The sequence below is a fragment of the Paramormyrops kingsleyae genome, chromosome 6 (assembly GCF_048594095.1).
Source record: "Paramormyrops kingsleyae isolate MSU_618 chromosome 6, PKINGS_0.4, whole genome shotgun sequence".
Taxonomy (NCBI): Eukaryota; Metazoa; Chordata; class Actinopteri; order Osteoglossiformes; family Mormyridae; genus Paramormyrops; species Paramormyrops kingsleyae.
In genome coordinates this window covers 2,541,322-2,613,410 of record NC_132802.1, presented here as the reverse complement: position 1 = coordinate 2,613,410, position 72,089 = coordinate 2,541,322, and the positions used below count along the sequence as shown (strand labels likewise).

Here is a 72,089-nt window from a genome sequence, read left to right as displayed (position 1 = left end):
ACAACATACAGGGGAAGAATTTAGGAAGCACATGAAGATGTTGAGATAGGACACCCACCTCTGATTGTGTGTCAGATCAGATAGTTGGAGAACTAGTACAGTGATAAAAAGATCCTTGAGCTGTTGTTGAGCCATTCAACACAATCCTTTTTGCTGCCTTACGATTGAAGGAGATTAAAATGGTGTTTCCACCTTTGCTGAGATTTCAGATGTATCTCCGGTAAAACTTGTAAGGCCTTGGAAGTGTTGCGAGTTCTTCACAGTTCTCGGTTCAAATCAGTAGCAAATCAGAAACCTTGTTATCATTCAAGCAAACTCCCTCCAGTCGTAAGATGTAAGCAAATAGTTTTATATAACTCACATTTCTCCACCCTAGAATACAGGTTACTTTCTCTGATAGTCTGAAGAACCTAGTTTATATGATCCTGGTGGGCAGGTATGCTGGGGGAGTAGATGAGCAGGTCATCGATATACACTATCAGAAATTTATTCACCATCTCTTGGAAGATCTCATTATTTTTACACAAATGGAACACAGAGCATTAGTGGCACAATACAGAATAACCAGATACTCAAAGTGCCCCCTAGTGGTGTGAAATGCCATCTTCTTTTCATCCCCTTCTCCAAATCTAATGAGGTTATAAGCACTACAGAGGTCTACCTTTATGGTTGCAGTCTGGACCTGTACCAAAGCAGGGATCAAAGGAAGAAGGTAAGGAATCTAACAGTTTACATCCCTATAATCAATGGAGACAGCATGATGAGGAATGGTTAAGCACTTGGAGTGACTCCAGGCTCGTAGTTACTCTTGCTTCCCGGAGATCACAAGATCATGAAGATCAAGACAGAGGTCCCCTAGAAACAGGAGATCCTTAGGGGAAGAGATGGCTAATACTTGTGTCTCCTCATGATGAACCCCCTGCCATCCTGCCTGTTTGATGACTGATGTCTCCTGTGCCCTGAGATCATCCATCCAATGCAGAGGTGCAGGTATGTTTGGAAGGAAGACACCTACTTTCTTCACCAGCTTCCCATCAATAGAATTACTGGCCACCAGATTCATTAACCATCGAGAGTCAATTAGCGCTGTAACGGTTACCTCACAATATTACCACTGGCACCAAAGATTATTTATGAACCCTACTGTAGAATTCTGACATTCTGCCCATGGTTCCTGAGTGTTCTGTAACCTTAGGTACCCAGGGCACAGGCACGGCTGCAGGCATCGCTTACATTCCCTCCATGGTAAGGGAGCTCTTCCCATTTGCATGTATTCATTGGCAGACGATGAAGAAGCTGGCAGCGTGTTGGAGTTGATGTATGTGCTGTAGTGCTGGAGATGAACCACTATCGCCTGTCACATAATAGATCATCTATGTGAGTAAACTACTCCAGGTCACACACATATCGCCTTGGTAGGCCAGCTGTGTCTGTAGGTCAGAATTTAACCTACATCGATACATGGTGAGCTCACCACCTTCTATCGAAAATCTGAAATTCCAAAGCACGAGATGTAGGCGTGACATGACCAAAGACCCTCGGCGGTAGCAGTTGATTCATGACCTGAAAGTTGTTGGCTTAAGTCCCCAAAAGGAGCTAGATGTTGTACCTTTAGTTTAGGTGTTTAACCTTAAATGCTTCAGTAAATTACCCAGCTGTATAAACAAGTGAAAGCTATCAGTATTAGCTAAACAATCTAAATAAAGCAGCTTCTGGCCCACCTTCGACTGCCTCAGGGGCCACCTCATCTTTCTCAAGGAGAAGGAATGAGGTGAAGTGGCTGCATCTCCTTTAGAGGTCTCCGAAACAGGCTGCCCCACTTGTGTGCTGCTCAGATCAGAGCGTGCCCCAGGACCTTAATGGTGCCGAAGGGAATCTCCCTCCATTTATTTGGCAAGCGCACAATAATTCGCAGGCATCTTGGAGTTTCTCCAAAGCAAGGCAGTAGTGAGAGCTTTAACCCAGACGCGGGTTATGAACTGTAACAGGGCATATGCAGCTGCATTAAAAAAGTGTGCGGCATTGATTTCTACATATAGTGCAAACAATATCATAAACTGTACAAACTTTTACCCACATTGACCCCACAAATGACCAAAGCCTGCCAGCCAAAAATAGATCAGTATAAATGTTAAAATACTGAGTATTGATAAAACATGCAGGCCATGGAGATTGATCAAACTATTCTAGAATTCTTTAATGATCTAACTAAAACTTATTAACTGCTTGAAGTAAGGCATGTTTTTGTGTATGTGTGAAGGCCTTTGTTTTTTGTGGGTATATGTGGCACGATGGGGCACAATGGCACAGTGGCACAATGGTACAGTGGCACAATGGTACAGTGGCACGATGGGGCACAATGGCACAGTGGCACAATGGTACAGTGGCACGATGGGGCACAATGGCACAGTGGCACAATGGTACAGTGGCACGATGGGGCACAATGGCACAGTGGCACAATGGTACAGTGGCACGATGGGGCACAATGGCACAGTGGCACAATGGTACAGTGGCACGATGGGGCACAATGGCACAGTGGCCAGGACTGCTGCCTCACACATCTGGGAACAGGGGTCAGGCCACCACCTTGGCTCCGTGTGTGTGGAGTTTGCTTGTTCTCCCCATGTCACCACGGGGATTCCTCCAGGTACTCTGCCCCCCACCCCCAGTCCAGAAACATCCTGAGGTTAACTGGAGTTACCAAAATGCCCATAGGTGTGAATGGTGTGTGAGTGAATGTTGTGTGAGTGACTGGTGTGTGAGTGAATGTTGTGTGAGTGAATGGTGTGTGAGTGACTGGTGTGTGAGTGAATGGTGTGTGAGTGACTGGTGTGTGAGTGAATGGTGTGTGAGTGAATGGTGTGTGAGTGTGCACCGCGATGGGTTAGTGCCCCATCCTGGGTTGTTCCTTGTCTTATGCTCTTAGGCTCCAGACCCCCTTATAATCTAAATCACTGTGGTAAAATTCCAAATGTCTAAGTGGGTAAGAGAAAACATCTGCTAAGCCAGAACACTAATCTGTGTCACTCCGAGTGAAACCTAAATGGAGAACATGCAGAGTCAATTCTGCTCCAGAGATCACTCATTCACTATTATTTTATTGCATAGCTGATGGTTTTTATTCGTGGAAACGTGACATTACCAAAATGGAGAGCTGGGTATTTCACTGAGCGGTCGAGGTATGTACCTTGATCAAGGGGACTGCAGCAGGATATCTCCCGGGACTTAAGCCAACAACCTTCCGGTTACAAATGTCCTTCTCCGCCATACTACCTGCTGACCCGCCATCCTACCCTCCGTGGTACATGTGCTAAGATTAGCATTCAGCTCTAGGTGTGAGACTGATCCTAGATCTCATTTAAAATATTTAATTATGTATCAGAATAAGCCAAATGTGATGTGAATAAATCAGGTCACACGTCATGAAGGATATGTTATATACTCATTACAGAGTGCTCTTTATTAAATAAATTAGTAATCTTAAGTGGACAGGGCTGTATATTGTAAAACTGCTTGGATTTCTATTGGCACGGTGTCTTAGCATTTAATGAGCTCATTAATTCAGATCAGGGTGAATGATTACCCATAATTTCATTTCTCAAGAGATGTGCCAGTTCCACAGTTGATGCACGCCCATTAAATTTACAGCATGTTTACATGTGAGGGTGAGATAATGCACTGCAGATGGCCGCGTTTTGCTGTTGAAGTACAGAATCTATGATTCCCCTGTTTGGCCAAACATTGGTGGTGATATGATAAGAAAACAAAGAGCAATGATAATAAAGAAAACAATAAATCAGACTCAGCGTTCAAAGCTGCACCCTTTTTGTACTTGCATGACACCATTACATAATCCAAATAAAAAACACAGGAATAAACGTACATTTCCACTCAGTCAGATAACAATAAAAAGTCCATGTATGTTTAATCCTTCAATATGAACGTTTTGTAAAATTAAAATAATTACCATCTGTACTTCACCAACAGCTTGTTCTGAAGATAACAAAGTATAAACCATATAAAGCACTTTTTTCTCACATCCTCTCTTTTCCTTTTCTTTTCTCTTTTTCAGAACTAGTTGCTAGGCAATACAACTCATGAATCAATGCTTTCTGACTTTATCTAAATAAAAAACCCTGAAGGATTCAACTGAAGGTAGTTGAACACCCATCTGAGCCCGGCTCCCTCTCTCGCTGGCTCCACACGCGCCGCGCGGTCCGTCCCTCACACCGGGGGCCTGCCGTGAACCGCGGGCTGACACTCACACGTCACAGTTAAGCGTCCACATTCGAGCGATGCTACGTCATCACAGGTAAAGATGGAAGCTTCTCACCGTGTCAAGTCGTGCTCTAACTCCGTGAGCCTGTCTTCACAGAGAAGTGTGTCACCACAGTGACGCTCCCTCATTTCCATCTGACTTCCAAAGACTGGCTCAAAGTCCCCAAAGCCCATCACACCAAATCGTTTTCTACCATCTCTCCTCATCCAATAACAAAAACGAATGACTCACTTTTCGTATTGCAAACAAGTCAGCAAAATACATGATCTCCTTTGATTGCGTGGTGCACAGAGCCCAGCATGTAGTTGCCACAGTTTATGAATTTCCATAGTCTCACACGACTCTTCCTACATAGTCCCTGCAGCATGTGCCTTCAGAAGCACACTGGATGATCACCAGCACATGGATAAAGTCTGAGACCACGCACAGGACAGAATGGGCTTCTGTCCCTGTGTCATGCATGTTCGTTCAAGACGCCCCCAATCCCCCTTCTCCGTGCAAAAGAAAAGCTGACCGGCCAGTTCTCTGGTCTCCCCTGTCATGGGCAGCTTACTCAGCACATATTACCCTTCCTCTTGTTTTAGCTGTTGCTAAAAACGCTGATTGACACCCCAGCAAGGCCTGCAGTGTTCTAGCTTGGCAGCTGTGCATATCAGGAGAGAACCGTGCTATTGTACTTCTGAGCAAAGGTACATGAATTAAAAGCATTCAGCTGTATAAGCTGCTGTGGTGCAGCACTGTAAGCTACATAAAGTCATTTTAGGGATAAAACAGAGAATAATAATAATGATAACAATAGATTTTGGCTCTTTGAACACAAAGTGTGCCTGCAGTATGTGGTTTCATCTAAATAAGTGTCTATTGGGATGAAACATCAGAATTTATCAGCATCTGCAAAGACTTGAAGCAAATAATGCTGCACCCCCAGTGGAATATACCTTAATTTAGGGCCGTAATTATTTTATGCCACGAAACGGAAGTAAAAACCCAGAATGCAATGACCCAGCAAACTGCAGGCCAGCTACCTAAACCACTTCCCTTGTAAATTACTAGAATCTATCATTAGAGAAGACTAATTAGGTTAAATTAATCACTGAAACGTATGACATTTGCTGAAGGCCAGCTCTGGCTGTGCAAAAGAAAGGCTGCCTTTATAAATGGTAACATGTTTTACATGAAGAGTCACGCAACCAACTGAAAGTACTTTGTGATGACAGGAAGCATGTCTGTAGCCCACAGAAGCCAAGCGTCTGCAGGAAAAAAAAAAAAAGGAGTTAAAACGGCTGAATGCTTTCCTTTCATTACAGAGGCTGTCTACTGCTCTTCCCCAGTGTGCTTTTGCTGTCTTCCAAAAGCTTGGCACTCCTTTACTTAAATTAGACAATCAAAAAAACTTGCCGTTCTTCTGGTGCCAGAAAGATTCTCCTCAGGAATAAAAATACCCAATCAAGAGCATTTCGCTGTTGCCGAAAGCTTTGTTTGCATTACACCTCTTTGAGGATGGACAAAGTAAGGATACAACAAATTGCCCCGCTTTACACACACAACATTGTGAAACAAAGAAGTCTCCATGCCTCACGGGCTACTGAAAGCCGCTTTAAGGAGACTGCTCTGCCGCTGCCATTGATTGCCCTCATTTCTAATCTCCTGCAATGCCACTCTTTGCATGGAGCTGCCATTAGCCAAAACCTTTCGCTTTGCCTTACCCACAAGAGAGGCTGGACGCATTTTGGACCAAGTCTCTAGCACTGGTGAGGGGAAGTCTTGCCTCCTGTCCCAAAACAGATCATGAACTCTGAGGAAACTCATTTCCGTCAACTGGCTGTGGAGAATTGACAAGCTCAGCCTGCAGCACTGGCAAAATTGACCATGAAAGTCACTCTATTCAGGTCTCGGTCAATATGGCCTTCTCTAGCTTGTCAATAGTCTTGCTGTATATTAGGGTTACAAATAGAGTGCCAGCCCTTCCTAATTCATTGCACATCTGTCTCTCTTATTTCTTCAGCACCAGGAAAACGTGGACGGAAGAGAAGGGGTCAAGCTGATGCTGCTTTAGCCTGTCACTTTTGGTTCCTTAACTGCTCAGAAAATAGTGACATGTCAGATTTTAAGCTGCTTGGATAGAAGCATCCCCTACTCAATCCTATTAATAAATAACCGATCGGCTCTTATCAGACTTGCACTGCTCTATGGTTCACATGCAGTTGTAAAAAAATGAGACCAAAAGAGTCCTCGACAGCAAACGTGAATCTCAAACTTGTTTCATATTCGCGGTAGTTGGGTATTGATCGATTGATCAAGTCCCATTGTTCATTGGAAAGATCCCTATCAAGATACAGTTGGAATACTCTAAAGCCCCCTGTGCATATTGCAGGCCCGGAGCATTACCTTGTGGGGCAGGTAGCTTCCCAGTCATCACCCATCGGTCCCCGATACACATTTGTGAGGCTCTGATAAGCTTCAGCTCCAATGCCAAAGGGAAGCTCACTTGCAGATGGTTTTTTTCAAGCAACGAAAAGTTACTCAGCTTTTATAGGTTGCCTTCTCTGTCGCAGTCTGCCAAATATATTGGAAAACCTTTTTATATTTCTGAGAAGTTTTTAATGTGCTGTTAATAATAAACACCAGCTGGCAGTGATGCTTCGACACACTTTCTTTTAGCCACCCAGAGACGCGACCGTTTCGTGCATCTCCAAAGCCGTGGAAGGGAACAAGGCAGCTGGGACCAGCCCATTCCAGAGGAGATAGGGTCCAGCATCGTGTACTGCATTCCTACATAGCCTGAACCTGATTGGACCGTCCCTTAGCCACTCCCTGCTCTCCCCTGTCCAATGGAATGGCCTCGACATAGCGTTCAGAGGCGTGAACCAGTGTGGGTCTCCAGCTCTAAGACTAAAGTGGATCCATGGCCGCACACGATGGCGAGCCCCCCCACCCCCGCACATGGCTGTGAACAGGCAGCTGGGCAGCGGGCACACTCTGCCCTCTTTCATACCCGACACAGTTGCTGGGCTTAAGCACTGATTGCTCCCCTGTGCACGCAGCCATACTTTCATTACAGGTGAAAACACAATGGCGATAAACAGAAGCGGCAGGTTGCAGCGGCACCGAACAGAGAGTGCTCATGCAGAGACAATTCACACTGGGCATCCACACACAGCACCGCTGCCTTCTCAACATCTGCACTGCAGTGTGATAACTTGAAATAATGATAACACTTTCTATGAATGCCATGTCTATAAGATCCTATGAACACATTCATAACACATTATGATGCATTCCTAAAGCATTATAAACATGGCTATAGATATTAAAGGGCAAAACATATGGTAACCACTATGCATTATGAACGCTTTATGAAACTCTCATCTATAATGCACTATATATACAGTACCTTCATAATGCAGTACAAAGCATCCTAAATTCTTATATTGACCATTACGATGCGTTATGAAGGCATCTGTAGTGCCTCATAGATGCTAACTTCATTGAGATGATGATGTATTGTAATGAACACTATAGTCTATAGTGTACTATAGATGAGCGCTTCATTGGGGCTTATGAAGTATTATAATCAACACTATAATGCCATATGCCTGTCAACAGAAGATGCTGTAATGCTTTATTAATTTTTATTCTGATCATTTTACTGCATTATGAATACATCTATAGTGCATTATAGATGAGAGCTCCAAGTACACAGTTACCAAAAAAACTTCAATATCAAAATACGCTTCAATATCGCGCATACTGTATATGTGTATATGCTCACATTGGTTTACTAAAACCCTCTATTGCACTTTATGTAAGATTCCTTTGGATTATACACAGGTTGTGGTCATCAGGCAGACCTCACAGACCACCCTCCAAGTGACTTCCCCAACTAAAGCAGCTCGCTTCATGTTTAATAAAGAATGAAACATATTCTCCCAAGCGGCCGACAGCCCCCTTTTCTTTGCATATAAAGGCCGTTTTCAGTGGCAGTGATGCTGATGCACACTTAGCTGAACAGGCTGGATGTGACAGACCTGTATGTCTACGTTTCAGGCTGCTATCGCTACTTTCATTACAGGTGAAAACACAATGGCGATAAACAGAAGCGGCAGGTTGCAGCGGCACCGAACAGAGAGTGCTCATGCAGAGACAATTCACACTGGGCATCCACACACAGCACCGCTGCCTTCTCAACATCTGCACTGCAGTGTGATAACTTGAAATAATGATAACACTTTCTATGAATGCCATGTCTATAAGATCCTATGAACACATTCATAACACATTATGATGCATTCCTAAAGCATTATAAACATGGCTATAGATATTAAAGGGCAAAACATATGGTAACCACTATGCATTATGAACGCTTTATGAAACTCTCATCTATAATGCACTATATATACAGTACCTTCATAATGCAGTACAAAGCATCCTAAATTCTTATATTGACCATTACGATGCGTTATGAAGGCATCTGTAGTGCCTCATAGATGCTAACTTCATTGAGATGATGATGTATTGTAATGAACACTATAGTCTATAGTGTACTATAGATGAGCGCTTCATTGGGGCTTATGAAGTATTATAATCAACACTATAATGCCATATGCCTGTCAACAGAAGATGCTGTAATGCTTTATTAATTTTTATTCTGATCATTTTACTGCATTATGAATACATCTATAGTGCATTATAGATGAGAGCTCCAAGTACACAGTTACCAAAAAAACTTCAATATCAAAATACGCTTCAATATCGCGCATACTGTATATGTGTATATGCTCACATTGGTTTACTAAAACCCTCTATTGCACTTTATGTAAGATTCCTTTGGATTATACACAGGTTGTGGTCATCAGGCAGACCTCACAGACCACCCTCCAAGTGACTTCCCCAACTAAAGCAGCTCGCTTCATGTTTAATAAAGAATGAAACATATTCTCCCAAGCGGCCGACAGCCCCCTTTTCTTTGCATATAAAGGCCGTTTTCAGTGGCAGTGATGCTGATGCACACTTAGCTGAACAGGCTGGATGTGACAGACCTGTATGTCTACGTTTCAGGCTGCTATCGCTAAATCCCAGTACTCCAGTTTACACCTATTCTCAGACCCAATTCTGGGCACCACATTTGTTAAAGTATTTTTTTAATAACTCGACGCTTCATTTCAACTTAGCCGACCTTCTGTTCTTCTTTGTAGTTATTACAGGGTTAACCGCCTTTTTATCTGAAAAACTACAAGACCTTCAATATTTCCTCCATCCATCTCCCATCGGCTAATCCGGCTGACGGTCAACGGTTTGGCCTGGGGACCAGGAGGTTGTGTGAAGTTATGAGCATGCATTTGGCCTGCATTGGACCAGCAGCTCATCCAGGGGGCGCCCCTGCCTTGTATCCTGTGCTTCCTTGGAGAGGTTCCGGCCCACGGTCCCCCCCCACCCCCACCCCCACCCCCACCCCACTCTGTGACCCTGTGCCGGCTAAGTGGCTGGGACTTGGATTCAATCAATCAATCAATCAGTCTTTATTTATATAGCACTGTTTTAACCGTGGGGTTTACAGAGTGCCTTACAGACATTATAAAAGAAGAAAAAGAAAGAAATTAAAACAAGCACACAATAAGTAACAACGAGCACAAAAAATTAAATTGAATAAATTTAAATAAATACATGCATGCATACATACCACCAAAAACATAGGACTTTAACCACCCATGTTTTCGGTAGGGAACTCTAATCCCCTACCACACCACAACTTCTAGCCCATGCCTCACTGGGGACCCTAGTCTCTACCTCACAGGGGATTCCAGGCCCTACCTCACAGGGGACTCTAGCCTCTACCTCACAGGGGATTCCAGCCTCTACCTCACAGGGGATTCCAGGCCCTACCTCACAGGGGACTCTAACCTCTACCTCACAGGGGACTCTAGCCTCTACCTCACAGGGGATTCCAGGCCCTACCTCACAGGGGACTCTAGCCTCTACCTCACAGGGGATTCCAGCCTCTACCTCACAGGGGATTCCAGGCCCTACCTCACAGGGGACTCTAACCTCTACCTCACAGGGGACTCTAGCCCCTACCTCACAGGGGATTCCATGCCCAACCTCACAGGGGATTCCAGGCCCTATGTCACAGGGGACCCTAGCCCCTACCTCACAGGGGATTCTAGGCCCTACCTCACAGGGGACTCTAGCCTCTACCTCACAGGGGACCCTAGCCCCTACCTCACAGGGGATTCCAGCCTCTACCTCACAGGGGACTCTCGCCTCTACCTCACAGGGGACTCTAGCCCCTACCTCACAGGGGACTCTAGCCCCTACCTCATGGGGGATTCTAGCCCCTACCTCATTGGGAACCCTAGCCCCTACCTCACAGGGGACCCTAGCCCCTACCTCACAGGGGATTCCAGTCTCTACCTCGCAGGGGACTCTCGCCTCTACCTCACAGGGGACTCTATCCCCTACCTCACAGAGGACTCTAGTCCCTACCTCACAGGGGATTCCAGCCTCTACCTCACAGGGGACTCTCGCCTCTATCTCACAGGGGACTCTAGCCCCTACCTCACAGGGGACTCTAGCCCCTACCTCACAGGGGACTCTAGCCCCTACCTCATGGGGGATTCTAGCCCCTACCTCATTGGGAATCCTAGCCCCTACCTCACAGGGGATTCTAGCCCCTACCTCACGGGGGATTCTAGCCCCTATCTCATGGGGGATTCTAGCCCCTACCTCACAGGGGACTCTAGTCCCTACCTCACGGGGGATTCTAGCCTCTATCTCACAGGGGACTCTAGCCCCTACCTCATGGGGGATTCTAGCCCCTACCTCATTGGGAATCCTAGCCCCTATCTCATGGGGGATTCTAGCCCCTACCTCACGGGGGATTCTAGCCCCTACCTCACGGGGGATTCTAGCCCCTACCTCACAGGGGATTCTAGCCCCTACCTCATTGGGGATCCTAGCCCTGATATGCGTTCTTAAGAGTAGACATTTGATTTTTCTGGATTGTGTCACCTAAATCTCCACTCCCCTTTTTATTCTTGAGTCTTCAGATGTATGGCATATAATTACACTTTACTGTGTGATGAGCCTTATTTGGGCTTGGAGAACTAATTACACATTTTTGCTTGGAAAAAGGAACCTTAGTGAAGCTGGGTTTCTAATTAGTGTTCATCTTTTGAACCTTATCCTTGAACCTCTATCAGCTTGACCAACTGTGCTCCATGGACGCAGAAAACACTATTAAACATCTTCATTATCCAAGATGAATGGTGTCCTCTCTAGTTACGGCTGATTATGATTGATCCTCAATGAGCACTTCCACCCACGGGTGGAAATCCAGCAGCCATGGCCTCCAGTGTTAGAGTGAAGGATTCTGGGACACCATGAATAACATTTACTCTTAGTTAAAATCCCTATAACCATTTTGCTTATGCAAAGGTTTGCTTCTGTTTACCTTCAAAAGAAGGACGGATGAAGCATAAAAATACACAAGAATGGCGAAAGTGGTACATTTCTGCATGTTGTTTTTAGTCACTTTGCAAATAAAAAAAAACAGTACAAGTTTCGTACAATAAACAACAGGAATTGAAGCTTACTGGCTTAAACAGAGTACAACAACAGGGCCATTTCGACCAGGAACACAGCTGTTTGTCCTGATCAGTCAGTCGAAGCTGTTTTGAGTGAGTAGCCAATGCCAGAAAAACCCTAAAGCTATTTTCTCTTTTCAGCACAACATTTTTTTATGGAGATCAGTTATTTGTGTGTTGCTATCATAGAGTCATCATTTACAGTAACTTAAGGATTTGACATCTAAACTATACTTCTCACAGATTGGCTATATATTTAAGGTTGCTGTAAATGCTGTGGTAGCACTTAGGACTTTTATTACCCATCTTTGGAAAGTACTGCTTCCCAAACAGCTTACATAGACAGTTCCTGAGGTGTGTTGACCAAAAGGTAACATAGAATCAATCATTGAATGTCTCCCCTACAGTGGCAGAGTGTAGAATCCTTTATTGGAAACAAGCGTGGTAGGAAAAAAAAACAGTAGTTCCCCCACAAGGACACATTTCATCACCTGGACACAGTGTGCCACAAGTTAGTGTGACTCACTGAAGAAAACGGTTACCATTCACACTATTGATCTTCTGAACATCATGCTTAGCATTTACAGTGGTCACACAGCACCTCACACTCAATATTGATCACCCAGAAATGTAACCACATTACTTACAACTGGCATTCAAACAGTTGATCTACTACACTTAAGACTCGAGCATGCGTGCATATCACTCAGTTAGATGTCAAGTTGTTCTACGATGTCAGTGCACTTCAAGGTAAAAAAAAAGGAAACAAACACTGCATTTCCTGGGTTGTGAAATAAACATTTATCAATTTATCACAATAAGGAGGTGGAGACAAGAAACCTGGACGCTTCCTTTCAAGACTGCTGCAGGCCCACCTTGAGGAAAAGACGGCAGCATGGGGAGGTGTAGCTTCCAGATCCCTTCAGACCATGAACAAATGGCTAAATGTCCCAAATGGCTGGACCTAAGAGGGCTATTGGCCCACTTACCCAGTTACCTGTGGAGGTAATTAAGAAATAAGGGCAATGAGACTTATCTCACAAGTACCCAAAGCCCTCTCCTCTATGATGGATATGTGTGTGTGTGTGTGTGTGTGTGTGTGTGTGTGGAGGTTATGTTTATATTACACTGTGGGGACCATTGTTTATATTTTTCAGGTCCCCACGAAGATATATGAATGCAATCAAAAAATCTACCAATTTTTAACAATAAAAAGTTAGCATATAGCCTCAAAGAAAAGGTGGGTACACAGAAAAAAGTACCAATGTGTACCTTTGAGGGTACAATTACTTGTCTGTGGGGCTGTACCTTCAAGGGTTTGTCAATTGTGCCCTTAGCTGTAAGTAATTTTGAAGTATAGAAATGGACTCTGAGAAGCACTTTTTGTAGCATTGTGGGGACATTAGTGTTGTTTGTACCTTGGGGAACAAAACTGTACCATGGCTGTGCCCTTTTTTCTGACCGTGTAGATGATGAAACTGAAGTGTTGTGGGAGCCCTGAAGTGTGCTTCTCCCATCCGGGTAGAGGAGGTCTCAAAGATGACTCTTTCAAGGAGAAAGAGTCACATTGCTGGTCACATCGCAGTTAGAACTATCCGGTAATCTTCAATGTTACCCATATTATACGTACATGAGACATATTTGGAGACACTGACCAGCAAAACAGACACCTAGTGCCACAGTCTGGTACAATGGCCTGAATCTATGTGCTTATCCTCCTGTAAATGTGTATTTCAGTGTTTATTTTATCAATCCGTCTTTTACTGGCTTATCCTGGTCAGGATCACAGATGGCCTGGAGCTCACCCTAGACCGCTTGAGGCACAAGGCTAGCTACACCCCAGATGGGATCTCACTAGTGTTTTATTGTTTCACGTTAATAAATAAAATTAATTAACTGGTGTGAGCCTCTTCCCTGCATTTCCAGCTACCATGAGGCATCCTGTCCATTCCAGGGTAACCTTTCCTGATGCATAATTTTTCTTAGCTGACAAAGTAAATGACTAAATAGTCAAACAGCCTCCACTACATATTAGGGTGGCCAGTGTAAAAACAAAAATAATGCTTTTATATTTCAAATTAACATTTCAACATTGTTATGCATAACCTCGCTTACCATAATCAATACTTAATAATTAATTTCATGCACTACAACACCGCCACAGAACACAAGCATTTCTACAATGCCATTGTTTAAGATTTAAGAACTGCATTGATTTTCCTTTTGGCCATGAAAACGTACCTGAGAAGGATACATTGCTTTGTTTTGACCGTGATGGAATGATGAGGGAATACCTCACTGAAAGACATAAACAAGCAGAATGACAATCCGATAGACATCATACTGCCTCAGCCATCACACGGCCCTCATCAGCGCGTGACATCGATTGGTGATCACAAAGCTGTCGTTTCCAGTCTGAGGAATTCAATGTCCGTAACTTCATAAATATGAGCTGATACTGGCCTTGGGAATAACCTCAAGCAGAGATGACTTCCAGTGAGCTGCAGGTGTCTCTCAGCATTCGTGCCCAGCTCTGTTATTTGTAGTTTCTGCTAGCATTCCGGGGAGGACAATATTTAAAGACATAAATTGTGGCATAAATTTTTTATGGCTTATGTTGTGGACTTGCAGAGGAGACAGGTAGTGTCTCTGTAATGGATGGGGTGTGGATGGTATGAATTAAAAACAAAAGATTCCCCAAGACCTTAAGGCTTGTACCTAATCTAAGTTGTTGATAGAGACATTTATTAGTTTTTTACTTACTTTTTTCAGTTTGCACACTTTTGGAAAAAAACATTTCACTTTAATCTTAAATCTTATTATTGATGCTTTATTTTTTCCTGTATATTTCAATATGATTTCTTTGTGCTGCATTCTCATTTTCTGTTTTGCACATGGCCCTAAAAACAGTGGTAGGTGTTGAACCTTCTTTTGAATAACTGTTCATTGGAGTCTTTCTTATAATTACACAGCTCATTCAGCAGGAAAGGCAGTTCAGCGCCCACCCATGAACTGTTCCGCTTTGCCTTATTCATGTGTTACGTGAACCATTTTCACTTGATTTGAGTGCTACTCACATCTGTTAAATTATCTGAAGGATCTAAAGGTAACATCCAAAAAGAGCAAGTATTGTCTTCTTAGTCTACAGAGATGTTACCAAAATTCCTACAGGTTGTGAAAAGTTGGACAAGCTTATAGACGACTCCCCGTTCACCCATCTTGCGTCAGATATTAATGCGTGTTTCTCTGTCTATTTCCAGGAACATTAGTGAGTGAGTGTAGCACTCAGACTCGCAGTGGCCTGCTCTCTTCCACACGCATAGAGCAAAGCCTGAACAGTGACTATCTATTTGTTTCCTCAGCCTGCAGCGTCCATAAAAATCAGATAAACACTGCCAGATAAACAAGAAAATTTGTCACTAGGCCTTGCAGCATTAACCGCACTGAAACATGTCTGTGCATGAAGGCAGAATGGAATGTCTGGAGGCTGCATGGATGGACCAAGCGAGACTTCAGCATCCCAGTCCTTTATGAATAAGAATGAAATATGTTGTGAATAAAAATGATGGACCTTGTTGTTCCATTGGTTAAACTATTTTCTTCTTCTTCTTCTAATTATTATTATTATTATTATTATTATTATTATTATTATTACCCGGGGAACAACTCCTTTGGGAGCCATCCACCTAGCATCCTCATAAGTTTCCTAAACTTCCTCAGTTGAGTCTTCTTGATCCCAAGGAGCAGCAGCTACACTTTGAGGTCCATCTGGATCACTGAACCTCTATCTCTCTCACAGTGTCCACCAACCCTATGGAGAAACTGATTTCGGGTGCTTGTACTCGAGACCTTGTTCTTTTGGTCATTACCCACAAATGATGCCCATAGGTACAGATGAGGACAAAGACTGACCTTTAAACTACAAGTCCAACCATACAACTTAACTCCCGCTTCACAAACACAGACTTCCTCAGTGCCCACAGAACTGTAGTCACCAAACCAATCGACCTGTCAGTCTCACTTACCCTAATATTACAGCTCATGGATAAGATCCTAAGATATTTATAGTCCTTTACTAAAAGCAGACTGCCCCCTAGAAAGACAAGATCCATTTTTTTCCAAGAAAGAACCATAGCCTTGAATTTGAAGGATGCCAATTCTTATCACCGCCATTTCAAAGAACTGCACAGGTGGGTGCTGGAGGTCTTTGCTGAAAGAGGAAGAAGCACGAGATCTTTCATGGTACACATCATACATAGTACAGAACCCCAGATTCAAGCAGCACTCCTCATGTCTTCCATATGCTGTCTCACAATGTTCACAATGTACAGGCAGATTACGCATGAACCTTCACACAGCTGTGACAGAAAAGATCGGTCCACTGCACCAACTGAATTCTAGGCTTTGCTGAGAGCCTTGTCTCCAGTGCCTTGGCATAGGGTGGTCTGCCATTTTAAAAATAGGGACCACCATGCCAGTCTGTCAGTCCAGAGGCAGCAGCTCACCCATGTTTTCTAAGAAGGTCGAGTCCTTTAAACTCATATTCAATATGCCAACAACAGAAAAAATCTCAACTCACATAGAGGCAACTAACTTGTCCACCAGGAATAATTCAGCTGCACTGTCCTTGACCTGGGACTTGTGAGTATCTCCACACCTACTTGAGGTCTTTCACCATGTGGAACTCCAAAGAAGGAAAGGCTCCACCACGTGCAGAATGGGCACTGGGAAGTCCGGGAATGTTCCTGGGGGGGCAGTATTGTGAGGCCAGTCTTTATTCCCCAACCCAGCCATCATATACCATATATGCCTGGGATGCCCAACACATTGGTCAATGATCTTGCAGTGTTTCTGGGTTGATCGCAGGAGATGATTAATTGATGCTTTATTTCATTGGTGCAAAATATCATAACCTGCAAAATACACCAAGGAGACCCTGCCCCCCAGTCAAATATGGTGAAATATGCCATATACCCCCCCCCCCCCCGAATATCTGCATCAAATTCCCAGGTAACTTTTGGTTGCCAGTTTGCCCCTGGGTTCCACCCCCAATTAAAAGGTCTGACTCCACCCCCAATTAAAAGGTCTGACTCCACCCCCAATTAAAAGGTCTGACTCCATCTATATTTAAAAAGTCTGACTCCACCCCCAATTAAAAGGTCTGACTCCACCCACAATTAAAAGGTCTGGCTCCACCCCTAATTAAAAAGTCTAACTCCACCCCCAATTAAAAGGTCTGACTCCACCCCCAATTAAAGGTCTGGGTCCACCCCCAATTAAAAGGTCTGACTCCACCCCCAATTAAAGGTCTGGGTCCACCCCCAATTAAAAGGTCTTATCCCACCCCCAATTGAAAGGTCTGAATTGCTGGTATTATAATGGTGATATTTAAAATGTACATATTTAATGGTCCAAAATTAGTAATTTAAGTGTAATTCTTTCCCTGTCGGTTTAAGCCCATATCTAGTTTAAGATCTCAGTACATATACCTCCAAAATTTCATTTAAGCATAAACCCCAATCAGGTCTGACTAGCTCCTGTCTGAATTTGCAATCCTATCACTTTCCAACCTTGGCCCCCGAGTGGAAGAACAAGCCCCCCCTCCTCATTCAGGGCTGCAGGGGTCTCCCCCCCCACTAAGATTCAGAACTGACAGCTTTCATTTGCAGTCTGCTCCAGATGCATCCACAAAGGCCATTCTCTAGTGCTTATGTTTTTATCTTTAACTTTTTGTTGCTCAACAAAACCAACATTACACACCATTTTACTGCACATATTGTTTCTATTCTTTATATTGGGAGGTGGCACTGTGGCACAGTCGGTAGGACTTTAACCTCACGCCCCCATGCTGGGGGATTTGAATCCCACCTCCTGTAACACATTTCGCTACATATTTTGTGATTTCAGCACATCCACAAGGCTTTACTCTTGTTGCATCTGTATCCAGTTCTTTGCTATGTTGGGTTGGCTGCCACAGACTCTGATAAGCAATATTTCTTTGAAAAATAAAATTACAAAAAAATTAACTATAATGGCAGAAAAACAAAAACAAAATCACTGATGGTGTAAGACGCCCTCAAGCCCCTTATTACTGACCTGGTTTCCGCATCAGGGATTGTTTTTGAATGTTGCAAAGCCTTTAGCCTGGCTATTGAGCTTTATTTTTTTCTTCATTCCCCATTGTGAATGTTCAGGCAATAGATGCCCAGGAGCAATGTCATAAATGTCAGCTCTCAGTTATATTTGCAGGGCAACCTCCATTTTATCAAGACAGAATATCTATACTTAGGTCATCGCCAGGAACTAAGGAAAGGCCATTCATACAGCGAGGGCAAGGCGTGTCAATCAACAGGAGTGAGCATTAGCCATAAAGGAAGCTTTACACATTACTGACATATTGCTTTCAGCTTCTAGTCATTCCTCTCTCATGTCCTTTACTATGTGCTTTCTCAATCATACTCTTCATCAATAGATAAGATGCAATGGCAAGTAATCGCTGGTAATTTAAAAGTAGCAATTAAATCTATGTGCAATATAGGCCGAGCAAATAAATGAAACAGCACACATTTACAAATATGTATCATAATTCGAATATTTTAATATTTTGATTAATATATGCGTGTCCCTCCTCCCCAGGCCTCTGTGTGGCGTAACAGGCCATCATGCATCCTCGCCTTTTGGTTGTGGGTTAGAGGCTGGATGATGTTGCCTTTAGTTCCTTATAGCCCTTATAGCCCGCACCTGCCCCTTGTTAGCCCTTGTTATCTGTGTATTTAAGTGGCTGCTACTGTTCATTTCCTCAGTCAGTTATTGTAGTTGTTACTGTGCATTTGTCTCCCAGTCCTGCTTCCAGGTTTGTGCTGGCTACCTGGTTAGTTGTTTGTTTTCTTTGTGATTAATCTAGTTAGTTTCTTGTATTCCCTGTTCTGATTTTGACCTTTATTTTCTGGTTTTCCTTTTGTGTTGTTTTTTACTTTAATAGTCTTTTGTTTGGTGAGCCGCTCTGTGGATTGTCCCTCTTCCCTTCGGCATGCCCCGCTGTATCACTTCTATATCAGCCCGCTCCTTCACAAACACACTGACTCAAATGGACAAGCATAAGAACATTTTTTCACTGTATAGTGAGACAAAATACAAATGTGAAACCAAACAAAAGATCAAATATTCTGAAGTATATCCCAAATACTCATGTGATACTCAGGTAATGGTAAGTCAATCAACTGAAAAAGTAATAATACCAAACTCAAAGATTTGTTTTTTTAGTAATTTACTTCACAAAAATGCTTCCTCCTTTGCACCCTCCATTTTCTGAAATTGCTTGTCCTATGCAGGGTTGTGGGGGGTCTGGAGCCTGTGGGTGTAAGACAGGGAACAACCCAGGATGGGGCGCCAACCCATCATAGGGCACTATGGGCACAAGACAGGGAACAACCCAGGATGGGGTGCCAACCCATGATAGGGCACTATGGGCACAAGACAGGGAAAAACCCAGGATGGGGCGCCAACCCATCATAGGGCACTATGGGCACAAGACAGGGAACAACCCAGGATGGGGCGCCAACCCATCATAGGGCACTATGGGCACAAGACAGGGAACAACCCAGGATGGGGTGCCAACCCATGATAGGGCACTATGGGCACAAGACAGGGAAAAACCCAGGATGGGGTGCCAACCCATGATAGGGCACTATGGGCACAAGACAGGGAACAACCCAGGATGGGGCGCCAACCCATCACAGGGCACTATGGGCACAAGACAGGGAACAACCCAGGATGGGGTGCCAACCCATGATAGGGCACTATGGGCACAAGACAGGGAACAACCCAGGATGGGGTGCCAACCCATGATAGGGCACTATGGGCACAAGACAGGGAACAACCCAGGATGGGGTGTCAACCCATGATAGGGCACTATGGGCACAAGACAGGGAACAACCCAGGATGGGGCGCCAACCCATCACAGGGCACTATGGGCACAAGACAGGGAACAACCCAGGATGGGGTGCCAACCCATCATAGGGCACTATGGGCACAAGACAGGGAACAACCCAGGATGGGGTGCCAACCCATCATAGGGCACTATGGGCACAAGACAGGGAACAACCCAGGATGGGGCGCCAACCCATCACAGGGCACTATGGGCACAAGACAGGGAACAACCCAGGATGGGGCGCCAACCCATCATAGGGCACTATGGGCACAAGACAGGGAACAACCCAGGATGGGGCGCCAACCCATCATAGGGCACTATGGGCACAAGACAGGGAACAACCCAGGATGGGGCGCCAACCCATCATAGGGCACTATGGGCACAAGACAGGGAACAACCCAGGATGGGGCGCCAACCCATCATAGGGCACTATGGGCACAAGACAGGGAACAACCCAGGATGGGGTGCCAACCCATGATAGGGCACTATGGGCACAAGACAGGGAACAACCCAGGATGGGGCGCCAACCCATCACAGGGCACTATGGGCACAAGACAGGGAACAACCCAGGATGGGGCGCCAACCCATCACAGGGCACTATGGGCACAAGACAGGGAACAACCCAGGATGGGGCGCCAACCCATCATAGGGCACTATGGGCACAAGACAGGGAACAACCCAGGATGGGGCGCCAACCCATCATAGGGCACTATGGGCACAAGACAGGGAACAACCCAGGATGGGGCTCCAACCCATCATAGGGCACTATGGGCACAAGACAGGGAACAACCCAGGATGGGGCGCCAACCCATCATAGGGCACTATGGGCACAAGACAGGGAACAACCCAGGATGGGGCGCCAACCCATCATAGCGCACTATGGGCACAAGACAGGGAACAACCCAGGATGGGGCGCCAACCCATCATAGGGCACTATGGGCACAAGACAGGGAACAACCCAGGATGGGGCGCCAACCCATCACAGGGCACTATGGGCACAAGACAGGGAACAACCCAGGATGGGGCGCCAACCCATCATAGGGCACTATGGGCACAAGACAGGGAACAACCCAGGATGGGGCGCCAACCCATCATAGGGCACTATGGGCACAAGACAGGGAACAACCCAGGATGGGGCGCCAACCCATCACAGGGCACTATGGGCACAAGACAGGGAACAACCCAGGATGGGGCGCCAACCCATCATAGGGCACTATGGGCACAAGACAGGGAACAACCCAGGATGGGGCGCCAACCCATCATAGGGCACATTCACACACAATTCACACCTGTAGGTAATTCGGTGATTCCAATCAGCCTTAGCGTGTTTTTGGACTGTAGGACTGAAGCCCCATGAGGAAGCCCCATGACAACATGGGGAGAACATGTATGGTGAACCCTGGTGGAAAATTGAACCCAGGTTCCAGAGGTGTCAGGTGACAGTGCTAATCACTGCACCACCCCCTTCTTTGCACTGCAGATGCAAATAACTCAAAACAACACAATCTATACAGAAAAATGACAAACGCAGTTTAAGTGCTTCAATTAGCTGCATCTTAAAAACAAATAGGCCTGGATGGAGCATCTAAGTCTTTTGGTTCAACACAAGTGATCAAGTATTATCTCTAATAACCATTCATTAAAATGTATGAAGAAAGTAAACTTCCTCCTTGCGTAGTCACAAGTGTTTTCCATACATAACATCATCACACATTGTGGGGATAGGATTTCTTGTATTTTCAAAATACAAAAACACTGAACATTGTATATTGATACAAGAAGTATATTGATACAAATTAGATAACCATTTTCATGAAGTAATTCAAATGCAAATTACAAAATACAATTTTGTATTTAAAATACGTATTTAAATACATGCCACAGAAATACTGCCCATCCCTGAATATTAGCACTATCTAGCAGAAACATAACATCAGATGGACACAATAGATTTATCTACTCATATGTACACTTTAGCCTGTTTTAAACTAGCCCTGTCTCAATGAAATTCTACAGAATCATCGATGAACTATTACAAATTTATAATTCCACAGCAACCACATTTAAATTAACACATAAGTACACTTCAGTGCATTAGTCATCAGACTAATGTTAATTCCTATAGCAACTTTCCTCTCTAACTAACACTTCCTCAGTGGGCTTTGTGATAATTTACTTCATTTATTCTGCCTTCTCTGGTTAAGCCTTCCATCTCAATGGTGATACACATTTCTTGTCTTATATTGAGAGATTTTTAAATTTATTTTGCCATTTGGTCTCTGGTAGTTCTATAATATCATACATGTATCTTCTATCTAGTGATACTGGTTGAGATTTCCTTATGTCATGTTGACTCTTTGGCATTTTGTCATTGTACGTGTTACTTCCAGGACAGCTTGCATTTTCTGGTGTTTTCTCTCTGGTATGTGTGACGTATCTGTAGCTTCCCATGGGCTAAAGTTCAGACAGGATTTGGAAGGCTTATAACTAGGGCTGTACGACTGATCGTTTGTAAATCGCAGCCTTCATTCATACCCCAATGTCATTTCATTGCAGGCCGAATTGCAATTTCAATTCATGCAATCTCACTCTAGCATGACGTGGATTCTGCCATGTTCGCATTAGCGGGGCGATCCATCGTGTCCAATCATGCATCCCCTTTTTCTCCCTAAGCTGCATCAACAAATGACTGGACTGCGTTACTCCATGTGACAGGAATAGGGGGCGGAAAAACACGTTATAATACAGGGCGGTACTTTGAGGCTGCTTATAAGACACAAAGAGCCAATGAAATCCCTCGTCCTCCACTACAGAAAACAGCTGATTGTCCAGTGCTCTTATCTCCTCATGCGTCTTTAGCTGTGGCTGCTAGATCTGATTATCGATTAGGTTTAAACATCAGCCGGCAGTATTGGCCAGGATTAACACACCTGACCAATGTCGATATCTTGATTTTGTCAGTTTCTTAACTGATAGGCCTATATTATGTATTTCTACATATTGTTCGTTCCATTTTCATAAAGACATTATGTAACGCAAATTAAAAATAATCAAAATAATAGAGAAATATATTGCTCAAGAATCATGAATTCCAAGTAAAAAGAAAAAATTGTGATTCATGTTTTACCCAGAATCTTGCAGTTCTGTTTACAACTAAGGCTAGGGACTCACTGAATACACACACTGGTGTCCCTGCTGTGTGTTCATGACATGAAATGCATTCACAGTGAGCTGCAGGCCACTAATGGTTACCCAGCTAAAAAGAAGATACAATGACTCTACATCACCCATCCATTTCATCTGTCAGTTTTCATTTTGTTTTATTTATTTATCTGAATATTCATGACATTAAGGATGATTGTTGCTTTAGCTTTGAGATTGCTGCTTTTTTTTACCATTGCTTGGCACACCGTCTCAGTTCTTCGTGTAACCAACCACTCTGCTTTTTATAGTATTAACATTCAACATATCATTAATTTACAGTCAGAAGAAACAACACTGTGAAATTCTTTGACTACGAAGGAAGCGGATGCTTTAAAAAGGTTTTCACAGCTTTGGTACATCAGGAAAACAGCAGATGTTTTCTTTGCCTGAAATACTAACACTGAGCAAATCTCAGCAGACTTGCAGCTAAAACTGAATTTTGGAAACTTTTTTTGTACCATTTCAGGACAGGGCAAAGTACCCCAATGACTTTGACTGTGTATACTGAAATCAATGTAATTAAAGTTAAAAAAGTCAAATTCCAGTCAAGTAGACACTTCAATCAAGTGGATAATTCAGGCTGAATGTGGTCAAAGTTTTAAAAGTTGCATATCAGCAAAACAAGACCTCTTTCATCTTTTCATCTGGAAATGATACGCACCTGGCCCGATGCACTGCAGCAAATATCCATACACCATCCAAAACATGCTAAAGAAGAAAGAAATTCCACCCTTTTATTAGCAATCACCACTTATCCAGTTTGGGTCATGTTCCAGAGCTGATCCTCAAAAGTATAGGACATATGGTAGAATGCCCCCTGGCTGCAAATCTAGTGCATTGCAAGCTACTCTTACATACAGTATGAGTGCTGTAGTAGCCTGTTCCCCTGAACAGCATGACTGATAACCAAAGGAAAAAACCCACATGAACACAGAGGGAACAAATTGCCACATAAAAATGATGGTAGACACAAAACAACCAATCTGGTGCTGTGAGGGGAGAAGGGGGGTATTCATCAGGGTTTTAGCTCAGTGGTGGGGTGCAGGCTTTGCATGTACAAGGGCCTGGGTTCAATCTGCACCATCACCTCTTAACACTCTTTATTATGGGGCAGTGTGTGAGATGGCTGGTCAGGACTCTGATTGGAGGATCGCCGGCCTATGGTCAGCAGGGTAATTAAGGCCCCTAACCAACACTCGCTTCAGGAATTGGCTGACCCTGCATTCTCAACTGTACGTAGCTTTGCATAAAAGCGAAATAAACGCAATAACCCAGACCACTGAGTGAAGACAGCACCCCAAATGCTGGAGTTACACGTGAAACAGCTGACCTCACGCTGAGGTGCCGTATCCATGAAGTTATTTAATACAGTATTTACAAAATGGCACTGAATATCTGTGTTCTGCATGGTACATTTACCGAACTGCTACAGCATTATAGCCACATACACAAATGCAATAATAAAAGGAGAGGGGTACTGTGACCGTGTTCCAGTTTTTCTTGGAACAGCTGTGAAGGATAGTACTTACATATGTTTATTCATACATAAGACCTGTACTGTGACCTAAAGAGCAACTCAAAGCCATGTGCTGCAACTTTACTGGTGCTGCTGAATGAGCTACTGCACTAGTCACAATTCCCAAAAGTCACTGCATTTTTTTAATTGCTCTGCTTATTATTATTATTTATTACAATAACCCTGAGTTATATTTAAAAATGTACTGCATATGTTCTCTGGATTTATTGTTTGGATGTGTTCTTCCGTGCTGTTTTGGGTCACTGCCAATGCATGAATCCTTGTTTTGTTTCCTTTCATTAGAAATAAAAGTTTTTTACTTCGTCTGAGAAACCTTAGTGTATATAGTAGGGGTGGAGCCGAACCCGATTACGGTATTCGGAAAGGCACAAATAACGTGTTTTTTACGAATACATATTTCGAACAGATACTTTAAAAAATATTTGTATTCGGGAACAAAAAAAACTTTATATCAAAAAGCTGCGTTTCCTCATGAGACCGCAGTGCATGCCCGGATGAGTGAGTGAGTGAGTGACGTAAAGGAACGGGGGGGGGGTGAGGGGGAGTAAAAGAGGTGACTGACACAGGCTGCTCCACACAGCAACAGAGAAGGCTCGGCTGAGCGAGAAAAAGACTTAACTACATCACTATTTTTTGTTGAATAGATTTTTGTACCTTAACTGGGTTCCTGAGGCAGTTTATAACTTTCGGGAAGCGGAGTTTGATCAGGAGATTATTCCATTACGCTGCATTATTGACGTCTGCAGTCGGGTGCTCTCATGTTCACTCTGTTTACGTAGCTCTGTTAGCTCGGTAATTTAGACAATAGGCTGTTGACAGAGTAACGTTAACGTTCGGTTAAAAAGGTTAAAACAATGCTTGTGTAGTTGTGTCGAATTGTATGCACTTGTGGGAGTTATATGGTACGCTTAAGTTACTCTGTCTACTCTGTCTATTGCATATCCATAATTATTATAATGGATATAATTAAAGAATACTTACACTATAACGTAAATTAGAAGTGTAACGCAAAAAAACTGGATTTTTACACCTATTTTGAATTTTACTCGAATACAAACACAAATACTTTTCCCCCCTCAACAAATACAAACACTGATACAATTACCGGCTGCTTTGCACACCCCTAGTTTATAGTAGTTGCAGTATGTCAATTTATTCTTAATATTATGTTAAGGAAAGAGTTCTGATATCCAACTTCAATTCACAAGGAACAAGAAATGACAAGGATGAAAACGTAATCTATAGTAATTATGCTTAAAACACGGGATCACAACACGGGCAGGAGTTTATGTTATAATTTATCTAGCTGATGCTTTTACACAAGGGGGCACATGACTGGGGGGGCAGGAGCAGGATTGGGGGCCTTTGCTCAAGGGCCCACCTCTGCGAGCACTGTGCTGACATGAGGTCTTGAACCGACAAACCACAACATGCCAGAGCCTGAGCCACACACTGCGCCCCCCCAACCCTCAAACCAGAAATCAGAAGCATGGTAAGCCTCCAGCCCAGTAACAAGCAGACTTAAGCCTGGCTGGTGCAGCACGGCGGCCAGGCTGGTACCGCGGGGCGATCTTACTGGTACCACAGGGCGGTGGGGCGATCTGACTGGTACCACATGGCGGTCTGACTGGTACCACAGGGCGGTGGGGCGATCTGACTGGTACAGCGGGGCGGCGGGGCAATATGACTGGTACCGCGGGGCGATCTGACTGGTACCGCGGGGCGGCGGGGCGATCTGATTGGTACCGCGGGGCGGCCTGATTGGTACCGCGGGGCGGCTGGGCAATCTGACTGGTACTGCGGGGCGGCCTGACTGGGTGAGTGTGGCTTCACGGACTGCTGGTGGAGGCAGGAGCGGCTATTATTTAAAACCTCCACTCATGTGTCTCTCATAACCTGGAGTTTCACCTTGAGAATTATAATTTAGTCTTGGAAATAAGCAGTAAAATTTGTGTTTACATGCAAACATTCAAACAGTCAATGCCAGGACGCAAAGCTAAGAAAAAACACATTAAAGATGATGCGCTTATGAAGGAAACGAAGCCTTTTTGCTTAATTATCAGTTGGCTGGTTCCTTGCTTCTTTCTATAATTCATGCTACACCTTTAAAATGAAATGCAATTTAGACATCGCCTGTCAAACCTAATCTGAACATTATGTAGGATGAGCAGCGGAGAGCAGCAGTTCAGAAACGGCCCTGATTAAAAGATACTGCCAAGTACATAGTTTTCAGGAAGGCAGAGCGGAGGTGAATAGGAAGAGGAACGCACATAAATGATTAATAAAAGATTAGTTTCTAAATTTAATTTTATGTTGCCAACCTCTTGTCAGTTAACAAATGTTGTAACTCTTTTGATAAGGACTTACCACCAAAATAATTCACCCATTAGTTATTAGTTTGCACTAATAATTCAAGGCATGTGAGAATGAAAATTTCATTTTTTTAATTCTATGTAAATAAAAGTCAGGTGTGGTTTTTAAGCAATATAAAATTTTATCTATGTAGTACCAAGAAATGTAAACTGCTTGTTTTATTCTAGATTTCTTTTCTTAATTTACGGGGAGGTGGTTTTCTGTCAAGCCGCTTACAGGTCAAACAGTGCAGTTAGAGGCAGTTAAAAGGTGTCAGTAGGTCATGCTCAGTCAGTGTCATCAATCTGGGGCATCACTGCCCCTTGTATGAATACAAAAAAATGTAAACTCACTAATATAGTAATGCAACCACAAAATATAACTATAAAACATATTTGGAAAGTTAAGCTACGGAATAAACCTCAACTTTTAAATACTGACAATAACGAATCTCCACAGATGCACACAGATCAATACAAGTAAAAACTGTAGGAAGAAAGGTTTGTTTGACTTGAGATTGGATGCAGTCATTAGCTCAAGGCTGATGGCTCGTTTGCTGGGCCCACATGGAACCGCCTGTCTTAGCTTCTGCACACAAGCACACAGGCAAATGGCCCGGGCAGCTTAGCGTCACTGGTTCATGCTGATATCATGTCTTTAAACTGGGGAGGAAAATGGGGAGACCGTGAAAACCAGAGCAGGGCGTGACCCCTCCCACCAGCGATTCCCAATGGCTCCACCTCTTCATATGTCAACAAGTGCAAATCAAAATGCATTTTTCTAAGTGCAGCCCAACCTAAAAGTTTGTCACTTGTCTGTGAAGCAAAACACATTTAATCTCTCAGTTATCTGCCTGGCTGTAACTCGCGCAAACGAGTGACAGGCGCATAGGATTGCTTGGTTTTTCCAATGACGCAAAGCCAAACATGACCTCAAGATAAGCCTCCCCTCACTTTCGTGTCAATACACCTTGACCTCTTTATTTTCAGCTGTGCCCTGACACTGGGTTGCAGTGAAATAAAACTTGGCCATAAAAATCATTTCTGTTTTGATCCCATTAACTACGCGGGACTATATACCACATGATTGGAGAAGCAAGCCGATTCATGTTGGAAAATTACGGCCACCTGAAAATAAAGATTTCCGCCATAAACAAGGAGGACATCGGAGTGCAGCGCATTCAGGCAGAAACAAACTCACTGCATTTGTTTGGCATCGTGTGCAAAGTCTGTCGAACATTTCATTTTGCGTATCAATTTGTGATCTGTAAAAGAATTACAAAGCAGAAAAAAATACCATTGCTTTATGTTCGATAAGTAATATGATTTTACCATTATGGAATTCAAATCTTAGTCTGAATGCCACCTGACATTTTATTGTATCTGATAATCAAATTGGTCACCTGGTTATCTCATGGTGTAAGATTAGATTACTCTTTAACTAAGAAAGTTTTTTTCTGTTTTAAAACATGATTTTGGTTAAATAAATTAAAATATACTATATGGACAAAAGTATTGGGACACACCTCTTAATCATTGAATTCAGGTGTTTCATTCACACCCATTGCAACAGGTGTATAAAATCAAGCACCTAGCCATGCAGTCAGGTTTACAAGCATTTGTGAAAGAAGAGCTCAGTGAATGAAGAGTGGTACTGTCATAGGATGCCACCTTCACAATAAGCCAGTTTGTGAGATTTCTTCCCTGCAAGATATTCCACGGTGAACTGTAAGTGGTGTTATTGCAAAGTGGAAGTGTTTAGGAACAACAGAAAGTCTGCCATATGGCAGACCAAGTAAAGTAACAGAGCGGGGTCACTGAATACTGAGGCGTATAGTGTGTAAAAGTCACCAGCGCTCTGTTGACTCTAACTGCAGAGTTCCAAACTTCCTCTGGCATTAACCCCAGCACAAGAACTGTGCACTGGGAGCTTCATGGAATGGGCTTCCATGGCTGAGCAGCTGCATGCAAGCCTCACATCACCAAGTGCAATGCCAAGCGTTGGATGGAGTGGTATAAAGCACACTGCCACTGGACTCTGGAGCAGTGGAAACGTGTTCTGTGGAGTGACGAATCACGCTTCTCTGTCTGGCAGTCTAGTGGATGAGTCTGGGTTTGGCAGATGCCAGAAGAACGTTTCCTGCCTGACTGCATTGTGCCAAATGTAAAATTTGGTGGAGGAGAGATTATTGTTTGGGGTTGTTTTTCAGGCCCCTTAGTTCCAGTGAAGGGAACTCTTAATGTTTCAGCATACCAAGATGTTTTGGACAATTCTATGCTTCCAACTTTGTGGGAACAGTTTGGGGAAGGCCCTTTTCTGTTCTAGCATGACTGTGCCCCAGTGCACAAAGCAAGGTCCATAAAGGCATGGTTGGGTGAGTTTGGTTTGGAAGAACTTAACTGGCCCACAGAGCCCTGAACTGAACCCCATCAAACACTTGTGTGATAAACTACAAGAGAGATTGCGAGCCAGGCCTTAATCAGTGCCTGACCTCACAAATGCTCTTCTGGATGAATGAGCAAAAACTCCCCCAGACACACTCCAAAATCTTGTGGACAGCCTTCCCAGAAGACTGGCAGCTGTTCTAGCTGCAAAGGGGGGGCCAACTCCATATTGATGCCTGTGGATTTAGAATGTGATGTCAAAAAAGTTCCTGTGGGTGTAATGGCCAGGTGTTCCAATACTTTTGTCCATATAGTGTATAAATAAATGTGATTTGTTCACTGTGAAGTTCACCATCCACGGGAAAGTATGGCACATATACATTAACGTTAAGTATATTTAACAACATGTAAAATAACCATACGGTATCATATGAATAATATAAATCTGTGATCAATTAAAAAACATAATTCAATAGATAAAATTAAAATACGTTTAACATCATTTTATTAAATGTAACGGGAACCCCACCCCCCCATCCCCCAGAAGTGGAAAATATTTCCTGCGAGTGACAATATTCAGGGAATTTGTGTCAGTAGTAAATGGATCAAAACAAATATTTGTTGTACAAAAAAATGAATCACTTTATTAAAAAGAATCTTAATTTCTTTCTATAATGCACTTATAGTAACTAAGTCAAATCACTAAAAGTTTTTTTTTCGTACAAAAGATTGACATAAAAAGTGGGATCTGAAAATATTTTTCTTTGATAATAAAAGGTGTAATAATACAAAAGGAAATGGAACCCAAAAAACTAGGCCGATAAGGATAACCAATTTCCTTGTCTACGTCTGAATCAGATAAGGAGCATGGGATTTTAACCACTAATTGCTTAACAGACCACATTTTACTATAAATGCTCGGCGATTCTGGGCTGTTCGTTATTGTGGGTGTAACATGTCAGTCTCAGATTGTTTCCCCCCTTGTCTTAGACATTAGCCCAAACTTATTACCCCAGGACTCTGCGGGGACTCTCCCTCTACCCCCAAAAGGATGCGCTGAAAAGCAAATGGAGCATACAGGTAGCGGCTCTGACAGGATCAAGAGTGCAGGGCACAGATAACGCTCACAGACACGGAGACGCCCTGGGAGCTGACCAGGAGAAATGAAAGCCTTCCGGCTGGGCCAGCATTAACTCAGCGAGGCTCCATAACAACAAGTCACATGCTACACACCGAAGAGGAGGAACTGAAAACCTGCGCTCTCCGCAGCTCCCCACGCTTTCAGGTCCTCCTTAAGACGGTTCATTTCTTCCCTCCAAAGTCAATGTGAGCGGAGCCCAGGAAGTGTCACGTTAATGTGAAACTTTTTTTTTTCATTTTCAGACATAAAGTAATACTAGCCTAGTAATCTAAGCCCTGTTGCGTCTCTTTGACAAGATGTAGAAAGCTGAGAGCCAAGCTGAATTCACAAATTTGTGTAAATATATATCAGTCATAATAACAAGAACGTAACATACATGTTAAGAAGTTACGGAAGTATTAAGCTCACCGCTAAATTCCAGATGTCATATTTCACATGGATTTTAAAACATCAAACATTGCCTACAATATAATAATATTGTATCATTGGTACCTTTCACAATGTATTTCTTAAGCCACAGTATATTTTTGCCAGTCTACATTATGCAACTAAAATTAAAGGAAATGTTTTGTAATGAATAAATTTTTATAGGGAAACCTCCCTACATTGCCTACATTGTTTCAAATATATTCAGTTCAGTAGTTCATCTTAGCGCATTTATTCATTTGGATGCTTTCCTGTTGAGTACTGTAGCCTGGAGTCCTAAATAGGTTGCAGTATGTACCTTTCTCAGTGCTACGAAAAAAGCACAACACCAGTCCTTCTGTCTGTGAAATGATAACAACCAACAGGAACAACCAACTTTCTGTCTACCACTCCTTCAGCCAGCTTAGTTACTATTTGTAGCTCTTAACCTTAAACCTGCAGTACATAAGGTTTAAACTGGAAGCCAATGAACCAGAATATTCTTTGAGTGGCCAATTCCACTGAACTTTCATTGAGCTTCAAGTATTCTATAATGTGTTGCTATGTTAGCTAGATGATTTTTCCAATGAAAGGATGGATACAAAATTTTGTGTCTTGTAACAAATCGCAACCAGTTTGTTAATGTTTGGAAGATCATAAAAATAAGCCATTTTTGTTATTCAAAAACAAGATCACACAGGCACAAGATTAAGTTGCAACGCAAACACAAAGCCAAAGGTCAGTCGCTGTTCAAATGCCAGACAGGTTTCTCTGGGAAAAACAGGTCACATAAATCAAATAAAGGTGCAGCTCTCTGTACCTCAATCTACACACAGTACAGGTGTTGCCACTGGTTGGGTACAAATAGTATCAAGCTGTAGAGGGCAGAGGAGGCCTTGGGTGCCAGTGATGAAGCTTCACAGCTGATACCACTCAAGCTGACGAGCCCCTACTTCAGCACACAAGCCTCCTTTTCAACATGTTTTCAGGGTGAGCCAGATTTGGCAACCACCCTTTAATGTGCCGGTGTTCACTGATTCTGTTCTTCAGTTAGACCCTTTATGCTCAGGAAGAGTGCCTTTACTGACCGAGCCAATAAACAGCCCCGGGAACCTAGAACAGGAGCCTCTGACTCACCCAACAGAGGAACGTGTGTGTCCAGACACTCATGGTGAATATCCAGGTAGCACAACATCCCCCGTAAGATTATTTCAAATAATAATGAGGCAGCGAGAAGGTTTGGCCACATACTTACCCACATGTGTGGGCCGCCGTCCACTTTTTCTTGTGTCATTGTCGTCCTCCTGGCTCCTTGGCTATTCCTCCTCTTCATAAACACTTTCAGTTCATGTATTTATTCTGTTCACCGTCGGCTTTTTTCAAAGCATCTTTTGGCAGCGGTCATGCTGGTGACTGACAGAACTGCATTATGTTAATTATTTTTCTTGTCATATTTATTTTTCCCTTTCTTTTGCAAACCACATTTCCAGCCCCATGCATCATCACAAAGTCTGATTTATGCGATGAGATTAACGTGTTTATTTCGGTCCTGTTAAAACTTTTTTATATTTATTTGTTTGTACATTTGACTCGAGTGACATCTTGATGTAACTGCCAACAATGATTATGTAGCCAACCTACAAACCACAATCTGAGAGAAGGATAATAATATTCCCAACATTCCATTACACACTATGCTAGGAACCACATCAGATCCGTGTCACAGTTTCAAAGAGGTCTGTGAAAAATTGTGAATTCAGTCTAATTATTAGTGAACATCCACATAAAGTAAAATTTCACACATGCCACTTGCAGCAATTGTTAATTGTTTTAAGTTACTTCCATAATTAATATTACTTTCAATAACTGATGGCATCAGCTAATAAATTCTTCCCACTGCCCTTGAAGCTGCAGCTTTCATCTACGAGGCGAGATGTACAAATGCCACTGGGTAAATTACCAAAGTTCAGCAGAATTTGTTTGCATTTCCCCAGGATATCATGTTATTGGTGTCTTAGGTCAGTTGCATTAATTTGGAAAAGAAAAAAAAAACATTTTCTGCCACAGACAGTGGCCCTTGAAAGTGGCCCAGAACCATTTGCTTTAACATTCATTACAAGTCTGCTGCAAAACTATAGTTGGACTGTGGAACATGAAAGGGTTGGTATGGCCTCAACCAAAATCTCTCAATTTTTTCCCCTTTCCACTCCTTTCCTTTCATCTGAAAGCAACTCGGGCTGTTTAAAAATAATACTCCAGTTTCTTAAAGCTTTTGTTTATATGCCAGTTCTGAAATGTCAAGAGAACGGTGAGTAAAACCGCGAGAAAAACAAACCCTCCATTGTTGTATTTTCACGTGGATAAATCATGGGGAAAATTATTTTTTTGCCCAGATGCTATATGGAATTTATCATTCCTATGTTTGATATACAGAAAATGAACACGACGAAAATCAATAAATACCACTGCACCCACACCATTTTAGGTGATTTTTTTTTGGCACTGCGTCGTGTGTCTTGTTTTTCTTTCTGTGCCACAGACAGTGCATATCATTAAGTATTTTAATAACAGTTGCAAATTGGCCCTTCTCTAGAGTGTAAACCATAAAAAAACATATTTACTGGTTGACCAAATCTATGAAGTGAGGTTTCAATTAAGATGCTTTTGTTACTTTCTGTTTCATTAATCAGATTGTCTTTATCCGAGGCAGGATACACTTTTGCACCTTCATATAGCTGGACCTTTGCCTACCTTTATCTGTCCATAACTTTTGGGTTACCTCCTGTGACTCTGGCTTGCTTAGATCCGCTTAGGCGTCCATATTATGTACAAAGTGCTTATCTAGTGCAGAATGACAGTGAGCCTAGTCCTTATCTCAGGAAGCACAGGACAACACCAAGGGAACAGCCTGAGCAGGATGCCAGTCCATTACTCACACATTGTATAAGCAATTTAGAGACACCAATTTACCTAACTACATGTTTCTGGGTTGCAGAGCATGCTGAATTCACTACATGAAGCAGAGGTGGGATTTGAACCAGCAACCCTATGAGGCACCAGTGATACCCACTGGGCCACGATGTTATACCCAGTGAAAAGATCACAATTGTAAAATGAACCCAAAGAGTTAGACAGGAATTATGTGCAGTGCATTCATTACTAAAACCATCAATTGGACAAGCAGAAAATAAAATGGATGGGTAAATTAATATATTCTCAGGAAAATATGAGTGTTAACACTAGTGTTCTGAATCAACACAACATAGTACAGAAGCAGTACAGCCAGGTTCTTCAAGAGCTGGAATTGAGAACACTTATGGGTATTAAGCATTGATTGGTCCCAACCTCCCTGCAGCCGGGATTTACGTAGTAGACTAAGGAAAATCTGGTCTGATTGATTAAGCTTTACGTGAACAGCAATAAAGACGAAAGTGTGAGGAAGAAACAGTGTATTGCACAATGAATTTTCACTCAGAACTTCGCTGTTCACTGCAAATGCTTACATTAGGCATTTTACACGCATTTGAGAACGTAAAGCCTTTGAAGAGCGAAAGAGGAGAGGCGCTTTTAGGGTGGGAAGGCAAGGAAGCGTGCTGCTCTTCCTGCACTCGCTTTTTATCTGGGGCAGCTGATGGTTTAACTAGCTTGGATCGGCTGATAGGACATCCTCCCACGTGTGCGCACAATCTCTTTAAGGCGTACAGCTAATGCCAGGCGGGGGGTATTTTTTTAGCCTTCAGGCGAAGATGCTTTCATTTTGCTATATTTACGATTTAGTTTCCTTTCTTCAGCCGATCTACTTGATGTATTAAATCGTCAATGCTTTCTTCAAAACTAAATTTGATTTACTAGAGTAATGCTTTAATGCACACAGTTTCCGCATACCCATGTATTTCCACAAAGAACAAATATTTTATATTATTTCTGTGTTACCGAACCTTTGAAATAAGTATGTCGAAGCAATGAGGATAAAATGCATGATCTGATATAACATGTCGTTCCCAACTTGCACATGCATTACATTTTACCCACTACAAATTGATGGTTATAAATGCGTACAAACACGACCCTAACTTGGCTAAGAGGTTTTAAAAATGGATAGGTGGTAATGCACGTAACTGATAGGTTATAGTGGGTGGTCTGTGAATTTGTTGAATTAAATCTCTTGCTGTAAAGCAAAACACTGCCTTCTAGTGCAGGAGAGTGTTAGCGTCCCAATTTCCATTTATTAGTGTCGCCAGAGTTACAGTATTTCAGAAGTACCAAAATTCACAAGAGCAGACAGCTATAGGGCAGGTTTTTTAATGTGAAGCTTTCTGGAGCCCTGACGGTGAATTTAAAGTTGGTTGAAATTTTAAAAAGCCCTGATTTGATTTAAGCATGAAATCCTTCTAAAGCAGTAGGCGCTTTCACACCAGCAGAACGTTTTTTTTTTTCTAGAACCATAACCTTTTCCGAAACCAGGGACTTTTGTCGTGCTCACACCGCAGGAACTCGGCCCGATTGTAGTTCCTCGGAGGCAGTTCCGGAACCCTTTTTTAGTACCTACTACAGTCTCGGACTATGGGGGAGGCGCTTACAGCCATAGTTTGCTGATTGGTTGGCCACAAGCACCGGCTCTAACATGGAAGCTACGCGAAAGTGCAGAGAAAGACATTTAGCGGAGCAAAAAGTGAGCAGAGGGAATTGTTTCTGTACCGCAATTACACTTCAATTATTTACACATCAATTAATACATTTTTGCTTGCATCTCCATATTTGTGCATCGGAAATTATCACCGATAACTTCCAGCGCTTATTAGCGGGATAATGTTAAATCGTTTTTTATTCTCTTTGGAAAATGAAGGTCCGATCGACTGGCCAGGTTTATTAATGAATTATAAATGTTGCAGGCCCAATAACTAACGAATAACTACATAATTATCCTCCACTGTCATAACGTGGCGGTGTAGTTTGGTAGGTTCCGGAACTCCGCAGTGGAAACGCATAGTGAGGCGCCAGCCGTATGCAGGGAAAACCCTGAACTCGGTTTTCTGGTTCGTTGTTGCTTTATTTGGTGTTAGGGGAATAAAGTGTATCCTTCCTATAACTGATGGTCGTCATTACTCCAGGTACGGGATTCAGACTTAAACAATCAGCTTAGGAGTCTTTTCAGGGAGGGTTTTACACTAAAATGACCTGTTTCTATTCTCCTCATCCAGAAACGGTAACTGAAGCATCCTTCTGCATTGCCAGTTTGCACTTTTTATTCGCATGGTTATGAGTATCACTCAAGTGATTCATAAACTAGAGGAAATGGTTCTGCGGTGGAAAATACTGAGCTCAGTGAGTCTAAACAATCCCGACAAACAAACGCTGATAACACTGCGGCGGAAAAAGAAAATATCTGACCTATTGTCACTTCTTAAGAGTGAAGCCCTCGGTGGGAACGTGGAGACAAAAGGCGTGTCGTGCGATATTTTAACAGGCCAAACAGCGAAAAGCTCCACGGCGCACAGGAACCACGACATGCTCACGATCCACTTTAAGTGCGACGCCGTGTGTTTGACCGAGCCCACGCCTTACGTGGGGGCGTCTTTCCGCGCCGCATCGGTTAAGCAGCGGCTGGTCCGTAGCACTACACCTTAAATACACGTAATCTATATTTCTGAATGCACATTTAATTACATATTATAGATTTTAATATAAACACCGTCATTTGTCATTTTTATGTCACTGCATTACCCTGATTGCATGTGAGTAGCTGGAAGTAGACAGTCAATATACTGACCACTGTACGGTTTCTGAAGTTATGGAAGGGAAATGTTTTATTTGTCCATTCGCTGTCATTAAACGCAGCTTTTTCTTGTTACTGTAATAGGACTAAGCTTGGAAGGTTTGAAATGTTAACACTGCCACCTCGTGGGGGAAGAAAGATTCAAATACGTCAGCGCTTTAAACCATTAATAAATAATGTTTCTTGGAAAGAATAAGGTCTAAGAAGACGAATTTGTCATTACAGGTGTGCTGTAACAATTTTATAGCTCAAATTAAAAAGTGAATTGGAATTTATGATAGCCACAAAGTTATTAAATTAGCATTTCTTAACCATGGTAACGTGTAAAAAATACAGATTAATAATAAAAATGGTTCATTGTCATTATTTCTGTCTACATATTACCCCTTTCTTTTCCTTCACTAAAAAAATTGCACTATTTGATGCAGAACGGTATATTACAATCGTTAGCGCAAATAACCATTAATCTGTGGCAGAAAGCATTAGCAATTTCATCAGCTGTGCAAAATATTTAGTTAAGGTACTAACTGCAAAAGTATTAATAAGTGACCAACATGCCTGGGTAGGGGTTAAGGGCTGGGTAGGGGTTAAGGGCTGGGTAGGGCTTAAGGGCTGGGCAGGGGTTAAGGGCTGGGTAGGGGTTAAGGGCTGGGTAGGGGTTAAGGGCTGGGTAGGGGTTAAGGGCTGGGCAGGGGTTAAGGGTGTCTGTGTTGTGTATTGTATAATATTATGTAATATTTTTTATATATAGCCTAAGGCTGGCTGCTCTGGTCTGTATTGCCTCCACGAATCTCCTCGCTGCATTGACCCGAGTTCATAGGTCCTTTCTTCTCACACTGGACCACCAGTATGCGGTATATTTCTAGGAGGACAACAAGGATGTTCTTGCAGGTGAAGAAGATCATCAGCTGGTTGAGCACGTTCTCACAGGCCATGAGGTAGAGTCGGTACACAAGGAAGGGTCCGTCTTGCAGGCCGACGGTGAGCAGGAGGCTCCAGGCCTCTCTGGAGTCGCAGGAGGGGCCCGGGCGGCTGCTGGGGGGGGCGCTTTGGGTCAGCACCAGCGGGAACTGCATGAGCGCCCATGTGAAGAGGCCGAGCCCAGCCAGCACCACAGCCCGGTTCGCTTTGACCTCCGGCTCCCTGAAGGTGTCGAAGATGTCCAGGATGTCAGCACCCAGGCCCACGTAGGCCATGAGGAGCTGCGACAGCTGGTCCCGGGACATGTTCCCTTTGGGCATGAGCCACCGGCCCAAGACCAGCACCATCAGCATGGTCTGCTCCAGTCCCGCCACCCAGTTCTCTGGGTCCAGCTCTGTCAGGCTCTGTGTCGTGTAATATTATGTTATTCCCATGGTTTGCTCCCTTGAACTAGCAGCAATCATTTCTGTGTCTTTAACTGCTACCACAATTTATCCATGTAATGAGGATTTCGTCCAAAATGGCGCATATGACCTCCGCTCACTTGTTTCTCTCTTTGTACTGAATAGTGTTTAACAAAGCAATTCAGATATTCTCTTAACACAAAGGATTTCACTCACAAGGCTAGTTCACAACCTGCTACTTTAATATATTTACCTTCTCAAAAGGCAGTTTAATCTGCAATAATGTACAGTTTACCCACTTAACTGAATGTTTCGCCTTTTTTGAGAGCTGAGCTGAAATCTCCCTGATGGTTCATGTTTAAGCCTGTAACATTTTGGTCACAAATCCAATTCCTCATTAACCAGTATCCAATCAGAGTGAGTTGCGATTCAGGCACTAGTCTGAATTTTGTAGGCTACAGCAGATATTATACATATCCTGAAGCCAGAGCACAAACCCTAGAGCAGGGTTTCCCAACCCAGTCCTCAGGGACCCCCCCGACAGTCCACGTTTTTGCTCCCTGCCAGACAGTCCATGTTTTTGCTCCCTGCCAGACAGTCCATGTTTTTGCTCCCTGCCAGATAGTCCATGTTTTTGCTCCCTGCCAGACAGTCCATGTTTTTGCTCCCCCCCAGCTCCCGACCTGAAAGAGAGCAAAAATGTGGACTGGGGGTTCCCCTAGGACTGGATTGGGATGCATTGCCCTAGATGTATCTTGTTTCTTCAATTACAGCCTATTCCTTGAAGAAAAAAACAATGGGAAATAAAATTCAGGCAGGCGTGAAAGATGGCAAAGCAATCACCCTGGAGTACATACCGCTACGATGGGTATATGGGAGAGGATCTGAAGATCGCTCCCCGTGGAGCTGTTGCTCGGCAGGTTGGTTTGCAGCAGGTTCAGCTCCAGGAACCAAATAGACGGGACGACTGTGCTGAGGTACAGGAAGACCATCGGGGAGAACCTGGAGGCAGGCAGACACCCGACACTTTACTTTTCACCGACCCACAGGAATACAGATGTTGCGTTGATTTGGAGGGAAAACTATTCCCATCTCATGTAGGATGTCCCCCCCCCCCCTCGCCCAAGCAGGGGGTTTTACACACTGCAGGCGAGCTCAAAGGCTTGCAGAAGAGAGGGTCCCAAGGTGAACGCGATCCCAGAGTGCTCCTGGTTCATGGAGATGGGGAAGCTCTCAGGAGAACAGGGCCAGATCCAGGTAAAGGCAGACTAGGCAGCTGCCTGGGGGCCGAACAGCACAAGGGGCCCCAGACAAAGTCAGGAAAAACATATATGTTATAGGTTCATGTATAATTTATGAATAAGAATAATTACACAAAATACAAAAAAAAATAAAACCTAAATATAAAAAAAAATATTTATGTGCAGAATACTGAGTTGCCCAGGACCCCCGAATGACCTGAAATGATCAATTTCCTTGGAAAGGGGGCCTCCGAAGTGAAGCTTTGCCTGGAGCTGAAGGAGCATGAAGCTTCTGTGGGGTCATCTGATGATTCTTGTTGTTTTATGTAGCCACCTCTGAGGTCACCCAGTCAGCTTTATGTTAATTCTGTGCTGACTTAAGTATGGGGGGTGGCAGGCTTTGTAAGAGAAAGTGGTTGGTGAGAAGAGCTTATAGATAAGAGTGGGGGGGGGTTGGCTTGTTTAAGAAAACCAGTGCACTGTCACTGGACCAATATTAAGCAGCATTATGTCAGGCTAATACAGAACAAGCCCCCGCTTTGTAATGACACGCTTAGGTATAGACTCACATTACAATGCCGCAATGTTTAGAGCAAAAACTAATTTAGGGCAAAAAATGAATCCTTATTTGGCACCAAGAGACCAAAGATTGCTGACACATTCTTTGGGAATAATTTGCTGTCTGTCTTTTACTCCATTGTTGGTTTAACCTTGAAGCCCAAAAATACCATTCATGTCCATTAATGGAAAAGGAAATATGATTTAACTCTGTCCACACAGCCTGTCTAATCATTTTAACTCAGGAGCTGTTTTGTTTGTCTCCTGGATTTTTCATTTCACTAGAGTGGTGTTTGAAGTTGATATAACTGGTGTCAGTTTGCAGTGTTTTGACTGTAGTGGAGCACATTTATAGAGAAGCATCATGGGAGGAAGAGGAGGGAGAGGAGGAAGGAGACAGCGCTGGCAGGTAGCGGAGCTTCACCATTTCCACTCTGCACTGCGATTGCACCGGAGGGTGACGGCGATCTCCACGGCCAGCAGGGCGACGCCAGTGAGCAGCAGCCAGTGCGCGGCCTCCCCGGTAGCGGCCACCACACGCCACACGGTGACGGCGCCGTGCGCCGCGAACAGAGCGCGGCTCAGCACCGCCAGCAGGACGTCCAGCGCCCAGGGAGGCCGACCCAGGGGGCATGTTGGCAAGCTCTGGGGCGCCATCTACAGCCAACAGATTTCCCACAATATAAAAAAGATTCAAATACCAAGTGGAGACATTCAATAAAAATGGTTCATACTGTGTCATTTCCTCCAGAAGATGTTCAAAACTAATTCAAAATCATTTTAATTGCAATTTGCACATTTGTATGTGTCAATTTAACCAACAATATGCCAAAAGTAATGTGACCAGTGTATTTATGGTGTCAGTTTAATAGACCAGCCTCTAACCTTAGGGACTCTAGCAATGCATTATGGGAAATATTTCCCTAATCTCTGTATTGTCTGCCACCAACACTGCAGTTTAACGCCTTAGTGAGCTGCCTGACTGAAGAGGGGCCATCTTCACCTTGTCCTTTTCAGCCTTTCAATTCATACCGAAAAATGTTCCATCTGGTTGGGGTCAAGACTCAGTGCTGCTCACTGCAAATTTCCCGGTTTATTCCAGGCTGCTCAAAATATTTGCAAAGCCACGTCCATATGCTCTCAGTTTTCATAGACTGGCATTAAAGGCATTCAAAATCTATTCCAGCAGTTTCTTAATCAGAAAAGTCTCAATATTCAGTCATTTTCCATATCAATTCATACAAAAAATTGACTATTTGTTATTATTTTATGGAAACAATCAGCTGACTTAAGTGAAGGAATCAGCATTGAGGTACCAGACACACTGAGATGACTGCAGGTCCTTCAGCTCTGAATGAGCCACCCTTTTAAAATGTTAATTTGCCCCCAAAGCACATACAGCTCTTTCCCTGATCGCCTCTGCTTGCCACAACAATGAATTTACCCTTTATTCTCATAAAAGTTATTAACTCTTTAGTCTCTGCTTCCAAACATACATCCCCCCTCCCCCAAAACAGACTTACGGGCTTCAGCTTTGTCCTGACCCAGTTGATTCAGTAGAATACTGCTCTCTTTAGATTATCCCCACAAATTCCAGGACCTGGTGTTTCCACTCTCCAAGCTGCACAAGCATGCATGCAACTTTTAAAGGGATCCCCCCCCCCCCCACCCCCCATGGCTCACTTTGTCCAGGAAACCTGGAGCATCGTACGGCGCATGGGAGCCAGTGCTCGGGGCAGGATGGCAAGATAAGCAAGGTGCAGGGGATACTGTGGGTACTCCCCGAGGAAGGGGGAACAGGGGGAGGGACGAGTCGCAGATAAAATGGTGCCCATCGTCGTCTGTCATGATGTCACCTTCCCAGCCCACGGAATCGAGTTATCACTGGCCTGGGAGTCGACCCGCCACTGGTTTCCTGCAGAGCCAAAGCCGTTCCCTTCCCCGCCTAGGGCTGCCCCAGCGTCCATCAGGCTGCGATAAGAGTTTCCTGCCCCGATTCCCTCCCACCCAGTGCCTCACTGGCATTACAGAATCCTCCAAGAATACTATGGTGGGGTAAACCGTGGTATTTACAGCTCTCGTGGTGGCCTCGCATCAAACCTGCTTCTAAACACATACAGGAAGTGAGTCTGTTATGTTACAGACCTTTACCAATAATGCCACATGTCAGATCTTCACCTTCAGTGTGTTACTGTAAATTCAAGCTCATATAGGGTACAGTTTTACTACTACTGCATTACACCATACACTACTACTGCATTACACCACACACTACTACTGTAGGGGGCATTTAAGATTCCACTCAGTGGCCTCTGAACCTCTACTGGTGCTGTTTAATATCGAACACCGGCCTGCTTTTAACAATTGAGAGTTACAGTCAGTTTTTCTCGAGTACTCGTTAAAAATCGTTAGAGGTTGACTGAGAGTTAAGACTATCAGCGTTGATGTGACTCCCCCCCCCCCCCACACACACACACACACACACACACACACACAGAACCGCTTCTCATCAAGTCACAGGCAATAATTACGAAACACAGGTGCTGAGAAAATGCACGAAACGGGCAGCCGGAGATAAAGGCAGCGGAGATAAACACAGGTGTTGCAGGAACTGCTTTTAATAATCTGGGGACTGTTCAACTGGCGGGAAGTGATAAGGAGTCCCATGTATAAAACCCAAGAGGAAAAAAAACAGAGAGGCATTTAAAAAAAAAGAAAGGGGAGGAGTTAAAAGTGAAATAATAGGAACTGGTAATGGGAGTGGGATCGGGGCGGGGCAGGGCAGGGCGGGGCAGTTAAACAGCCATGCAGGCTAGTCTACGCTGTTCCATTTACCCAGAATTTTGGCAGCTATATTTAGTGTCGCACGTTCTTTGAAGGTCTGTAGTCTCGTGTCCTGAGAGTCCATAGCGATGGTCCTCGCCAGCTAGGGAGTCCCCCAATGAAGGGGGTGACGTCGCAGTGGCCAGCCCTCGCACTGGACAAGGCGGGGGCTGCTCCTCGGGACGGCAGTGTCACTCAACTGTACTGTGTTCACCCAGCATCCACTGGGAAAGAGACCACTGGCACCAGCTCTTACTTATTGCATGTAATTATATGATAACGCCTGTATTTACTATATGCTATATAATGTCTCATTGCCTGTCACTATGGAGTCAAAGTGTTTATAAACAAGACCTAATTAGGCAACTTACATAGGAGGAGATTAATAAAACATGACTGATAACAGAAAATATTACATTTCCAGATAATATATTCAGTTGTAATTACATGCTATAAGTAGGATTAAGTGTTTATTTGTCTGTAAAGTCCTAAGCATCATGACAATATGGCAATATAAAATCAATATAACAGCACCCGCATCCCTTATCTGAAGTTTTTTGGGCATGTATGAAGACACAAAAAGCGGATATTTGTGTGCTGTTCTGTCCCCCCATAGTGTCCTATGTCAAGCTTGTTGTGGATCAAAAGTGCTCCTTTGATAAGTTTGATGTCATTTTTACAGCCACAGTTACAGTGTATTTATGTCGACTGCCTGATTCCAGCATGGTCCCTGCTCACATGGTGTATGCCACCCAATAGATGACGTTCACCGCCGCAAAGGCTGCTGGGAAAACAGCCCTGGCATAGATGTCAATGGTGTCGGCATCGATGGGCTTGAACATGGACTTCAGGCATCCCTTCTTCTCCTCTGGGTTTTCCAGCCGTCTACCCCTGGTTGTCCGTGTTTCTGTGCCATCTGACTCCGCGGGAGCGTCTGCGGGCCGCTGGGCTCGTCCTTGCCGGTTGGAGACCATCAGGCCCTGATTCATGCCCGCGACAGAGAGGGAGTACATAACCATAGCCTGCTTCCCATTCTTCACAATGGACTGTGGGCAGGGGAGATTAACAACAACACATATTAGCATCCCTCTGCGATGAACCTGTGCAGAGCAGATGGACAATCTGTACGGACATGAGGAAACTTTGAATATTATTATGTCGCTGCTCATGCAGAACTTCCACTCAAAGTGATCTCCAGGTTTCGTACAGCTGGGTGTTTCCCGGAGCAGTTCCAGGTTCTTAAGTACATCAGCACCACACCTGGGATTTGGGCTGGGTCCTTCATCTTTATCTGGTGCCTCACCATCATCTCCCTCTGTCCAACAATTCATGTAACTCAATTATACTCTTTTAGTCAGGGGAGGGCCGGCCCCTCCCTTCTACACTGGAGGGTGTATTGGTTTGCGTTCTCGCTCACCACTTAATTGAATTTAACTGAATTACTTAAATTAGACAAAACTGATGGCATAAGCTAGAGTCAATCCTGTTTACTGACGTCGAGCTGCAGTCGAGGAATAAGTACACCGTTATCAAGACTAATTAAGATCTTTCCAATAATCTAAGCCTATAAAATGCAAATGTAAATCCTTAGCCAATATGTTTGGCTAATCTTAAATACATTGAGCCCCTAATTCATTGAGGTTAGAGCAGGAACAGAAAAAGTCCCCCAACCCTAATTTTGGTTATGGACAGCAAGGGCAAAATAAAAGTAAAATCTCCCTGTAATCTTCACACCTATTGTCTGTTATTAAAATGAATTGTGTATTTTTTCATTCTGTATTATAACTATAGAAAGAGAATAAGCATCTGAACAAGCAACAGAGTTATAAGCAGGCATGCTGGATGGTAGCAGGAACCACAGGCTGATCTCTGCTCTCCTTCAGAACCAATTCCTGTGTGACAGGAACCGAGGAACAGGCTAAAATCCACAGAATTAGCAAAACCCCGCCGGGAAACGAGAATTAATCATCTTTCTCACTTTGGAAGTACTAATTAGTTTTGTGCAATATTGTAACCAATCCAGGAGGTCAAATGTTTACTTAGTGCTTCGGTTTCCATAAATATGCCATTTTGGTGCAATATTACATTGCAATAATAATGATGATAATAATAATAACAAAAGGAGAAGTAGAGACTTGGGGGGAAAAAAGTCAATAAACCAGGCAGCTGAATTTGTGTTGAATAAGGTACTTATATAGTTATCTGCTGTATCGGCTTTTCCCCCCCAAGTCTCAGCTTCTGCTTCTGAGAGCACCATGCCTTTCTCAGAGCGCTCTGTACCTCCGCCCCCATCTTGTTGGCCTTGATCCTGGCCCTCTGCTTGCGATTGTAGTCCGCGTTGTAGTGGGCGAAGGCGTACTCCACCAGCGCTGCGAACACAAACACGTAGCAGATCCAGAAGTAGACGTCTAGGGCCTTGATAGCCGACGCCCGGGGCAGGGAGGAGCGAGCACTGACCATCAGGGTCGTCATGGTGAGCACTGTGGTGATCCCTAAAAATCACAGCATCAGTCAGGTGATTAATCTACTGCAGTCACCCACCTAGACTGTTATATTGGTGTCAGGTGATTCACCTAGTAAAATATCCGGTGGCAGAAAACCTGTGTGTGGTATTTATAATTGTCTCTATTCCTGAATGAATTTGCCTTATAGTCTAATCACATTTGAGCTTCATAATAAATAAAAAGAAGGTTAGATATTGATCCCACATTCAAAAGGGTTACTAATTGATGATATTCATTAGCAGTAGATATTTCCATCCCCTGTAGGAAACTTCAAGGTATTTTTTCCAATTTCTCTCTATATAAATCTAATATTTTTAAGTTGTATTTTTCCTGCTACAGCACTCCAGCGTGGGTTAGGGGCAGGAAGGCGCTGGCCATGGTCAGCCTGTGCTGTTATCTTTCTCTGTTAGCCGTTCTCTCTTACATTTTCCTGTCCGTGCAAGACCCGCTTCATCAAGCTTCAGCTCACGGACAAATACCCCGACATTCTTTCACATACAATCAAGAAGTCATTCATCCCTCAATAATTGCAAGCTGTCCGAGCCTTGAGGCTGTGAAACAGCCCCAAACAACAATACTCACCGCCAGGAAACGGCTCTTTTGTTGGAATTTCAATGTGTTCAACAAAGACATGAGAAAGATACCGATTTTGTGTGCAAATTTTTATCACAGTGTCTGTTATGACTTCATTGACAATCAGACCAGACTCTATGTTAAAATGATGCTGATCCTTTTCTCAAAACTGTACAGGATATCATTCACATGACTATTGAGGTGTTTCACCATAGAATACAATGTACCATTGAGAACACCAGGTGTTTCCCTGAACCTGTTCAGGTTTTCTAGTTTAATTTCTCAACCACAGCAATATTTGTTGCCCATACAACCAATAATATACAGCGCATATTTTAATCTGACTGTACTTTTTTGCACACCTTTTAAAGTTACAGGTACTGATAGAGGTACAGGTACTGATAGAGGTACAGGTACTGATTGCGTAAGTACTGTGTGCGGTCGCTGCTGCGTTGTGCTAACCTAGCGACACCCTCGCAGGTACCGCTGACTGGCTGATCCAGAAGGAGACCCAGGACATGGCCACCAGGAGGATGGATGGCATGTAGGACTGGATGATGTAGACGCCGCGGTTCCGTCTCAGCTGGAAACGGAGGCTGAGCCGTGGAAATCGTCCCGCTGTGTGGATCATTTTTTTTTCGAAGGAGACAGAACAAGAGATGGAACTTTTATTTCCCTGACACATGAAAGGATCCCCCTTGTGCACTTTTATTACATTTATAATCTTATATCATGCTGCATATTTCCTGTGAAATATTTTACAAAATCAATGGCTGATTTTGTTTTCTTGTTTATAGAAAGATGACAGCCTTTAAATGCAGAGATGGGCAGTATTTCAATTTAATAAGAACATAAGAAATTTACAAACGAGAGGAGGCCATTCGGCCCATCAAGCTCGTTTGGTTAATGTATTTAACATATGTATTTAAATACTTTTGAGTATTTTGTAATTTATTTTGCTGGACAGAAAATAATCAGCTGTAATTTGTAACAAAATACTTTGAGAGATTGTATTTTATGTATTTAAAATATTTAAAATACTTTTTTTAAAATGTCATTTTATTTCAACAAGCATGCTTAGACAGTGGCAGTGGTTTGTCATATAAGGAAGCCTTCATTAGCGATAAATGAGGCTAGCTACTTTTAAAATTAATTTCTATCAGCTAAACCGAGTCTGTGTAAAAGGGAGAACCAAGTTGTGAAGTTGATGTTACGTATTATATGCGTCAGAACTGTTAGGTCTGTTTTTTTTTGACCATACATCTAAACCAGTTTCTTCTTTGAGTCTGAGGATGTTCAGCGTCCTACTGTAAGACAAAGTGGGAAATTCATGCATTATGGTAATTAATCTCAGAAAGCACTGCTGTGCCTCCTCGCACGAGCACTGACACACCGGCACCCCGGCGAGCCGCCACCACTAATGTTTCGGGAAACACTGGGTGTAGATTAAGGGTGTAAGAGGTCTGAAACCGCGATACAAACGTTCATGATCTCCTATCGTGGTTCTGGAAGATGGAATCGCGATATCCCCCCCCCCCCACCCCCCAACCCGCTGCTGAAGGGGGAGCCTGTTCAGCTCTCATTATGTTACTAATATTACAAAAAGTTTTCTTTCATTTCACAGTTAACGCCATAACACATGTAAATCACAAAATTATTATTCTATTTAAAGGTAGGACAAGCATTGTAAATATTACACATTAATTGTGCTGTAATGGTACACATACTACATTTCATGAGAAATTATTTGTAACTTTTTGATGCATTTGTGTCCATCTCTGCTTAAACGTACCAGACTTAAAGTTCATCATCTCCGTGACAAATCTGTAGTCTATAATGGTAAACTGGGAAAGCTCCAGTTTGTCCAGCCCATGGATGTGCACTTGACTCTCAGACCAGTGATAAACAATGTCTTCAGAGGAGTAGCCATCTGGAAAACACACGGTGGGGAGTTTGTTATGAAATCTGATGGCCTCCAGATAGAACAAAGTACTGGGGAACACAGGGGAACACAGGGGTGTCTAGGTCAGCACAGATGAGCACAGGGGAGCACAGGGGAATACAGAGGAACACAGAAGAGCACAGGGGAGTACAGGGGAACACAGGAGAGTACAGAGGAACACAGAAGAGCACAGGGAAGTACAGGGGAGTGTAGGGAAGCACATGGGGAATACAGAATAACACAAGGGAGCATAGGAGAGTACAGGGGAACACAGGGGAGCATAGGAGAGTACAGGGGAGCATAGGGGAGTACAGGGGAACACAGGGGAGCATAGGAGAGTACAGGGGAACACAGGGGAGCATAGGAGAGTACAGGGGAGCATAGGGGAGTACAGGGGAACACAGGGGAACACAGGGGAGCATAGGAGAGTACAGGGGAACACAGGGGAGCATAGGAGATTACAGGGGAACACAGGGGAGATAGGAGAGTACAGGGGAACACAGGGGAGCATAGGAGATCACAGGGGAGCATAGGAGAGTACAGGGGAGCATAGGAGAGTACAGGGGAGCATAGGGGAGTACAGGGGAGCATAGGAGAGTACAGGGGAGCATAGGGGAGTACAGGGGAGCATAGGAGAGTACAGGGGAGCATAGGGGAGTACAGGGGAGCATAGGAGAGTACAGGGGAGCATAGGAGAGTACAGGGGAGCATAGAGGAGTACAGGGGAGCACAGGAGAGTACAGGGGAGCATAGGGGAGTACAGGGGAGCATAGGAGAGTACAGGGGAGCATAGGGGAATACAGGGGAGCATAGGAGAGTACAGGGGAGCATAGGGGAGTACAGGGGAGCATAGGAGAGTACAGGGGAGCATATGGGAGTACAGGGGAGTACAGGGGAGCACAGGAGAGTACAGGGGAACAAAAGGGAGCATAGGAGAGTACAGGGGAACACAGGGGAGCATAGGAGATTACAGGGGAACACAGGGGAGCATAGGAGAGTACAGGGGAGCATAGGGGAGTACATGGGAGCATAGGGGAACACAGGGGAGCATAGGAGAGTACAGGGGAGCATAGAGGAGTACAGGGGAGTACAGGGGAGCACAGGAGAGTACAGGGGAGCATAGGGGAGTACAGGGGAGCATAGGAGAGTACAGGGGAGCATAGGGGAGTACAGGGGAGTACAGGGGAGCATAGGAGAGTACAGGGGAGCATAGGGGAGTACAGGGGAGCATAGGAGAGTACAGGGGAGCATATGGGAGTACAGGGGAGTACAGGGGAGCACAGAAGAGTACAGGGGAACAAAAGGGAGCATAGGAGAGTACAGGGGAACACAGGGGAGCATAGGAGATTACAGGGGAACACAGGGGAGCATAGGAGAGTACAGGGGAGTACAGGGGAGCATAGGAGAGTACAGGGGAACACAAAGGAGAACAGGGGAGTGTACACCCTCTGTTTTACAGTCTTGGGCCTTGTTGACAGTTCCTTCACTACTCATAGAAACGTCTTTAGGGGTAAGAAGATTGGTTCTGTCACTGGTTCTTACAGCTCTCCAAGTCCAGCATGCATTCCTGCTCATCCATGGGGTACTTAGTCAGGTCCATGTCACAGGCCACTGTCGAGGTAATTCTAAAATGAGAAAAGACGGTTAATCGCATCATCACCGTCAGAAATGCTGTACCAGTGTAGTGTTTGCAATCAAGTGCAGTCTATGCACGACAGACACAAATGCACTCTGTCTCCCTTGTTTTTTGATGATCACATATACAGTACTAATAGTTGGTGATTGAAATTTCTGTTCAATTGGGTTTACACCACTTGCTGTATTAGCTTGGAAAACGAATACATATCAACTTAATTTCTTGTAATGTTTTGTGCACCAATTAGCAAGTAAATGAAAGAGTTTCTGCTGACCCCAAAGAGGTAGAAAACACGGGAAAGCAAGTGCAAACCTTTTATTCAAATACAAAAGTTGTGGATTAATTCTAAAGCTTATTTAAGCCAGCTAAGACCTGTCCCCCAAAATCCCCGGGGCAGGAGGCCGACAGCGCGACAGGCCTATCTGTGCATGGCAGGCAGGCAGACCTGAGCGCAGCCTTGTTACCCAGCCGCCCTCAGGTGCCGCTAATCAGCCAATCCTGAGCTGCGGGAGAGACTCCACAGAGCTGAGGGGGGGGGAAGGAAGCGGCAGAGCTAGACGAGTGTAGGCGTCTTGGCAGCGGGTGTGAGCGCAGTGCATGTGTTTGCACTGCAGATGGTTTGGAAAGGCTGCGTGGACGACGACTGTCTGCTCCTTTTTGATTTATTGCACCTCTACGTCTGCTGCAAACTCTTAAATAAATCTGAGACCTGTTCAGGCTGGTAATTCCCATGCAGAACGGGATTCAGCATGCCAATGTCCTCCTGCATTGCTTCACATCACCGTGAGTTACCCCCCCCCCCCCCCCCCCCCCCCGCCCATTACAGACACCACTGTCTAATTTGCTGTTAATATTTTGAGACACCTTTTAAAATATCAGAAAATGTAGTGCTTTAGAAAAGAGTGGATGCAGATGTTCCACAAAGATGCCAAGAATCAAAACCATGGTGTAGATTAATCAGTTAAGAGAGAAGCAAGATCCTGCCCACACACAGGCCCGCGGGGGCTCCGTTAGAGACCCCGTGTTTGCTGTAAATACACCCCCGCATCCCCCAGCCCCTCCCCCCACTCAGCCCGCCTCCATCATCTGTGATGTAACGACCGCAAAGTACAGTAGGTCATAGCTTTGGCTGATTTCCAGAAAGAAAAGGCTTGTTTAAAAAAACAAAATACAACCCGCTGAGTTATTTGTTTCTTATGATTTTAAACTTTTTTATTTTAGTCTCACTGGAGACACGTGTCGGATATGTTAGTGAGTAAAACCACGAGTATGACCTTGTCCTTGCTCTCCCTTTACTCACTGACAACACCGGACATGTGCGGGGGTGGGGTGGGGTGGGGGGCCTGAGCACCTGCCCCTTTTGCCCAAACTATCCCTTTAAAGGCACAGAGTGCCGCGGTAATGCATGTGTCAGAAGCTTTGAGCTCCTCCGCCCCAGAAGGCCTGCCGTGGCGCTGACCCGCACCGACCGTGCTTCACTCTCCAGCTCCAGCATGTGTGCAGGGAGCCGGAGGCCTGCTGCTTTTCATTCAGCCTCATCTTTTGTTTGCTTCATAGAAGCGATTATGTGGATAGTTAGTCTCCTCACCTGGCGGTTCAAATGAAAATCAGGTGCTAATTATAATTAATTCCTGGAGATCTGCTGTGCACCCACGCTGAACCTATCCCCCCCCCCCCCACCACCCCACTATAACCCCCCCCGGCCCCCCACCGGCTGCTGTAGAGGATCACTCCATCTGGCTGGAGGCGAATCAGCTTGTTCTCCACGGTGACGTCGTGGAACCAGGCCGACTTGGCGTTGACGATGAACGTGTCCGGCAGCCACAGCTTGTCCACAAAGCGGCTGTCCAGCCCCAGTGTCTTGTTGGTGTGGTTATAGGCCAGGCGGTCGTCCCTCCAGCTCTGCCGGAGGAACACGGTCATGGTGTATTCCTGTCCGATGAGGGTGCCGTGTGTTGGGAACAACCCGGAACAAGAAGGAAGCTCAGTTAATGACAATCTCAGTGACTAAGGCTCGTAGGTCCTTAAATCAGTGAGGAGAAACTTAACAAGATACAAAGTCATCCTCAAGTCATCTTTGAACTTCTCCATCACTGTAATCTTTTCCCTGTCAACCACGAGTGCCAAATAAACAATTTTTACAGTTATTTTTATTAATGAGCAGTGATTTGCATATCCTAAGGTTTTGTACCAGAATGGTTTGTCTCATTACAGGAAAACATGGGTTCAGATTGATCAACACAAAGAGTTTGCAGTTATTATGAATCCACAGTCTGTAAGCAATATTTTAAAACACTTTCTGGTGTTTTTTTTCCCTGCGGAGATGCAGTAAATAATATCTTCTAAATCGCGGAATATAAGAACGCTCAGGTCAAGGGGCTCCTACTTTACCATGTTGGCCTCAGAGATGTGGTCTATGCTGGCGACTTCAATGGCCATCGCGACGTTCACTGGAGGGCCTGAGGAGAAGCAAATGAGAGAGAAAACGGCAAAGAATGCCCCCCACCCCCGCATCTCCCCACCTACACACCAAGTACCCGTTCATCAAGATAAAGAGCAAGGTCGTGCAGAAGTGCCATTATTGTGAAATGGGATGCAGCCCACTAGAACAGTGATATTCCTCCTTTGCAATTAAAATGCCTTCTTATATAAGTGCAAAAAAAAGCACTATGGGGGAAAAAAAAGACAATTCTAAGCCCATCCTTCCTGAAATGCCTATTCGAGGAATTAAAAAAATCTGTCAGCTCGTTCATCAATCCCGTTGAGCAGGAAACTTTCACTATGAAGTGTCCTTCCTGAAGGTCTGAAAGGTGTCTAGTGGCTGCACTGAGAACTACGGCAGAAGCAAAATATCATGCTGCACCACACCAGGCTTGAACTACATTTCATATTTATGATATTGACTGGTTTGTTTTCTTGCCCAAAGCATGCATAGCTATTTAAATTATACAGCATAAGCATTTCAGTGAAAGAATTTTTGTTTGGTTTTACAGTCAGAAGTATAATAGAATGATATGTCCTTGGCCCAGCCACCCTGGTGACAAGTTTTATTTTGTCACCTGCTGTCACACTGCATACTGTATCAGCAACAGCACGGAAAGCCCATCCTGTGCTGGAAATGCGATGACCGACGCTGGTGCTCTAAACGTTTGTGCATGTGAGCAGCGGTGAAATTTAACTTGACTCAGAACTGAGTTAAGCTGTGAGGGTGAGAAATCTAAAGCTGCAGTCATTGGATATTTCACATTTGACAGCCATTCTTAACAAGATTTTCTCCGACAGGTACGTCACGTGGCTCAGGTAACTCTCTCGCACTACGCACTTCCATTCGATCCGTTGACATCAGTCAACAATTTTATGGACTCTACATCTATGCCACTCGGTAAAGTAAGAATTACTGAGAGACTGCAGGACCCTGACTTCATTTCAGGGATTAGCTGCATTTGAAAACTGCATCAACTCTTAAATGCACCTAATGGAATAATTTTCAGTAAAAAAAAATCTATGTAAAATTTTTTCTCAGTAACTGGTAAAAAAAACAACAGGTTTGCACCTACATGTCAAGTAGGAGTTGAACAGACCACAAGCACTTTGCTACCTGATAGAGAAGTTTATGTTAAGAATGACAGGAAATGCGAGGCGATGAAAAGGCATCCAATGATACAAGCAATAGATCTCATACTCACCTCCTATCCCAGGACGGAAATTTCGCGCGTACCCCTTCATTAAATCATCCAGATTAGGCAACCAGGATATTTCAATGTCTGTACCTACATAGTCGCCAATATCACTCATCATCGCCCTACGGAAAACAAAAGCACGAAGCTTGAAATTTCAGCCACTGCAGGCGTCCACTACAAAGTTACAAATGGCAACATTCATTTCAGTTTAATGAATTAATTAGTCAATGCATAACATATTTCGATAGCCATTGGATGGGTGATATCAAATACAAGAAACTAAAATGTAAAAGCATGGCATCAGTGAAACGATTTATGTCGAAAGATGATCTGATATGAAACATGCAGTTTAACCTAATGTTTTATTTATATATATTTTTTGAGGTGTGCTTGCGATAAATTCTTATACAATGCACTGGTTTTTGGATATTCAAAAAACAAATGAAAATGCCCAAAATTACAATCTTCAAACGTTTTTTTCTTTTTTTAATTCATATGGAAATAGCTGTTCGTGTTTAATTAAATTTTATGGTTATATGTTTCACATCCCTTCTGACTCATGTAAGGGAGCCTGACAGCATGAGAGGTGGGAGAATGAAAAATGGCCACAAGGGGGCAGTAAGTTCTGCCCAATTAGGCTGAATTCTGGCTGATTTTAGCAACTGGCAAGAACAACATCTTGCAGAGGCCTTTTCACGCAGGAGTTCATCTTCCTGTGGCGCTGCCTGGGAGGAAAGCAGCCCACACTTCACATCCAGACATCTGCTGCCGTCTTTCTAATGTGCCGCTCTTCAAACACTCGCAGAAAGAGCGAGAAGAATGTGAGGAAGTGAACAGCGAAACATAACAAAACTACGCATAAATAACGGGCTGAAACGCCGGTGTGATTGCTTCCACAGGTGTGCCGTAGTGCTCTCTGGTGCAATATTCACATTAAATTATGATCACTGTCAGCCACTGAAACCATTTAGCAATATTTTATGAAAAAATACAAATCAGAAATTACACATATAATATGAGATATGCTTCTTTTAACTAAGAACTTGTGCATATTTGTGAATAACGCGAATATAGTCATATCGCTGTATATGTAGCAAAATGGAATTTTCAATACCATATTAATATCCGTCATGACTAAAAGTTCAGGGTCAGTCACATGTAATACTGTAATTCTGTAAGTCACCAAAACATCACTGCAAAAATGTTGTGGATATTTTTTAACCATTTTGTGTTTTATGGTAGTTTGCATAAATGAAATATAAATACAAGATATTTATATAAATTAATATTTGCAATTTATAAAGGCTCTGAATTTTCATATACTTTAATATAAAACAGTTAGATAATATTTATTTTTACTTAATATGCTTTAATACGAAAACCTTAGAAATGATGTTTTGTATTAAGCACATAAAATTAAAGGTCAGCTTCTTTATTTCTCCATTGAAATGTTAGCCTTTAACAATAAAGTAGCAAGGGTTTAAATAGTAAATTAGTAAATTGGTTTCTTGCTTGAAAACTCAAACTTTGGCATGACACGGAAATGTCTGTCCTGTAATCAACCCGATAGCATCTCCATGGAAACAGTGATTTGAGCTTCGCTGGGCTGGTTTTGGGACGGAGCTGCCTGTCTCACAGTTTGTTGGGCTGTTTATTACATTCATTAGATGTCATCTAACAGGCATTAGTATCTAACAAACAGAATATATAGAAAATGGAATGTACGCAGATGCTCAATTTTGCATATGCGAAAAAACTGCAGTGAAAAGAATATTCCCTACACTAATCATGCCTATAGTTATTGCATTTATCATTGCGGCTGGTGACTAGCTCTCATAGGTAATATAGTTCTATACATATATCTAGAGCCCTAGATACAGTGACAGAATGAGCGGTAAATAAAACAGCCACAGTTTTTCATTTCAGCAGTTACCTCATGCAGTACTATACACAATGACAAGCTTTAAATTAAGATCAAACCGTTTCCCTCACATTCAAAACACGCTGATCCTGTGAAGCTAAATATACACGTTGCAGTGGGGATGTTGCCAGGCTTTTTTTTTTTAACTTTTGATTCACCTTACGAATCAGCCCTAGTAAAGTCACATGGTCGCGCAGAGAATAAGGACGTGTTCTTGACACAAAAATGCTGGTCCCGGGAGAGAGTCTTCATTTGAGCAAAGTAACCTGACTTGCTGCAGCCGTATGAGACACCAGACATGCATGTATAAATAACTATGCGCTGTACGGTATCTGACTTGTTCTTGATAACAGCGAGTGCAATAAAACAAATGAAATCATTAGTTTTACTATTGCCCCAGTTGCCATGTCTTCTATACACTAAGGAAGAAGTCCGCAGGCTGTTAAGCGCTAATGAAGAAAGCGTTTAGATCTTTCTTGGAGTAATTTATAAAAACCGCACAGTTACCCTCAAACGCTTCGCCTTTAAATAGTTCAAAGTCGATTTTTCCTCTCCGCTCCCTCTTGCTCCCCATATTGCTTTGTTATTGTTCATTAAAATGACCTCCCGAGGCCCTGTTGTGCTAACAGCCTGGTTATGAGCATCGCTCCGAGCGGAGGCAGGAGGGGCGGCTGTGGTGCGGTGGCCGGCCGTACAAGGCGCTTCATTTGTACCTGGCTATGTGAGACACTACAGGGCGTCCAGCCCATCTGTGTGCAAATTGCAAAAGTATCATATGTCGCTACCACAACTGTATAATTGAATTAGGAAGCAAAAAAATGAACAAATGTCACCTACAGGGAACAGGGTATACTAGGGAGTTGTCGGGGTTATTGGACCCCGGGGCTCTGTCTGCTCACAGCATTAATACTTATTTATTTATTTCCTTTTTTAAAAGTTTCACCTTTCGTTCCCACTTCAAATGAGAGGCACAGACCTTAAAGCAAAGTTTGCCTCTGCAAAAGCATGTCCCCCTCCTACCAGCCGAGCACGGAAGAGCAGGACAGCGTAGGTGCGCTGAATCTCATTAAATCGCACGCCTGCAGCACAGTATTGGAAGTAAATCCGCTGAACAGGGCCGTTGCTAAGCACACAGCTGCCGGCCGCAGCCTACAGACAGCTGTAACATTAAGATTTCCGTCTTTTGTAAAACCGACACACAATAATTCATCTAGATATTTCTGGGTAATTCTGCAATACACAGAGTACCCTGTCAACTGTTTACAACATACTTTATTTTATTTTTCCTGAAGATTTCTTTTGTTAATTAAATAACGTAAAACAAAGCAGCATAATCACAAGTATGGCTTGACAGCCTTACGTTTGTTTTACCGTAAAGCTATGATAGACCAACACCAGTTTTTAACGGATAGAATAGTGGAGAGACTATTTTGTAGAATACAAGGCCCCGTCAGAAGTTGAAAAGCATAACAAAACATCAGCTTGAATCCTACACATCAAGAATTTAAAATATGACGTACATCAGGGCCGAAGTATTCCAGTCCTCAACCTGTCTGGTGGTATAGCACATTACTGTTCAGTCACTCAGTTACAACATGTATGTTAATGCAGGGGAGATGTGTACATCAGGGCCGAAGTACTCCAGTCCTCAGCCTGTCTGGTGGTATAGCACATTACTGTTCAGTCACTCAGTTACAACATGTATGTTAATGCAGGGGAGATGTGTACATCAGGGCCGAAGTACTCCAGTCCTCAGCCTGTCTGGTGGTATAGCACATTACTGTTCAGTCACTCAGTTACAACATGTATGTTAATGCAGGGGAGATGTGTAAATCAGGGCCGAAGTACTCCAGTCCTCAGCCTGTCTGGTGGTATAGCACATTACTGTTCAGTCACTCAGTTACAACATGTATGTTAATGCAGGGGAGATGTGTACATCAGGGCCGAAGTACTCCAGTCCTCAGCCTGTCTGGTGGTATAGCACATTACTGTTCAGTCACTCAGTTACAACATGTATGTTAATGCAGGGGAGATGTGTAAATCAGGGCCGAAGTACTCCAGTCCTCAGCCTGTCTGGTGGTATAGCACATTACTGTTCAGTCACTCAGTTACAGCATGTGTAATACTGCAGGGGAGATGTGTACATCAGGGCTGAAGTACTGCAGTCCTTAGTCTGTCTGGTGGTATATATATTACTGTTCAGTCACTCAGTTACATCATGTGTGATACTGCAGGGGAGATGTGTACATCAGGGCCGAAGTACTCCAGTCCTCAGCCTGTCTGGTGGTATAGCACATTACTGTTCAGTCACTCAGTTACAACATGTATGTTAATGCAGGGGAGATGTGTACATCAGAGCCGAAGTACTCCAGTCCTCAGCCTGTCTGGTGGTATAGCACATTACTGTTCAGTCACTCAGTTACAACATGTATGTTAATGCAGGGGAGATGTGTAAATCAGGGCCGAAGTACTCCAGTCCTCAGCCTGTCTGGTGGTATAGCACATTACTGTTCAGTCACTCAGTTACAACATGTATGTTAATGCAGGGGAGATGTGTACATCAGGGCCGAAGTACTCCAGTCCTCAGCCTGTCTGGTGGTATAGCACATTACTGTTCAGTCACTCAGTTACAACATGTATGTTAATGCAGGGGAGATGTGTAAATCAGGGCCGAAGTACTCCAGTCCTCAGCCTGTCTGGTGGTATAGCACATTACTGTTCAGTCACTCAGTTACAACATGTATGTTAATGCAGGGGAGATGTGTACATCAGGGCCGAAGTACTCCAGTCCTCAGCCTGTCTGGTGGTATAGCACATTACTGTTCAGTCACTCAGTTACAGCATGTGTAATACTGCAGGGGAGATGTGTACATCAGGGCTGAAGTACTGCAGTCCTTAGTCTGTCTGGTGGTATATATATTACTGTTCAGTCACTCAGTTACATCATGTGTGATACTGCAGGGGAGATGTGTACATCAGGGCCGAAGTACTCCAGTCCTCAGCCTGTCTGGTGGTATACAGTAGATATTACTGTTCAGTCACTCAGTTACAGCATGTGTGATACTGCAGGGGAGATGTGTACATCAGGACCGAAGTACTCCAGTCCTCAGCCTGTCTGGTGGTATAGCACATTACTGTTCAGTCACTCAGTTACAGCATGTGTGATACTGCAGGGGAGATGTGTACATCAGGGCCGAAGTACTCCAGTCCTCAGCCTGTCTGGTGGTATAGCACATTATTGTTCAGTCACTCAGTTACAGCATGTATGTTAATGCAGGGGGGATGTGTACATCAGGACCGAAGTACTCCAGTCCTCAGCCTGTCTGGTGGTATAGCACATTACTGTTCAGTCACTCAGTTACAGCATGTGTGATACTGCAGGGGAGATGTGTACATCAGGGCCGAAGTACTCCAGTCCTCAGCCTGTCTGGTGGTATAGCACATTACTGTTCAGTCACTCAGTTACAACATGCGTGTTAATGCAGGGGAGATGTGTAAACCAGGGCCAAAGTATTCCAGTCCTCAGCCTGTCTGGTGGTATAGCACATTACTGTTCAGTCACTCAGTTACAACATGTATGTTAATACAGGGGAGATGTGTAAATCAGGGCCGAAGTACTGCAGTCCTTAGCCTGTTTGGCAGTATAGCACATTACTGTTCAATCACTCAGTTACAGCATGTATGTTACTGCAAGGGAGATGTGTACATCAGGGCCGAAGTACTCCAGTCCTCAGCCTGTCTGGTGGTATAGCACATTACTGTTCAGTCACTGTTACAACATGTATGTTACTGCAAGGGAGATGTGTACATTAGGGCCAAAGTATTCCAGTCAACTGACAGGTATAGCACATTACTGTTCAGTCACTCAGTTACAACATGTATGTTACTGCAAGGGAGATGTGTACATTAGGGCCAAAGTATTCCAGTCAACTGACAGGTATAGCACATTACTGTTCAGTCACTCAGTTACAGCATGTATGTTACTGCAGGGGAGATGTGTACATCAGGGCCGAAGTACTCCAGTCCTCAGCCTGTCTGGTGGTATAGCACATTACTGTTCAGTCACTCAGTTACAGCATGTATGTTACTGCAGGGGAGATGTGTACATCAGGACCAAAGTAATCCAGTCAACTGACAGGTATAGCACATTACTGTTCAGTCACTCAGTTACAACTGTTTATGTTTCTGCAGGGGAGATGTGTAAATCAGGGCCGAAGTACTGCAGTCCTTAGCCTGTCTGGCGGTATAGCACATTACTATTCAGTCACTCAGTTACAGCATGTATGTTACTGCAGGGGAGATGTGTACATCAGGACCAAAGTAATCCAGTCCTCAGCCTGTCTGGTGGCATAGCACCTTACTTTTCAGTCATTCAGTTACAGCATGTATGTGAATTTGTTCATAGAGCAAGGTTGCAGCTTTACACATGCCCCTAGGATGTGAACCAACAACCTTTCAATTGTAGGTTCTTTATTATTTTGCTACACATCCCATGTAATAGTGCAGTTACTATGTTAATGTTTTAATTTAAAAAAAACAGCAGCGACAAAAGAATCCACATGACTTAAAATCTTCCCTTAATCAAGTAAATAAGATCCCAAATTTCTGAATTAAACCAAATGTTCACCTTTTGGGTGGTTGTAACAGTCTGGGTTATTGGGGGGGGGGGGGCTCAGAATCAATGACATTGGGAGACAATGACATGCATTTATCTCTGCTCTGTTCTGTTGTCGGTTTTTGTCCCTGGTCTATAGGGACAGTAAATGGACGTCCCTCTAACAAGGTGGGGGGTTATTCCTCGTCTATAGGGACAGTAAATGGACGTCTCTCTAACAAGGTGACTTGGAAACAAGTCCAGCTCTCTGTGTCCTGAAAATTGAGCAGAAGAAAAAAAAACATCAGGCTTGATGGGTGGCAGGTCACAAGGCAATTAAGGACATGTATAACCTGAAGGTTGTTGGTTCAATTCCCAGACAAGAACGTCTGCACTGCCCTTGAGCTAGGAAAGTGAAGTGTTTTTTAAAGAACAGTGTAGTAGGTGAAAATTGTCATCTTAGCAATTATAGCATAAGATCTGAAGCTGGGGGCGTCAGTAATGACTGTAGATGAAACAGCTGGAAGCCCTGTTTAATCCATTCCATCTCCTTACGTCACCAAGGTGGAGACGGCTTCACGTTGTTATCAGTATTAATTAAACTACAAGATTCTCATTTTAGGGGCTTCTGTTTAGTGGCATAGGAGACAGTTTGACAATGGAGGTGGGACACAACTTACTAATCTAAATGTAAAGGTCTGTTTTTTAAGAAGGATGAATGAATCCAAATTAATTATTGGGAGGTATATGCCCCCCCCCCTTCCTTTCTAGTTCCTACATCCCTGCTTGTGTTAATCTGACCTCAAAAGTTTCTACACATGCAAAGAAACCATATCCATAAATTGGGGTGAAAAAGACATAAGGTACAGACTGGAAATGGAGACAATACAGATAAAGCTGCTGAAATGTGGCCTATCATTAAGCCAGTGAAGCAAAAATTCTTTGAACACAGCCAGTTCAAAGCATTACTTTCAGGCAATATGGCCAGCCACACTTGGAAAGACACACTGGGTGATTATAACTGTAACTGCCTCATTTAAAGGCAGACGATTTCAGGTGTTTGTATTCCCAGCTAGCAGTGGCAGATTTTCAGCTCCATCTACTGCAACTAATAAAACTGAACTTAGCAAACTTGAAATACAACCCTATTTCCAAAAAAATGGGATGTGTAAAATGTAAATAAAAATATAATGCAGTGATGTGCAAATCTTATAAACCCATATTTAATTGAAAATAGAACAAAGACAACATATCAATTGTTGAAAAAATTGTTGGTCAATTTTATTGTTTTATGACACATATATGCTCAATTTGAATTCGATGCCAGCAACACGTTTCAAAAACTTGAGACAGGGGCAACAAAAGAAAAGTTGTGTAATGCTAAAACAAAACATCTGGTTGAATAACTAATTGGGTTAATTGGCAACAGGTCAGCAAGATGATTGGGTATAAAAAGAGCCTCCCAGAGAGGCAGAATCTCTGTGCTGTGGGGATGAAGATAGGGAGAGGTTCACTGCACTGTGCAGTGAAGATGGGGAGAGGTTCACCACTCTGTACCAGACTGCGTGCACATATACTGCAACAATTTAAGAATAATTTTCCTCAACGAAATATTGCAAAGAATTTGAGATTTTCTTCATCTACAGTACATAGTATCATTAAAAGATTCTGAGAATCCAGAAAAATCTCTGTACGCAAGGGACAAGGTCAAAAATCAATACTGGAGAGTCATGATCTTCAGGTCCTCAGGCAGCACTGCATTAAAAACAGACACAATTCTACAGTGGACATCACTGCATGGGCACCGGAACACTTCTTTGAACACAGTTTGTCGCTGCATCCTCAAATGTAGGATGAAACTCTACCATGCAAAGAAGAAAACATCTAAACATGATTCAGAAACGCCTCTGACTTCTCTGGGCCTGAGCTCATTTAAAATGTAATGAATCAAAATGGAAAACTGTCCTGTGGTCTGACAAATCAAAATTTCAGATTCTCTTTGGAAATCATGGACGCCACGTCCTCCGGGCTAAAGAGGAGAGGACCATCCAGCTTATTATCAGCAGACAGTTCAAAAACAGCATCCGTGATGGGATGGGGGTGCATTAGTGCCCATGGCTTGGGTACCTTACACATCTGGGAAGGCACCATTAATGCTGAACGATATATACAGGTTTTGGAGCAACATATGCTGCCATCCAGACAACGTCTTTGTCAGAGAAGGCCTTGTATATTCCAGCAAGACAATGCCAAACTGCATTCTGCACGAATTACAACAGCATGTCTCCGCAGTAGAAGAGTCCGGGTGATAGACTGGCCTGTCTGCTGTCCTGACCGGTCACGCATTGACTTTGGCGCACTATGAAACGAAAAATACAACAAAGGAGACCCCAAACTGTTGAACAGTTGAAATCCTCTATCAGGCAAGAATGGGATGACATTTCACTTTAAAAACTCCAGCAGCCGGTCTCCTCAGTTCCCAGACCTTTATAGAGTGTTAAAAGAGGTGATGCAGCACAGGGGTCAATGGGCCCCTACCCCAGCTTTTTTGAAACGTGTTGTTGGCATCAAATTCAAATTGAGCATATATTTGTCATAAAACAAATCAAGCAAATGCCTAGACTTTGTTCTATTTTCAGTCAAATATTTATATCATTTAAAAATCATTGCATTCTGCTTTTATTTACATTTTACACTGCATCCCAACTTTTTTGTAAATTAGATTAGATTAGATTAGACTTTATTAATCCCACAATGGGGAAATTCTTTGAGAAACGGCAGCAATAATGAAAAAGACAGCACAAAAAAGGACAGGATCCACAGGATCAGCAAAAAATAACAATACAGATAATAAAAATGGGATTGTAGTTAAAAAATAATATGTTTAATTAAGATCCATCATTCCATCATCTGCTTATCTAGTATTGCACTTAAGTGCACAAGACAGTTAATTAGACAGTTAGTTTGTTATCGAGATGATTTTTTAAAACTAGTCCACAGTCGACCCTTTTCCCACTAACAGCTTTTCCACAGATAATCACTGCACTTCATTTGGACACGTTTCGTTTGGAGTCCTCTGCCTTAACCTGGATGAGTGAGAAGCTTTATGTTTTCAGCAAGATCTACTTGACACTCTGTACTCTGTGTATGAATTTCATGTGAAAAGATGGTCATTTATCAACAGAAAATCACCATAAATATCCATAAGTCTATGCAGCTGCAAGGACTCTGTGATTCTTTAACCTTTCTTGTTTTAATATATAAAAATACTTGATTATTTGATTATTACACTTTGACCAAACAGCGTACGCTAATATAAGTGTATGAATACACACCCCTCAGAACCACGCCACTGCACTTTGATTTACACATGACAACAGAAAAATGTAGATTTTCCTGCCACATTTTGCTCTAAAAGCTGAATTAAAGCTCTAAAATTGTGTCCAATCTCCACAACTCACCCAAGGAAGAAAGTGCCTTCCAACTGCGCACCAATATATATAATCCCGTGGCTGGAGCCTGAGTTTGCAGTTTCAGCAGCATTCTGTTGGACTGCACAGGCTGTTATGGAGGGAGGGGAGTCCCACGCTTCTCTGATGGGATGTCAGTAACAATGGCCAGGCTTCCAAGATAATAAATCCTCCATCCACCCATCAACTTTTGCCTTCTTATTCAGTACAGGGTACCAGGCGAAAAAGAATACAAGCAACCTTGAAATGTATCTTTCTTCTATTAATTAAATATGATTACAGGCTTTTTATTCCTTGAAAATGTATCTGTTTTTGTTGTTAGGTACATTTATGACTGACATATCTGTTTAAAGATAAGGTCTATGTAATCACTCTGCGTGTCTTTAGTGTACTTTTCAGAAAGGAACCTTCCATCATCATAATAAGACTTTTGTTGGTTTGCCAGCAATTTACAAAAGTGTGTAATTAAAACTGAATTGTTTATTATTTTTTTCAAAGGTAACTTTTTTTCTAAAATGGTTAAAGAACACCTATGGGAGATTTTCAGATGTATTTATGTTAAGCCAAAGCTTCTGCTTTAGTAGTTTGAAAGTCAAAGACAACTTTATTGTTATTGTGCACATACAAGACGAAATGAAGTAATCAGCTGTCTTAGTACAAGCATCACACATAGAAATAGTATTAAAATGGACATAGAATAGAATAAATAATCAGGGTCATACATACATATACATGCGTATACATTTATGTGTCTGGACACATCTGCTTTTAATGCATTTGTCTCTGTTTTAGCTGTGTTATTCACCTTATAGTAAAATGCCTCAAGGCAATGAAAGATGTAGCCGCCTGGAATGCTTCTCCAACAGACCTGAAGGAGTTTCCACAAGTTCTGGGCACAAGTTGGCTTCCTTGCTCTTACTCTTTGATCCAACTCATGCCAAACCAGCTGTGTGTGGTTTAGGTCGGGGGAGGGATTGTGGGGGGGCAGGTCATCTGTCACAGCGCTCCACATCTTTCCTTCTTCACAAGATATTACTCACTACATAATCTCGAGGTGTGCATAAGGTTGTTTTCTAACGATTTTCAGTACAGTGGGTGTATCCAGATTTTGAATGGTACCGAATACATTATATACACAGATGACCCAAAACATTATAACTACCCCCACCCTACAGATGGTGCACATCAAGGTTCGGGATACGCCACACGGTAAGCTAACGTTCAGTACTCACACTGAACATGCTGAATGCAGAAGAAATGGGCAGAGATAATGATCTGAGTGACTCTGACAAGGGCCAAATCATTACGGCCAGACATGTGGGTCAGAGCATCTCTGAGACGGCAAGGCTTGCGGGTCGCTCACGGTCAGCCATGGTGAGCCTGCCGAGGTAGGAAAAACTATGAACCGCCGACAGGGACATTGTTTACTATTAATTTTGATTTCATTACACATGAAAAGTACAAACAGAAGCGGACTGGGGAGCAGTTTAAATCCCAATAAAGAGAGTTACTTATTTATATAAATGGTGATGGGAATTTGGGATATTCTGTCTAGCAGTGTCATGGATGTACAGTTTGTCTAATTATTTGTACTAAATCTTATTTTACAAACACCGAACGATTAAACAGAAGCTTTAAGTTTTGTGATATTCTTAACCCTTTTTTGTTTCTGCACATCTATGCCAGTCCAATTCAATTCCAGTTCAGTATTTGCGTTGATTACGTAAGAACGAACGGGAAAAGCAGTGTAACCGACACAGGAGCATGAGGGACCAGAAGAGGATGTTTCTACAGATTTGCTGATCTACAGGCCTTTTCTGACCATGCAATCCTGGTTCATTAGAAGGCCTTGTGGTCTGACACAGCAGCAGAAAGCCCTTATACACACTGCAATATAAATAACTTTTCCATCCATCCATCCATCTGACGTAATGCTGGATCTTATAGCTTCTGGTGGCGAAACTCAAACAGATAAGTGGCTGAGAATCTGCCTTATATAGGAAGGTTCATAAAATTGAGCTTTTGTAAGATGGTCCTTTATATGCTTCAAGATCTTTGCTGTGAAAGATTATTTTTTATAGGATGGATGTTGTTTTCAGTCTGTCACCTGCAGTTTTTAACTCCATACCCGAGTTAGAGTATAATGCTATCTCAGACCCAAATAAGTGAAACAATGGCACAGCAACAGTCATATTTTATCTAGGCAAAAGGCAAAGGACTCGGCTTGAGGGAGCAGCTCTGATTGCTGTCCTGGGATTTGAGCTTGTAACTTTCAGCCACAGCTCCGCTCCTGTAGTCAGCGCACGCCCTGCTCAAAGTTACCCTGCACTCGGTCTGAAAGGACCACTGTCCTCGTCTGTAGCTGCTAAAATTGGTCAATCAATGGCCCATTCCCTGAGCTGGACGAAGAGTCGCGTTCATGAATCATTCTCCTTCCTGAACAAAGCTGCACCCGAGTTCTTTCATATTACTTGCAACATTTTAAAGCCGCGGTCTGTGTTTCACACATTCTTATTAATGTAGTAGTGTTTTCTGCACCATAGTCTGCGTCACTGTCACACTTCCTGTGCACATGTCCAGTTGTACTTTACTGTTTTTCTTTATAGAAACAGTTTTCATCAAGTTACATTAAAAAATGTAAAATTCATGGGAATCGGAAAAATTAAACATTAAAATTAGATGCTTTTGAGCATTCATTTTATGTACTGGACTCAATTCTATTATGTAGGCCTACAACAAAGCTACCAAGGCACACATTTTAAATATTTTATATATATATATAGTTATTCTGCCTATATTGCTTTAGATTTGCTGAAAGTTCGTCTAACTTGAATGTGCCAAGATTACAGCAAAGACACTCGCACATAAACTCATTTGAATTCATTCTAATGTTGACGGACAAAAGTTATGTTCACGGGACTGAAATGTGTCATGTGCGCTACAAAGTTATATTACAAGGTTAATGTTTGAAAACAGAAAATCCATCCTTAAATTGAAAATATTTCAAGACATTGTTAAAGAGAACCGAAACACCCCGTACGTTCTTTTTTTTTACTTGATTGATTTTTCTCTAGTGGATGAAAAAACCGTAGGGATTCGGAGTGGAATCTAGGTTACAGTAGGTATTATTATAGAACCAGATTGTACGGTTTTACTGTAAATCTAGAACCAACTCAGAGCGTAATTTCTAATCACAACCAAGGATTAATGGGAAACAACAAACATGCATCATCGTCTGAAATGGCAGCATTTTGTTAAATGAAAAGATGACCTGAAATGCGACCGTGACTTTTTGATCAAAGCTGCAGTATGAAAACATATTGCCACAGTAAATTATGCTGGCTTTGCAGAAACCTGACAGCTTAAACACGAATGCTCAAAACGCCTTACATGTAAACATTCACTTCGATCACACGTAAATCTTGTCAAAAACAAATTAAAGTTCCCAGCCCGATTAAAGAAAAGAGAACCGCATGCAGCGGCATTTCACACTACCTGGTTAATTTGTTCCGTTGGACCGAAAGGAGCAATAGCACGGCCAAAGCTGATGTGATTATCTCCATATCTAAAGCTTTACAAAGTTCTCCAGAACTGAATGGCAATCGATCAGGAGGTCACGGCAGCAAAGTGGCTAGCATGCCTGCCCTGCGAAGCGCAGTAGTTGGGAGCAGAGCGCGCCTCTTGCCACCCATACCCAGCGCTGGTCCCGGCGCGGCGCGCGCGATCCTCTCCCACTGAACTCGCCTCTAATAGAGTTGACTGGTGCAGTCGCTGTAAAGCCCCGATCACACAAGCGCACACACACACCCACACACACGCAGCACAGACCGCTCGTGAGAGCAAGAGAAATCATCATCCGGTCGCCTGCAGTAACCTATAAGCGTTATAATGGCAGTCAGCGATGTCTTCACACCATCCTTATAAATAATTCGGATGCATTGTTTGCAAAAAAACATAACAGCATAGTTTCACAATAATAATTATTATTTTCTGTATTTTTTCTGTCTTACAAGGTTCGGAAATATTTCCAGCCAACCTTTGTGAGACACTAACATAAGTTTGACTTATCTATTGGTTTGTGGGTTATATAATCATTGACAGCGAATACATTTCATAGCTTCAGATAATTTGTCTTCACTAAAATTCAAATTTCTGCTTTCAAGCGGACAATTAAACGGCGGCAGTGCGTTGTATGGATAGCCTATATTCTGAACGCACATCCACAGTTAATATCACCTTGCGTATTACATTGTTTTTTACGATTCATTTACTGATCGGAGTATCCAAGGCGACTGACATCCACGTGCCGTTTTTCTCTTTAGTCCATTAGATTGGTAATTTGAGTTAACTACCTCACTTTGAGATGAGGTTATTTTTCTGTTAGTACTGTAACCCTTCAGCCACAAGTTCAGCCTCTTAAACAACGAATCCACGATTGTTACATGTGTCCGGGGATAAATTGGACTCAAATGACTGAGCAGGGTTTCTTATTTAACCACTAGGTCACTGTAATCCTATCCAAATCGTTAAGGGAGAGTTCAAATGGCTAATGTGCATTTTCCCCCAATACCGTACCTTATCTGATTGACTAAACTATCGGTTTGGTAGTGCATGCTTTTATAAAATGCAACTCACAGCGTTTGTGTGTGTGTGTGTGTGTGTGTGTGTGTGTGTGTGTGTGTGTGTGTATATATATATATATATATAACATAGTATTAATTCGTAGGTTAATCAACAAAACTGATGATGCAATAATGGGATCTCAATGCAATATAAGTCTAAATCTTCCATCATGACAAGTTTATCAGTTTATCGCAGTAATCTACACATTAGGCCAGTAGAACTTGCCAAATAATAATACATTCTGTGGTATTTTTTACCCCAAATTTGAATATAATTACTCTCTGACATTGCTTAGCTGTACCAAGACTGCACATATACTCAGCATAGTTTGAAAGCAAGCAGTGGATCACAGTTCACTCTCACAATTAAGCTATATGAATATCTGGTTCTCCAAAAAAGGTATTAAGTTCAATTTTGAGAGATATTTTTACTTTGTGCTTTGCTTGATTAGGGCACTGAACTAGTACATATGAAAGATGCAGAATGTGGAATATCGCAGGCAGAAATCCAAATTTAGACTTTCTGTAATTGTGCTGTTTTCTCAGGTACATATATTACCAGGCAACTCTTTATATTTTTTGCTTAGCACAATCACAGCATTTCACCCACTAATTTATAGACATTTTATTTTAATTTTATCACCATATTTTTACAAGTATTATTCACGCTGGACCCCTTTGAAATTTTTTTTTTTTTTTGGAGTGGGGGGGGTACGTTATCTGTTCTAATGCATGAACTAGATGTGTGAAATATATTCATTGTATAGTAAGAAACTGCTGTTTCTAGCTGAAAAGTGAGGTATCTGCTACCTTTGCGTGTCAGTTTTGTTTTCAACAATAATCTCAAGTGACACAGCAGTGTAGAGATGTTGTGGATAAGCACTAAAAAATCTCTTTTTTTTCAGCTGGGATACAGGAACATTCATATCCAGCATGTCTGATATTATAAAAAAACGCTCCATCTGAAAAAAAAACTCATAGAACAAATCACATACAGTTCTGTGCAAAAGCCTTAAGCTGTCAAAGGAAATGTTTAAAACTGTTTATCTGTGTAGTAATTGCATATGTGCTCAGAAAAAAATCTCAATTTAACATTAGAAACATACAAATGAACAGTAACACAATAAAAAACTAACAAAAATTTCTTCAGTTCTGCAAAAAGTTACTGGTATCTTGCTGGATGGCTGGATGAGCAGCGCTTCAGTTATGGCATGCTAGTGGTCCAGTCAAGAAATATTTGAGTGTTTTTCGATGGTTACTGCAATACTGGGGTGACTTTTGGGGAGGTTCTGTTAATGTCTAAGCTGATACACTTTGACAGACATAAAATCACACCAAATGTCAACCATAATTTAGATATAATTTTCTTTGGCACCAAGACTTGTGCACCATAATGTAATTGAGCGCAGTTGTGCCGTATCCTGATGTTTGTTACATTACCCACAACACACACATACAAAACATCTACAAATGGTGCAAGCAGAACTAGCATACTTTATTTGAGTAATTAAAAATAAAATCTAATACTGAATTTCTAAAAATTATGTAAAGAACATTTAACCGGTCTAACAAGTGCAAGATAGGGTCGACTTTATTCATGGAGGGCACTACACAGTTATTATATTGTAGCTGAAGAGTAATGTATCATTTGGAATGAAATAGTTGTTTCCAACAAGCTGTATTTAACAGAAATTACTATATTTTTGCACCTTCTAAAAGATCCTATGGAGGACAAGGGAGTTTAGGAAACAAACGGATGTATGTATGTATGTATGGATGGATGGATGGATGGATGGATGGAACATATAGTAAGAGAACTTAAAATATGTAGTTCAAACAATGATGTATGTAAAGTTCCATTGAAAAGAATTCTGATATTGTTGCTGTTTTAGTATATCTGTTAAATTGTTTGCTTGCCCTAGAAGAGAAACTTTGTCATCTGGCCAATGGGGGAATTCCAGAAGCAGATTCTGCAGTAACGTGGATGATGAGGAATTATAGGTGACATTTTCTGTAAGCCTTGGCAGGCCACCAGAGGACCATCTTTCCAGCTTTTCTTCACTTACAGCTGGTCATAGGTCCTGCATGACCTTGTAGTAACAGATGGACAGCCAACCCATGTGACCCTTTAAATGTGTGTGTGTGTGCGCATGTGTGTGTGTGTGTGTGTGTGTGTGTGTGCGTGGATTATGTTTATATTGCATTGTGGGGACCATATATATACTGTATATATATATATATAATTTTTTTTATTTTTTCCCTGGATAAAGTGCTTGGCTTGACCGCTGTTGGTCAACAATGTCCTGCAGCAAAGATTTTCCAATTTAAAACTGACTAGCCAGGCGTGTCCATGTCTGAGTCTGGAGGGCCAGTGCCCTGCTGATAGGAAGCACAACACAAATGCATTTCATTCCTGATGTATACTCCACTATAAAGCAATTTACAGTGTAGTCCAGTGAAAAACCAGAGCATCTTGGCACTCTAAGGGATCGGGGTTGCAGTACCACTATGCAATTTTCATGCATGCATTTACACAATTTGAAACTTTCTGCATTTTGGTGAGCATGCCTGCCTGGCTCTCCTCCCCCATGTGAGCCCTCTATAGGTCTTGTTTGGTCTGGCAAGGCAGAGCCCTGAAAAGACGTCTCTAAATGAGTATATGAGTATACTGTACTAAGAACAGAGGTATAGAGGACAGTAAAAATCCCAGGATGTCGTTCTTGCCCCGACCCCAAATATATCCGTTGCATCCTTACCAAAATAGATCAATCCCATAATTCATTGCGCCCCAAGTTCATGCTTGGAAGGCAAGTTAGCAAGACCGGTCAAGTCATGACCACAAGTACGATCTTTGCATTTTTGGTATTGAGAAACACCGACTGGAGAAAAGGGGGGGGGGGGGGGCTCTGCCACATTTTACATAAATATGACTCACTGCTTATGTGCTTATGCTGTTTCAGGCTTAAAATTGTTAGCAATGGCAATTAATTTTTTAATCTATTTATTCTCTTTTTCAGTCAGTGTCTTTTTTTTATTTGGAAATTCAATTAGCATTAACTTATATGACATTTCAGCATCTCAGCTAAAAGCCATTAAGCTGTATTGAAACTGACCCTTAAGTAAATCAATGGGTGTGATGACTTGGGGCTGAATAGTATTGGACGCATTTAAGTAAGCCAATAATCCATTTCTTTCAAATAATGTTTCCACAAAGCATTAATAATAGCTTTTTAATTCACACACTAAACACTTCTTGTAATACATGTCCTCTAACTCTAAAGGCTTATTTGTTTTAATTTAATTTAACAGTTGTAAATCAAAGTGGTTATAAATGTTTTTCCACATTTTTCAAATTCTAGTACTTTCCCTTCCAGTGCTTGAGCCCTTCAACCATGGGCGTCGTTAGGCCAATTTAGGGTGGGCTTCAGCCCCTCCAAAATGATCCCAAGCCCCCCCTAAAAATATAGCAATTATCATACTGTTTTTTAATTATATATCCATACATTTCATACAAGATATCACTGAGCGAAGGTACGCACTTAAATAGAAGCAAGACTACAAACTGAATTAAAAATAAGCGAGTAGCGTACGTTAATCCGCAGTTCAACGGATTAAAGAAGCGGCCAGATAATTTCATTGTCAGAGATTGTGAGTAGGTGTCAATAACTGTTAATTGCTTAACTTTACTTACGTTTCCTTAAGTTAAAGGAAAGTGACGTTGTTGGCTATTTTAAAACTAATTTTAAACTTGTCGGCATAATGCTGCTGTTATAATTGGTTATTGTGGCAAGTACAACAGCAAAAACAGGGACACTTACCATTAAGTGGATATATTCGTACAACAGCAAAAACAGGGACACTTACCATTAAGTGGATATATTCGTACAACAGCAAAAACAGGGACACTTACCATTAAGTGGATATATTCGTACAACAGCAAAAACAGGGGCACTTACCATTAAGTGGATATATTTGTACAACAGCAAAAACAGGGACACTTACCATTAAGTGGATATATTTGTACAATAGTAAAAACAGGGACACTGAAGTTCAGTTTATATACCAGATGGATATACGAAAGTATTTTGAAAGATTGAAGCAGGAGAGCGGCAGGGGAGCTGATGCTGAGGGAGCGTGCATGATCAAGACTGGTGGAGCTTTACAGGTAAAGAGATTGTTTGTTTTGTTGTTGTCGTTTTCTTCAGGGTGGAGCCTTCTAGATTAATGAGATAATAACATTAAAGAAGCCTGTTTAGGTTTGGTGAAAATTTTTCAGCCCTCTATATGCGCTAATTCCTTATTACAACCCTAAGGGCTAAGTCCCCCTTGTCTTTCAATCCTAGTGACGTCCCTGACTTCAGCCATCCCTGTTATCCTCAGTTCAGCCTAGCTCTAAAACGCACAGCGAGCACTTTCCAACACAGTACCACTACGTCTCTCTTGAATCCCTTTTTAAAAAGCATAGTCTAAATAATACGTCCGTTTTCTATGCAGGCCTACAATTACTATGCAAATGACAGCAAAATAATTATGTAAGTTAAAGTTAAATTGCGTATAAAATTAGCTACAGGTTTAGTATATTATATTTCGAATTCAGTTATTCATGTAA

General features: G+C 42.9%; 3 protein-coding genes across 8 annotated transcripts in view; 1 reads left to right on the top strand and 2 right to left on the bottom strand.

The window, feature by feature from the left end:
- Positions 1–37,231: 37,231 nt before the first annotated feature.
- LOC111834400 (transmembrane protein 26) lies at positions 37,232–41,357 on the bottom strand. Its single transcript, XM_023793653.2, has 4 exons — positions 41,239–41,357; positions 40,140–40,372; positions 38,774–38,918; positions 37,232–37,916 (listed from the first exon to the last, which is right to left on the bottom strand). Exons 2-4 carry the CDS (start codon positions 40,370–40,372, stop codon positions 37,344–37,346), a joined length of 951 nt encoding a protein of 316 aa, XP_023649421.2. The 5' UTR covers positions 41,239–41,357; the 3' UTR covers positions 37,232–37,343.
- A 960-nt stretch (positions 41,358–42,317) lies between these two features.
- Positions 42,318–66,641, bottom strand: gabrd (gamma-aminobutyric acid type A receptor subunit delta). The gene is made up of 9 exons (XM_023793693.2): positions 66,354–66,641; positions 52,880–52,995; positions 51,585–51,652; positions 50,905–51,125; positions 49,100–49,182; positions 47,408–47,545; positions 46,078–46,233; positions 44,819–45,030; positions 42,318–43,584 (listed from the first exon to the last, which is right to left on the bottom strand). The coding sequence occupies exons 1-9, from the start codon at positions 66,419–66,421 to the stop codon at positions 43,273–43,275; spliced, it is 1,374 nt and encodes a 457-aa protein (XP_023649461.1). The 5' UTR covers positions 66,422–66,641; the 3' UTR covers positions 42,318–43,272.
- A 4,921-nt stretch (positions 66,642–71,562) lies between these two features.
- The window catches only part of cfap74 (cilia and flagella associated protein 74), a 57,760-nt gene continuing 57,233 nt past the window's right edge, over positions 71,563–72,089 (top strand). For all 6 annotated transcript variants that reach the window (XR_011992141.1, XM_072713378.1, XM_072713377.1 and 3 more), the window contains exon 1: positions 71,563–71,645. The gene's annotated coding sequence lies outside the window, so the exon portion shown is untranslated. The remainder of the gene's footprint in view (positions 71,646–72,089) is intronic.

Bases quoted from the DNA above. Each gene is read 5' to 3' on its own strand.
- gabrd (XM_023793693.2), bottom strand. From the start codon at position 66,421: ATGGAGATAATCACATCAGCTTTGGCCGTGCTATTGCTCCTTTCGGTC. The intron at 47,546-49,099 runs GTAAGAACCAGT...TGTGTTTTCCAG, and splicing joins CATGCTGGACTTGGAGAGCT to ATGGCTACTCCTCTGAAGAC. The intron at 43,585-44,818 runs GTACAGAGCGCT...CCCTGCCCACAG, and splicing joins CCAACAAGATGGGGGCGGAG to TCCATTGTGAAGAATGGGAA.
- LOC111834400 (XM_023793653.2), bottom strand. From the start codon at position 40,372: ATGGCGCCCCAGAGCTTGCCAACATGCCCCCTGGGTCGGCCTCCCTGG. The intron at 38,919-40,139 runs GTGAAGCTCCGC...GCCTGCCTCCAG, and splicing joins CGCAGTGCAGAGTGGAAATG to GTTCTCCCCGATGGTCTTCC. The intron at 37,917-38,773 runs GTATGTACTCCA...TACACGACACAG, and splicing joins CCCATATACCCATCGTAGCG to AGCCTGACAGAGCTGGACCC.